Source organism: Cryptomeria japonica, chromosome 4 (assembly GCF_030272615.1).
Source record: "Cryptomeria japonica chromosome 4, Sugi_1.0, whole genome shotgun sequence".
Lineage (NCBI taxonomy): Eukaryota > Viridiplantae > Streptophyta > Pinopsida > Cupressales > Cupressaceae > Cryptomeria > Cryptomeria japonica.
In genome coordinates, this window is record NC_081408.1 from 682213711 (window position 1) to 682277907 (window position 64197).

General features: G+C 36.5%; 1 protein-coding gene across 6 annotated transcripts; it reads right to left on the reverse strand.

The window, feature by feature from the left end:
- Positions 1–22675: 22675 nt before the first annotated feature.
- Positions 22676–56293, reverse strand: LOC131028677 (APO protein 4, mitochondrial). Of its 6 annotated transcripts, XM_059220065.1 has the most exons (5): positions 56150–56291; positions 55489–55573; positions 55304–55399; positions 53737–53982; positions 22676–23512 (listed from the first exon to the last, which is right to left on the reverse strand). In XM_059220065.1, the coding sequence occupies exons 4-5, from the start codon at positions 53913–53915 to the stop codon at positions 22684–22686; spliced, it is 1008 nt and encodes a 335-aa protein (XP_059076048.1). In that variant the 5' UTR covers positions 53916–53982; positions 55304–55399; positions 55489–55573; positions 56150–56291; the 3' UTR covers positions 22676–22683. The 6 variants fall into 6 exon arrangements, with proteins under 6 accessions (XP_059076048.1, XP_059076049.1, XP_059076045.1 ...); XM_059220066.1 differs by lacking the exons at positions 55304–55399; positions 55489–55573 and adding an exon at positions 55875–55939 and having other exon boundaries at positions 53737–53922; XM_059220062.1 differs by lacking the exons at positions 55304–55399; positions 55489–55573 and adding an exon at positions 55875–55939.
- Between the last annotated feature and the right edge of the window lie 7904 nt (positions 56294–64197).

A 64197-nucleotide genomic window follows, 5' to 3' on the forward strand; every position in this document is an offset into this window, starting at 1 on the left:
GCCCAGCACAGTGATGAGGGTCAAGAAAGAGAGGTCTATTACATCAATCGCACTTTGATAGAATATGAGACTAGATATATCCGTTGTGGAAAAGCAATGTCTAGCTCTCGTCTTTGCGATGCAGAAGCTAAGACATTACATCCTCCATGCAAAGACATGCGTTATCGCTAAGAATGACATCCTTAAGCATCTCTTTTCAAAGCCCAGTCTCTCAAGAAGATTGGCTAAGTGGGTGATGTTTCTTTTTGAGTTTGACCTGAGGTTCATAAATCAAAAGTCAATCAAAGGGCAGGTCATCGCTGATCAATTGGCTGATGCCCCATTTGAAAAGTCTTTTCCTACCTTAGATCTTTTTCCTAATGAGGATGTATTAGTTACTGATCACGAACCTATATGGGACATGTATTTTGATGGATCGAGATGTCAGACTGGTTTAGGATTAGGTGTGGTCTTGATTTCACCTGAGGGAAAGCCAGACCCTCCATTTCATTTAAAATTTTATTGCAGTAATAACATTGTTGAGTATGAAGCCTTGATTGTGGGGTTATGTGTTGTGATTGCCATGGGTGTGAAAAACATCCATATCCATGACGATTTCAATCTTATCATAAATCAAGTTGCAGACACATATCATGTTAAGCAACTAAAATTATCTATTTAAGAATTTGGTCACAACCATACTGAAGTATTTCACTAGTTACATGATCAATGATATTTCACGATGGGAAAACCATCATGCAGATGCAATGGCAAGCATTGCTTCCCTTGTAGGCCCAGACTTTGGTCAAGACAAATATCATTTTGTGGTACAAGTCCTTCATTATTAGACTATGAAACCCAATTCGATAATTTCATGTGTGCTCATATTGATTCAGAAGAATGGTTTGCACACATCTATAATTACCTAAAAACTAGAAGTTTTCTCGATGGTGCCAGCAAGAGCTCTCGTGTGTGAATTTGAAAGCTGGTTGCTCACCATATTATTTTTTCTAATCTTCTTTATCGAAGATCCTATAATGGTCTCCTTTTGCATTGTCTAACAAAAACTTAAATACCCCTTAACCTCCAGGAGGCCCATTCGGGCTTCGGAGTTGGGCATTCTAGGGGAAAATCTTTGATCCACAACTTGATTCACATGGGGTATTATATGCAAACAATGGAACAAGATTCTTTTTCCTTTGTCAAGAAATGCCCTCAATATCAACAACATGGTAGCTTGATTCAAGCCCCTGCACAGGAGCCTTGAACTCAAGTTTCTCCATGGCCTTTTTAGACATGGGGTTTGGATATCATTGGCAAGATATCTCCCTCTTCATCTAAGGGTCATATTTTTATCATCACTGCTACAAATTATTTCACCATTTGGTTCAAAGATATACCATTGAGATCCACCACTGCTGATATGATTTGTGGCTTCATCATGGATAATATCATCTCTCGTTTTGGTTTACCTGCTACCTTTGTTTCTGATAATGGTACCCCATTTAAGAACAAAGCGGCTAATCAGTTCCTTGAGAAGTTCCACATCCAACATAATTTTTCTACACCTTATTATCCTCAATCTAATGGTCAAGCGAAAGCATATAATAAGACTATTGAATATATATTACATAAGACTGTTACCAAACATGGCAAATACTAGCATATTCAGCTAGTATATGCATTATGGGCCTATCACACGAGTGTCCGTATGACCAGTGGGACAACACCATACAACCTCATGTATGGCATTGATGCTATCATGCCCCTTGAGTTGGAAATTTTTTCATTGTTTGTCTCCCTGAAAGGGGTTATCAATGATGATTCTTATCGTACTCTTCATCTCAATTGGCTTGAGTTGTTAGATGAGCACTATTTGAAGGCCCTTCAACATCTTCAATTTTATAAAATATCTCTATCTCAACAATATAACCAAAGTGTGCTACCCCGAGCCTTTAAAATAGGTGACCTGGTTCTTTGTGAGAATTAGAGAAATGTCAATGCGCCAATTGATCAAAGAGGGAAATTTATCCTAAATTAATTAGGTCCATACATCGTCACCTATGTTTATAGTTCGGGTGCTTATGGCTTATCCTAAATGGATGGTACACCTCTCAAAGAACCTTTCAACATTGTGCACCTATCTCGATATTATGCATAGATGACAAGTTGTATATATCCTATTCGTGACACATAAGTCTCTATAGTAGTCACATCATGGTATATATCTTCATCAAAATGACATTTATCCATTTATGTGTTATGAGGCGACTGTGCATATCTCTATGTGTGTGTGTGTGTGTGTGTGATGACAAGTTGTATATATCCTATTTGTGACACGTAAGTCTCTATAGTAGTCACGTCATGGTATATATCTTCATCAAAATGACATTTATCCATTTATGTGTTATGAGGTGACTGTGCATATCTCTCTGTGTGTGTGTGTGTGTGTGTGTGTGTGTGTGTGTGTGTGTGTGTGTGTGTGTGTGAGAGAGAGAGAGATATATATATATATATATACACACACATGTCCCATCTATATCTCAAAATGCCTATACAATGACCATCATGGAATTTAATCATGCATATATACAACAATATGTCAAATTAAATCATGATGTACATCTAATCTATTCTATCCATCGCATGAGCATACATAATGAGACTGTAAAATAACAAGTGCATCCACCCATAACAAAACAAGATAAGATTGAAATAATGGATCTCATATATATGATGTCAATGTCAATGTCAATGTACATGTATCATATCACTACAAAAACATAATGCTAGCATATGTCTCTCTGAAATAGATGATTACATTTGTATATATATCAAAAGAATTCTATACATCTGATGAATCAAAAATATGGATGAAACCCTACAAAAATGTCTCATGACCCCTGTAGTGGATGGGTCCCTGAAGTCGCAGGTGTCAAAGGATCCTGGTCTCGGCATGAGGGTTGTCTCACTTAGGTGGAATACGATCTCGCAATAGTGGTGATTCATGACCATAGACCCCTCAACTCCCCTCATAGCTCATCCATGGTCTCTCACTACATCATAAGCTCCTCTTGTACTGTCGCCTCCCTCTAGCGCACCGCCTCCAAGTTTGACATCAGCTGATGCACTCAAGGGTGGTCGAGATGACCCGTCGTTCCCTATTGGGCATCCACCTATCAATAAAGGTCATAGACCTAGCTCTACATAGTTTCACATGCCCTCTCGGCACTCTCAACTCGCATCACCACTTGGTCTCTCTCTCCGAGGATAGAGCGAACCTCTAGCAATGCCTAATCTCTTTGCCTCGTCATGGTGGCCAGTTGTGCTACTCCCTACACCAGCTACACCTGGCCCTACACCTGGCCCTCCTCATATGTTGTCTGCAGTCGTGCTACGGGCTTAAATAGATGAGCATGTCTCCCTACAGTCTGGAGGGGTTGGTAGGCGTCCAACACTAGACCACGAGTCTATATAGCAGGGACAATCTCTACGAGCACCTGATGGACGAAACTTAGCCACTCGGCGACTCCCTCTCCAAACATAAAACATTTCTCTATCAGTATCCATAGCATCAAAATCTCTTCATGTGTGTATATATATTTATGAAAACATGTATGAAAAAGACTGAAGTACACAAACTAAAATCATAGTACATACCAGGATCGCCCCTCTACCAGTCTGGATCCTACAGAGGCACCATGCTAGTGGATGCCCCCGTAGCAGTTGTTGGTGCTAGTGGTCATGTTGGTGGTGCCATGGGTGATGGAGGGAGCCCCTAGATGCTGGCACTCGTCTCTCTAGGCTCGAGCTCCCCATCTATTGTCTCTATGTCAGCCTATCGCCCTCATCACTCAAGGAGGGATGGTCGTCATTTTCCCCTCCTAAAGCTCCAGTGTCTCCTCCTAATGCATCTCATGGGAAGATCAGAGTAGGCCCTACCCTACCCCACCAGCCCACAAAGTTTGGGGTGACTCTGACACCGTCAATGTCTAACTATGGAGCGATGTCATCATCATCAGTGCCCTTGGAACTATCCCAAATGTCTCCAAGGGTAGGGTGAGGCAGTAACTGAGGTCACATGGTGCTCCTGGATGATCATATGTATGTAAGCGCAATGAGTGGAATGTTCTGCACCTGGCCAATTGTCGGATGCACCGTCACCAGTAATACGACATGACAATATGGTCCTAGCGCCCAAGGAGGAATCGATCATGCTACATCTGCGAAAGCTATGTGCGGTCTGTGGTCCAGACCCCCCATGTCTCAGAATGGCTACCAGATGAAATCCTTGATCTTGAGTTGATCTAGGGTGACCCTCTAGTACATCAGGTCATCGGTCTGCCACTCACCATGTCGTAGTGGATAGCCATGTGCTCTTGGCATATCAAGCAGCATAGGCATTGGAAATCCAACTGGTCACATGTATGTGATGTGCTCGAATACCCATACTTGTAATAGCATGCATGTTGTGAGGATTTGGTACTCGTGGTGCACGTACCAAGATAGCTCGTAGTAAAGGTGGGCGAGCATGCTCCGGCCCCACATGTACACCGTGTCATGCTCCTCCATCTCCTTAATCAAAGGAATGAATCTGTTGATCAGCTTTGATCCATAGTCGTCTATCAGTACCCATCAATCCACAGTCGCTATCATGATGTGTCATACCAAGGGAATAAGATCTTGGCCCTGGCCCAGCGCTTGATAATATATGTGACCTATCGCATTGACCCTTCAACTAAGGGCCCACTCTTGTTGCCTGTTGAGCTTCATTATCGACAATATAGCGGGTGATACTCTCTCCCCCCGAATTGGTAGTCGGAGAATGAGATAGACATTCATCAATGTCACAGTCATCTCCCTTTTAGGTAGATGAAATGACATCGTATCCACATCCCACCTCTCCATGAGAGCTCGCAACATTGGGGCGTGGAACTAAAACTCTGGAAAATGAAATATCCACCACAATCTTACTCTTCGGAGCAGTCCTGGTCCCACAGTGTCTACAATAGATGGCCCGATGTATGCTCCTGCATCTCAGGCAATGCTTGCATACAAATAAAATTCTTCATTAGTCCTCATCGATGATACGCCTAGATGCTAGCACGTCCTTAAGATGTTAGCATGCCTTATGGATGCCAACATCCAGGACGCACCGTAGCACGGTCCCTGGATGATAGCATGCGTCTAGGACGATTGCGCGGTGTCGAGATTGTGACGTGTCCCCTAAACACTTGCGCACCACTAAAAACTAAAATGCTAAAAAAAATGCATTAAACGACACATAAAGGCATGATTCAAGGAGTACCTTCTCGAGCTCATCATCCTGCTCTACTGCGGTCCGCAACTCCTTGATCCTACTCGCCCTATGCTCTCATCTGCATGACATTTTTGCTTAGGCTCTATTCAAATCTTAGCCAAAATTCCCATGGCGAATAGTGAAAATGACCCTTCTCAAGGCCCACTCTTGAGCATATAGCCTAATTTTCGCCCAAAATTTTCCTTGCCCATTTTGGGACACTTGTGGCTCATTTTTCCTTCCTGTTTTTCCCACCTTGCTAGGGGAAAAACACGAGGCATATACTCACCATTACCAATTTTTTCTCTTCTATTTGTACTAATGTTCCTTAAGCATTCCTCTCACCAAAGTAAATTTTGTTGGCAATGGGCCAACGTCCCTCGCGAGGATTCGCAACATGGTTTAACAGCCTCTTGTGGATTATATAAATCTAGTGGTTGTATTGGGCATTGACAGGTCGATCTTTTGGTGCAATGGCAACCCTAGCATGTAACAATTTCCTCAATTTTTTGTGCTGGCAAATTTTTAAATTTTGCAGTATGAAATTCATCACGTTGAATGTTGTGGTTTCTTGTGGAGATTTGGGAGCATCGTCTGTGATCGTCGGCTCGACCTCTGTGGCCCCTATAGTATCATTTTTGGGGGCTAAGTATTTATTTCACTTATTGCACTGCATGGGCTTAATGAACTTATCTTTCTAAAACCACTTTAGTGGGCTTGATCCCTTGATTCAATCAGCCCACTAAAGTGGGGACAAAATGTAGTTTTCTAAATTGTGCCTAGGGTATTTATGACACTCATGCATGTCACCCAGTGCATTAATGGTAGTATCATGATCCAAATTTCATCATTTTGACACCATGGGCCCTAAAGACAAAGTGCCTTTGTTTTCCCTGAAACCCCATTTGGGCTTATCTTTGGAAGGACGTAAGCACGATGTGTTGACGTCCGCACATTGCACTACTATCCTAATAAACTTGTGGAATCTTGAATCTTGCAGTGAGTCAGACGCTTTTCGACGCGTCTTTTGGTTCGCCTTCGGTTGTAACGGCTCTTCACACCTCTTCGAGTTTAAAAACTCCTCTTTTCTCATTTGGAAGGGTTCTACACTCTCATTTTTCCTCTCTTGGCTCTCTTGCTTTCTCATTGATCTCTTAATGCTCCCTTGAATTCTTTACTGACACTATCAAGCTACAGCGATCTTGCATATATCTTGCAACTATCTTACCAACAAGCACATATCTCAAGCTTCATCACGCTCGCATCTCAAAAGGGGGGTTTGGTTGCACGCCTTATCTTCTCTTTATCATTTATATCTATTTTATCATTGCATGCAATATATCTTTTGTATCTTTGAATGTATCTATTATCTAGGTGCATTTAACTTACCAATCTATCATTTTATCTATTTGTAATAGGGGTTTACTTCCATTAAACAAAGTATAATTTCTATTTGCATTTTTACCAATTATTATTTATTCCAATCTATCTATTTGGGTGTTCGTGGCGGTGGAAACACTTAAACAAGGGTCTAACTAAGGTAGGCCCCTATACAACCCCAATGTTTTCCCTTGTCTTCGTGTGTACAGGTGATGAACAAGTTGGTGGGGAGAAGTCATTATCGATTCTTAGGATGACTTTGTGTTTTTTGGTCGTACAGATGATAATGCGTCGTGCTTGCATCCACACACCATGTTGGCGTCTGAAAACCCAGACCTTCCAAATCTTGTCGTATAATTTGTTTTGAGTTTCGCATCATTCTGTTAATTCTGATTCTCATATTTCATTATTTTTGTATCTTCAGTTGTTTAATTATTTCCACTCTAGCAAAAGCATTAGTTTTGTTATCCCCTGGCTCACCTTAGCGCCAGTTTGAGTGAGGTAGTAGCAGATCAATTTGTCCTTCGAGATTCATCATCTTGGAGATGACAAATCTCCTCCCCTACACATAAATAAGCATTTGTTTAATTTCATTTAATCCAACAAGTAGAAAAGTGCATATATGTCAATTAAAGTAGTAGATATTTTAGCCTCTTTTAAATGCAAAAATGAAAAGGCATCTAAGAAGAATTGGTCCTCTATTAATATTTGGCTATTGATATTTTTGGAAATATTAATGACACTGGTGTTATCACAAAATATAGATATTGTTTGATCATAATCCACTTTGATATCTTTCAAATTTCGTTGCATCCAAAGAACTTGAGTACAACATGAAGTTGTTGCTATGTACTCTACTTTAGCAGTAGATAGAGAGACTGGAGATTGTTTCTTATTAAACCATGAAACAAGACTGTTACCAAAAAAGAACACATTTCCACTAGTACCCTTTATATCATCCAAAGTACTTGCCCAATCAGTGTTTATACATGCTCTTAAGGTGAATTCTTCACCTCTTGGATACCATAAGTCAAAATCCAAGGTTCCCTTCAAGTATTTCAAAATTTTCTTCAAAAACTGTACATGTGTCTCTTTAGGAGTTTCTTGAAACCTTGCTATCATTCGAGTTGCTTACATAATATATGGTCTTAAGGCTTTCATATAAAGAAAACTTCCTAACATAGATTTGTAGAGATTTTGGTTTTCTTTAAGAGATTCATCATCTTTACTTAACTTACACCCTATGACCATTGTGTACTTACAAGATTGCATTCTTCCATCCTAAACCTTTTTAACATCTCTTTAGCATACTTGGTTTGTGAAATAAAGATTCTATTGCAAAATTGAGAGACTTGTAATCCTAAGAAGAAAGAAAGTTCACCCAACAAGGACATTTCAAACTCTTTTTGCATCTTTTTAGCAAAATCTTGACACATTCTATTTTTGCTACCTCCAAAAATGATATTGTCAATATAAGCCATAACAATCAATTGATGGTCATCTTCAGCTTTGAAGTAGAGATTGTTGTCTACTACACCTCTCTTGAATCCTTGATCTTGCAAGTATTTATCCAATCTATAATACAAAGCTCTAGGAGCTTGCTTTAATCCATAAAGGGCATTCTGAGTTTGCATACATAATTTTTGTTTTCTGACAAGATGAATCCTTTAGCTTGTTTCATGTAGACTTTCTTTTCTAGATGTCCATTAAGGAATGCTGACTTGATGTCAACTTGGTAAACTTTAATTTTTTTGTAACAAGAAATGCTAGGAACATCCTTATGGCCTCTAATCGTGCAATTGGGGCAAAAAAAATTCAAAGTCAACCCCTTCACTTGTGCATAGCCTTTACATACGAATTGTGATGGATGAAAATGGGATCGGGTAAACTAAGTCCTAATCCCACTCTCATTCACACATTGGAATACGAAAGATCCTAATGAAGTGATTAACTTTGAATAACTCTTGTGAAAGAGAGTCAATGAATAATTTTAGGATTTCTATTCATTTTTTGATATGGAAGGGGAATGAGTCAAATGTAGGATGCAAATAAGCTAAGCTACTGAAACTATGAGAATAAATAAGATAACAATAAATAACAGAAAAATGTAAAATTGAAACTGAGATACAAAGTACAAAGATAAAGAGGGAATTCTGATGTGCACCTGATACTAAAATTTGAACCCGGTTGAGTCAGACCAGGGCATTGGGCACTCTGGTCCTAGTGACTATACTGAGTCGAAAACTGGAAATCTACAACTTGAAGTACTCGGGATTAGAATTGCCAAAAACTACAATAAAATGTGGTGGACCAGGGTGTTGGGGGCTTTGGTCCTCGACCCGAGCGTTAGGTGCTCTGTTCCTAGAGGTATGAGACCAAATTTTGCAAATGGGCCTATGCCTGCTTGTTGAGACTTCTAAGAAATTGCCCTCTTCAACAGAAACCCGCAAATGTACCTACAAGCTAGAAAATGGTGTATGGATGCTTATATAGGGTTTTGCCTTAGTCAAAACCCTTGTTTTGGTGATTTCCAACTCCACAAATAGCCAATAAAATATTAAAAGTATTTGTTCCCTAGAATCTCATGTGTTTGTAAGATCTTGATGAGCTAAAATGCAAAACTAGAGTTCTACCCTATGTTTGGAGCAAAAACCCTAAATGAACATAATGTAAATGCTTCAAATCACAAATGCAATTTGGATCTAAATAAATAAAGTAAATTTGAAAATGAATGATATGTATATTTGAAAACTCACATAGAGATATGAAAATAACATAAAACCATACCAAACCCTAAGGGAAAGGTACAAGTCAATCAATAGTTGGTGATCTCCTTATTATTCTTCAACATCTCCTAAGCTTCCATGGTTGATGAAAAAGGTTGATGAAGACTTGATGAATGATGGATTTTCTAATTGTAGACTCCACATAAAACTTGTACTTTCACTTCATAAGAGTCTCCTTCAATTGCTTGATTGTTGGATCCTTCAAATGAGGAAAAGAAAGATTATATATGTGAAACCCTAACTTTAATTTTGATCATAGGCCGGCCTAGAATTGATAAAATTTCACACAAAGAGGGATTTGAACATTATAATACTACCAAATTAAAATCCCAAAATTTGGGGACAAAAAGTCGGGACCGATGTGGTGGCATCACACTGGTTCGACCAACTTTTTTTCAAATTTCTAGGGATGCAAAATATCATGATTACAAAGTCAAATCCAGCTCAATGCGTCAATACAAGGTGTTTAGATATGTGAAATTGAGCCTTGAAGGTAAAAATAGAACTTTATTAGGATTTAATTAAATAATTAATTAATTAAAAGAAGATAAAATAAAATGGGGCACACATAGGGTTAAGGGCCCAATTTTATAATGTGTGGAATGATAAGAGAGGACCTTAGATTTAATTAAATTAATAATTAAATGCTTAAAGGAATTTTTAAAATGCAAAATGTAACACACTATGGTGAGTGCTAACCTAAGCGTGAAATTGGACAACCCTAGTTAAGGTGTACAATTTACAACGCTAAACTAATCTTGCTTTATTTTTCCCCACTTGACTATCTTCATCAATTTATTTTTGAAGACCCATTTGGTACCAATTACATTTTTGTCCTTGGGTCTTGGGAAAAGTTCCCAAATTTCACTTTTTTCTTTTTGGTCTAAATCTTCTTCCATGGCACTTACCCAATGCGTGTCTTTGATAGTTTCCATAAAATCTTTGGGTTCAATCATAGAAAGTAAAGATGTGTCCTGGTGTCGTGGTCAATCTTCTTCTTGTCTGGATTTTTGTATCTATATCACCAATAACTAAGTCTTCTATATGATTTATTTGAACAAACTTTGAAGATGTTTTGGTTGTCTTTGTTGGTGTTGGAGATTTCACATTTTTAGCTTCCTTTTCTTCTTCTTCTTTGTAGCTTTCTTCCTCTTCATGATCAACTTCTTGAGTTGATTCCTTACAATGTATGTTATCATTATATGAATATTTTTGCTTTCAATTATTTTATGTAACCTATTATAGTAGCATATGAAAGCTTTGCTTCTTGAGGAATAGCGAAGAAATATTATTTCATTGGCTCTTGTATCAAACTTCCCTAAGTTTTCTTCATCTCTACTTGTGTAGTATTTTCTACCAAATATTTTGAAATACTTAATTGTGATAGACCTAACTTTCCAAAGTTCATATAAAGTCTTATCATGATTGACACTAATCTGTGCTTTATTTAAAATATAGACTATTCTATGTATTGCTTCTCTCCAAAAATGAATATTATAACTTGGACCCATTGAACATGATCCTTGACATCTCTAATACCATCCTATTTTCTCTTTCCACAACTCCATTTTGTTGTGGTGTTCTTGTAGCTAAAAAGTGTCTCTTAATCCCATGCTTTTCAAAAACTCATCAAATTATTTGAGGTGAACCCACCCCCTCTGTCTAACCTTCTGCATTTAATTTCCAATCTAGTTTCATTTTCTATTAAGACCTTAAATATCTTGAACTTTTATAGTGCTTCATATTTTTCTTTAAAAAATGCTACCTAGGTAAATCTAGAGCAATCATCTATTAGCAATATAAATCTAGAGTAATCATTTATTAGCCAAAGGTTTCCTTGTTGTGTCTTTTGGGTCAACCCCCATTGCTCCTAACAACCCTAGGCTTGGGAAATCCCAGGTGGGCAAGATTCTTCCAAAGGTGGGCTTTGCCCCTATTTTACCTCAACCTGTACACTCTTCTGAGGGGATTTCTCACATTGCTCGGGTCATAAATCTCTCAGTTGATGGAGTGTGTGCCCCTTCTCCTATGCATATAAGTGTTTGTGTTAGTTCTCTTGTCTCTCAAGCTATTGTGGACAGGTCTGGTGTTGTTGTTGATGGTGGTCCGGTCAAGGTTGGGGCTCCCCCTCCCGGGCCATTTTCTACTACTAGTGCTCGAAGCTTTGCTCGTGTTACGAATTATGTTGTTTCTCTTCCTCCCAAGGGGAAATCTCATCCTCTTCCTTGTGCCAAGACCTCCCATATTGTGGTTTGTGGCCAAGATGTGGTAGAAAATGTTAGCTTCTACCAATGTTATGGGTTGGTGTGAAGATTTGTTGGGTTTTGGCCTTCCCTCCCTAATTTACATTATTGGGTGAGTGAATCTTGGAAGCCTTTGGTTGTTGGTATCATTGAGCTTTACCCTTGTGCTAAGGTTTGTTTATTTCTTCCTTTGCTTCCTCTGATGATTGTGACTTGGTGTTGAGAAAGTTGTGGGCTTGGGGATTTAACTCTCTCGGTCAAACCCTAGACAACTTCTCTTAACCCTCTTGTCAAACCACTCAATGTGTGTCCTGTGTGGGTTCATCTTCCCGATCTTGCTCTTCATTTTTGGGACCATTCTTGTTATGAGGCCATTGGCAACTCTATCAGACACTTGTTGAAGTTGGATGATACCACATCCTTCATGGGTCATTATACTTTTTCTCACCTTCTAATTGATATTGACATCTCTATGCCTCCCCCTCGGGATGTGGTTCTTATGGTTGGGGATAGGCCATGGAATCAATCGCTAGATTATGAGGGCCTCCCCTTTCCCTATCGTATATGTTTCTGAACCAGTCACCTAGCTACAGATTATTCTCTATTGCACCATAAAGGTACTGCAACTTAATGGAAATATGTGAATGTTGATAATTTGACTATTGAAGCTTCTAATTCTGACGACTCTTCACATACTAATGATGATGACTCCAAAAATGAGCTTGTGCCTCCTACTACTATTATGGACTCCACTACCCCCTAGAATCTAATCATGTTGTCGTGGCCCCCTCTGGCCTTGAGGTTTATACTCTTGTTTCTCTTTTTTTGTAGCAACTATCTCCTCTAGGTTCTATTATGCAGCAACAATCTGCTCCAGGTGTTGACAGACACTATGAGGGGATTTCCCCCCTTGATCCCACTTGCAATGATGTTCCTAATAGTAGTATTGACTGGACTCTTATTTTTTGTAAGCGAAAAGGTAATTCTCCCACCGCCCCCCCCCCCCCCCCCAAACTCTTCTGAGTCGAGTTGTGGGTGATTCTTCCCACTCTTGAGTTGGGATCCTATCTTTTTTCCTTGGTGTTGTTGATGGATTTTTTGGCCTTTTAATAGTGGTCTTTTGGCCTATTGTTAATGGCATGTTCCACTTGAGTTTGTTTAGGGTCAACACCCTTGTTTTGCTACCTTTTCTTTTATGTCACCTAAGGGTTGTTCGTATACAAGGTCAACACCCTTGTTTTGCTACCTTTTCTTTTATGTCAAAAACATAAAGTATCTTTCACCTAGCATACTTTTCATTCGTGTTGATCCACAAAGGTATCTATCAACAAGATCTAATGGCTTGATCCTTCTATGCCAAAGCCAAATTTCATTTATGATGTAGATATTATTGGGTGTCTTGTATGGTTCTTCTATCATTTTCCCTTCCTTCTTGATTTTGCATGTTTTTGCATGAAATAAGAGAATATAACCTTGATCACATAATTGGATCACACTTAAGAGATTATTATTCAATCCTTTGACATGACAAACATTGTTTATTTCAGTTTTTTTTATTATCAAGACTTATAGTTCCTTTTCCAATTATATTGGTTGTAGAGTTGTCTCTAAAGCTCATCGTTCGTCCATCTATAATTTTTAACTTGAGGAATTTACTTTTGTCATCAGTCATGTGACATGAACAACCACTTTCCTCCACATACCATTGTTCTCCATCATCTTGGGCATGCAAGGTAGTTTGTATCAACATGGATCTTTCTTCTCTGTCTTCTTTTTTCATACCTTCAAATTCTTCTCCTTTTGTACTACAAGAGTGTCTTTCCTTTTATCTTTCCTTTGGGGGTCTACAAAGATGGTTCTACAAAAAGTGTTGTGTCAAACCCATAATTGTTGCATTTATAGCATTCAATATTGTAAAGTATGTGAGAAAAAGAATTATAGTTCCTATTATCAATCTTAGGAATGCTCTTATTCTTGTTCCAATCATAATTCCTTATATGAGTCCTACAAATTATTTATTTATGATTGAATTGATTACATGTGAAGCAATAACCAATGAAGGGATGATGGGACTTGGTCATGTGAACTTGACTTTGTGGTAGGAATGTCTTGAAGGTATTCTTCTTTTTCCTTTGGTGTGTGTTTGGTTTTGGCTTTTCTTCATTATCATCTATTAATGACACCTTGCATTCTTCTTCCTTTGCCTTATATTTTTCTTCATAACCTAGTCCACTTTTGTTTGATGATGGTCTTTGCCTATTAATAAATCTCTTAGAATTTCATAACTCTTTTCAAATTTGAGTTTTATGTTCATCTTGATGGTTGACTTCTCTAATTCCTTCGTTAGAAATGTTGCCTAAATTTTTTATATTGACCCTTAAACTTTGAACTTTTGCATGAAAAATAATGTGTCGTAGTGTTCACACAATCCCAAGAGTACTAGTACATATCATTTTTATAGCTTGTCGAGATTTTGCTCTGGTTCAAGAACTCATGTCAGAGTTAAACAAACCCTTTTGCAATAAATTAAGTGCTCAGATTCCTTTTCTTTGAGTTCTAATGATCTTTTATCTTATTTCGAGAAGTTTGTCGATCCCTAACAACTCATCCAACACTAAGTCAAGAGATCCAATTTCCTTGTCGAACTCTAGAGCATAAACTTGATCTAAATTTTGTTTTCTCTTTGATGTCTTGGTTCAAGTTAGTCAAGTCTTATAGTTCAAAATGCGGGATCAAACTCCAACAATAGTTTTTGAACCTTGTCGAAACCCGATCGTTCAGTTGGCACTAAGGCACATGAAGGAGAAGCAAGGTCCAAAGATTACCAAGCAAAGTTCTAAAACTACAATAAGAGACTTGATGGTCCTTTTAAGGTGATTTATTGCATGTTTCTGGTTTCAGGATGAGTTCAAGAACTAAAGTCAGTCCCTCAACACAATGTTGGGAACTATTATATGGATCGTTGCCCATCTTCAAGATATGAGGATTTGTGTTGGGTGGAATCAAAGGGGAATTCTAGAACGAAGGAAGAATCTAACAAATTCATTTGAATTAGTATGAAAGTGACATGATGCAAATTGTGAAAGGAATCAAGCATTAATTACACAATGTGGCAGTTGGTGAAGTATTGAATGCAACAGGGAAAATTTTCAAATTTTCCTTCTTATTTACTCAAAGTTTCTAACAAAATATTTACTATACCAAAAGAAGAAAGAAGATATGAGTTCAGAGAGAAACTAATCTCACTACCATTGTTGTAGGGGAAGTTAAGTCTCAAGTAGCTAGTTTTTCTTAAGAAAGAGTCTTTATACTTCATATGAAGCAATTAGGGATAAAGGTTATTTTCAATTGAATTCTTGTCACAATTGGCATTAAAAGGGGGAACCATGAAATTCAAGTAATTAGGGTACAAGCACATGAACGAGCTTGAATGTGCATAATTGGAAGTAAGAGATGCCAAATTGGGCCATATAAATTTGAACAAATCTTGGCAGAGAGTGGAAAACCCCAACCAACACCTATGAGAGAAAATATACGAAACCATGTAAAGTCAGGCACATTCACAACAAGGTCATCAAATGAAGCATAAATGAAATAAATAAACAATCAAACCATCCAAGCTCTTTTGACGAAGGCCTCGCTACTCCTTCTTTCTTCTCTAATTATGTTGGTACATTGGCTCAATCCATTGTGCAACTCATATGAAGCAAGGAAAAAAGTGTGATAGGCAAGAATACTTGAAGATTTGAAAGTATATGAACTCAAGAGAATGATAGGGTAAATGTAAACTCATAAGATCTCAAAAATGAGGAGACAAGAGCCCAATTTAAGGACTTTTGAAATCACATTGAACGAACAAGATTAACTCAATCCGACGATTCGTGCAAGGATAGTTAAAAGAGAAATTGCCATTAAAAGTGAAGAGAAAAAGCAGTTATATCAAAAAAGAAAATGGAAGTTTCCATTTGCACTCCAAGTATTCCATTTAAACTCGAATAAGTGTCATAGAAGACTATGACACAAACTATGACAAATGGAGAGAAAATGGGAGAGGGGAAAATGAGGTGGAATTAATAATTTAAAATTATTAATTCCACTCATAACTCAAATTAGCCAGTTAATATATAAAAATATTAATTGTGACATGGACAAAGAGGATGAATAAATAAATATAAATTTATTTATTCAAAAAGGGACATGTTAACAAAAGAGTTGAATAATTATTTAATTAATCAACCTAGGGGAAATAATTTAAGATACCAACCCGGTTGTTGAATTAGGTCCTAATAGTGATGATTGATTGGCTAGTAATTAATAAAAATTAATGACAATTGCCTGAGGTTGACATCAAAATAGGACAAAAGATTGATAATAATTTTGATAAAAGACTGATAAGATTGATAGGATCAATGGACAATGACTTGATAGAGAATTGATAAGATTGATTGATAAAGTGCCATGGAAGGTTGATAGAGTGTCACAGAGGACCAATTAAAATTGATTGATAAAGAGGTTGATAATTAATGATTGATTAATTATCAACAAAGAGGGAATTAAGTCTAATTGTCAAGATAGGACCAATTCGAATGATTTGAAAATGATAAAATGCCAATCATAATGATTTAGAACCAAATGCGAATGAACAAGACCGATTAGGGTTGGATTTGAAATGAACTGAAACCAAAGGAATGACACAATGTCAACATATGATGAAGATCAAATGCAACATAGGAGACATGTTAAAAATCAGGTTAGCGACATAGGAGTAATGACCAATTTTGAGTGTCTACAACACCCAATCACACAGAGGCTAGCAAAAAGTGGGTTACTTGAAGCGACCACCTTCCTAGCCATCATGCAATGTGTAGAATTGGTGTTAAAGTGCATCAACATATACAACTCCAACACTAGGCAGATTAAGACTCAAGACACTAGCTATAATTTCTTCCGATCCCAGAACAAAATGGAATATGCTCGCTAGGATTTTACATTATCCCAATGTGAATTCATCATAAAGAAGGGTGTTTACAGGAATGTAATCGCAAAGGAATAGTTTTCTATGCCCAGGAAGAAGCAAAATAAATTGCCCAAGACCATCCACAAATCATTTCTAAAACGAGAGCAGATATTATTGTCCTATTACATAGGCTCAGAGGGGATGAAGATGCATTCAACCTTAATGAATGGATGTTTTTCTTTGTTCAAGTCATTTGTGTTGGGAATATGTATTAGGATTGGATGGGTTTGATCAATGACCGATTGCATTATATGATAACATTATAATATGGCTTATTAATCCATTATTTACCTTGTAATAACCAACTAAATACCTACACCTAAATACCTATAAGAAAGTTACTTCCCAAAACTAATAATAATGTTCATTTACTATTACCTATAACATTTATTTATATGATTTTATGTAACCTATATGCTATAGATGTATTACGTGTTCTGATATAAATATCCTTAATTTTATAAAAGCATGAAAGAACATGGTAAAGTGTTATTTACGATAAATTGATAGAAACCATACTAGAAAGAAAAAATATATAATGAAGAGAGGAATCTAGCACCAAATGGTATAGCTTGCTATCCAAGATTCCTACACATCATGGAGGCATTTGTGCTTCATCTTGTCATTTGTACAACCTAAAAATACCAAGGTACTTCTGAAAAATATGTTAGTTTGGTTTAATGGCTCACTGAATTTATTCAGTTAGACACAATAACACATGAGCAGTCTAACCAATAATGAATTGATAAAACAAATAGAGGATATAGAAATAACATCACATTAATAAAAAATTGGAATGAACAATTAACATGAGAGAACTTGTGAACCTCCTTGTGGTTGAGTGTTCTCAAGATAGCTACAAACATAAAGAATTTAATAAGTTTTTGGAACATTTTTGAAAAATTTCTTTAAGTCAAGCCCTTGTTTTTAATCTTTTGACCCATGAATAATTAAATAAGAGAAATGATAAAGATTTGCGTGCTAGATTATCCTATGTGCAGCTTGGAATTAAAGGTAATACAAAATAAATTAAACTATGAGTATCAACCCTAGTCTATAGGGGAGACTACCATAGTGTACGAAAACAATCAAATAGGTGGTGATCCACCTCAAAGATATTTTCCCAATAGATAAGGGACATGCAATATCAAAACAAAGCAATATTAGTTGAATGAGTGAGAAAAATATTACCACAAATACAAAGCTCCTTGAAGATTTCAAATATGTGGAAGTCAATCAATCTAGTGAGATTTTAGTCAAACATGTAGAGCAAGAGAATATAGAAAATATGGAGTCTTTTGGCCTTGAATATAAGTTTCAATAGAGTTTCTCCAAGAGATACTAAGAGATGCCAAAAAGATTTAAAAGATCATTCTTCCAAGAGGGAATGAAAGTTTTATTTGGTCGGGTAAGAAAATGCAAAGAGATGTTACCAAGTGGATGTTGCAATAGGTTGCAATAGAAAAATAAGAAAGTATATATAATTTAAAAACACTTGAAACACTAGCATGTTGTGTAGAAATTTATGCATAGTTCTTATATCCTAAGGATACTATTCAAAATTTTGTACATGTTCCTAGAATAGATATGATAATTGCAACAACCAAATCGATGTATCTCAAATGTTATAGTTTTTTTGTTGTAGAATGTTTAAATATAGTTGTTAATTGTTCATTCATCTATATATTCAAGCATCTATCCATATGGGAAAGGCATTTGTCCACACACACGCATCGTAAAAATAAATGGTTTGAGTCTTGTCGTAAAATGCAACCTATAGCCTCAAGGAGCCAAGAAAATCCATCTAAAGATTCATTTTGAGTACATGACGATTTTTTTATCTCAATTACTTTAGTGCTTCACATTTAAATTTATTTTAGTGATTTACTTGTGTTAAGTAATATTTTTTAATTAAACTTTTGTGGAAGCTTGAAATCCAGTTTTTTGAAAAATTCCTAACTCGCTCTTAAAAACTTGTGCATTATGACCCTCCTTCATTCACTAAAATACCTACATACCTACTTCCAATGAGATTGAAGCATATTTTTTATGTAGTTTTAGTTTCTAATATATGTTTTGAATAACTACACAAGTGGATACATAACACTTTCAAGGGTCCACTTTATCAATTGCCACCCACTCAAGTGAAAAGGGACAAAAACTTAAACTAAAAAAATACTTAAAAGCACCTTAGAATAAGGTGTTTGACATTAAGTTTCATATGTGAGATGCTTTCAAGCTTACACAATTTGATTATGAGGATAATCACAAAGTCACTTAGACTTATTTATTCATTTTTCCTTATTCAAAGGCTTATTGGGTTTGCATCTTGGGTGTTTGTACCAAATGCCTAAGAATTTTTGTTAAATAAATCCTTCTTGAAATCAATTTCTCAAACAATAAATTTACTATCAACTAACTAGCATGATAAACTAGATCAATTAACCATGTTAGATACACAAATATGCTCAAGAAAATAACTCTTCTAACTACAAGTATTCAAGTCAGCTCAATATACCTTAATTAACACTATACAACTTACTATCTCTTCAAAGTGATGAACAAGAATTTCATAAGAAAAATAAAATAATTCCATTAAGTATGAAATCTACCTCTAAATCATCATTTTAATCATCCTATTGAGTTTATGATTTCATCACACTTCATATTCAAGTGATGCTAAAATTTCTTGCTCTATTTGTTATTATATCTAGCTTAGATTAAGAGCAAAATTGAAATCAAAATAAGAATAATTAATTAATAGTTGTAGTTATGGAGGGATTCATGTTAAAGGGGTATTGATGGAAAGTATACATTTCAAATAAACTAGCTCACAACACATTACAATCTTTCTAATTACATAGTCTATTACTCTTAAGGTGTCATCATTAACATCTTATCTTTAGAGTCTCAAGTATAGATTGCTCTGATAGTACTATGTAAGCAATTCATTCAATTCATATAATTAGACGACATTTTATTAAACAATTGCCATGATCATTTATCCAAACTAAACTTAACCACTTATTTTCATTACTATAGATATTGGAAACTATACCTCATAGAAAGATAATCTAATTAAGTCAATCTTTTTATTTTTGATCATCCAAGTTGAGGTGATATATCTATTAAAAAAAATTCAATAACTAGTTCAATAGAAGCATAGTAAAAAAATTCTAAGAATAGAATTTATGAACTTTATCTAGCATACAAATCGAAAAGATTGAATGAACTAAAAGAATGAAAAAAATTACATAAACTAAAATGATGAAAAAAATTACATAAACATGTGGATCTAAATTGTTCTCAAGAAGGATATTGTATTGCAATGATAATGCAATCACTTAATTTTAACTCCACATAATATCAATGAAATAGAAAGTTATGTTTTTATAAACACTAAGAATAGGTGAGTTCATACACAAACAAGATAACAAATTTGATGATGTACAAAACAAACCACATGGTTTATCAACACAACTAAGACCTTTATCAACTAATTTGATTGATGATAACTTAATGAAAATGGCATGTGATTGGTGCCTACCAAGAATATATAATTTCTTCAACCATATATTCTAGTCAAATGTGAGCATTCGATAGTTAGAATTCTATTTTTTAATAATAATTACCAAGCTTGCCATATATCTGATTATTCATGTTTCCTCCTCCACCGATTAAAGAATTTTTTTATACAATAGTTGTTGATTTCAATTATTTGGTTGGTTTAGCATAATATAACCTAATTGAGTTTTTTTTAACATGATCAAGTCCCAAGAATGACAAATTTCTCGCCCCTTATGCATCAAGTTCAATCCTACACCCCTAGTATTGTATCCATGACCCATATTCAAACACTCATTAGCCTTATCCGCATCTATGGACACATGGCTAACTTCCACAAGAGTGAAAAAATGTAACAACAATAGGTGTTACTATGGTAAGTTTCTCTCACTGACAAGGGTTTTGCTAGTGGAAGCATGTTGGGAAGAATAGATGTCTTACATGTGAAAGCTAGTTATTCAACTCATGCATCTATCAGAGAATAAAGAAATTTCATCAAACATTATAGTCATAACAACTAAAATATGAAAGCATAGGCATGAACTATTTGATAAAATTCCTCATAGAATTATAGTTTCATGAATGCAATTTGTGAAAGCACTAACAAGGCGTGTGAATTGTTTGATATATTACATCAATGTGATGTCATCTCATGGATTGCAATAATTAAAATATAAGCACAAAATAGATTTAATGAAGAGACTTTAAGAAACTTACATATAAATGGAACAGGCAAGTGTTAAGCCATGATAAGCACTTCGGGGATGGAGGAGACTAGCGCTAAAGACTTAATATATCAGTTATATGTGATAAACAAAATGAGGCATAAATGCACAAAGAAACTAATATTCAAGCAAAATTTGGCACTATCAAAATAAATCCCAACATTTGGCCTTAAGCATGTCAAGGTTGTATCTTCAAAGAAGACATCTAAATCCTTCATAAGAGGACATTTTTTTTTTAATAGGGATGGCTTTAGTTATCTATTGAGTGACACTTGTGACCCTTTTTCACGGATGGCATGGATTTGGTGGTTGGCTTCAAATTATTGTTCCTTTAGAGGATATCTAGATTGGGTGATCAATTTATTGTTTGGGTCATAGTCATGTCTAACATTTTGATTTCTATGGATGACCATTTTCGGATTGTTTTTGGTGTTGATAACTAAAGTGATATATTTATTAAGTGATTAAACAAGTTGCTCCAACCATTGTTCATCATCTTTCATAGGCTCTTTTTCTTTTAGAGAACATTGCTCTATTCCTTATTTGCTAAAGTTACTAGACAACATCTTCGAAGGTCCTCTTTTCCAAAAGCCCAACTTGAAAATCACTCTTTTTGGCCCCTCCATCCCATCTTAAGTTTTAAGAGGGATGTTAAAATGTAAAACTAAGTGTCATATAGCTACCTATATACTTGTGCGTAGAGATTGTGTTGGTAAATATATGTATTAATGGGCCTACATGTGTAAAATATATTATTTTAAGATTAGCACTTCAATAATTCAACATTTCTTCACGTCATATAGTTAAGTGGTATAAACACAAGCAATGTCTCGTCCTTTCAACCAATGCATTTCATTTGCTTTCTTACATTAAAAATTGATTTCACCTGTTTAGAATATCGATATCTCTCCATATAAATTTTCATTTTCTTTGCTTATAGAGTTAATGAAAATATTTGATATGAACTCGTATGTATAATCTTCCATTGCCCATCTTTATAAAAGGCTATATTGTAGTATTTATTGATAATCTGTTTAAACAAAGAATAGTATACTCTTTGATATTTCCATGGTTTCTATCATATACTCTTTGATCTTCCTCTTGTTCGATTTGCCCTATTTTAATTTCTATCTATGTTATATTTCATATAATAATTTCACTTGTCCTAAAGTAGCTAAGAGATTATTTTTGGTGAGCATCCAACCCTAGTACTTATTTTATTAGTGGGCTCGAACAAGTTTAATGATGAAAAGAGGCTAAAATATGCCTAGCTATAAAAACATTAGTTGTACCTTACTTATTCCAAATTTTTTAAGGTGCCAGATTTTAATATAATTATAAATCTTTAGTAGGATGTTCTAAAGGGTTTTCTATTTTCTACAATTATTTCTATAGATAATATATTCTAGAGCATTATCAGACCTAGGAAATTCAATAAACCCTAGTGGATGCTCCACATCTGAGCCACAGAACCTTTATTTTCAACAGATATCCAGTTATTTCTCTTCTTATTTTTAAAATAGCACATATCAGGCATGTACCATCAATCTATCGAATTGCTTATCTTGAAGCAGATTGAATAAAAATTAATAAAAGAATTATGATATAATTCTTATGAATAATATCAAACTATGCACATGAATAATGTAAATCTAAATATGTTAGAAGGAATGAATATGCATTTAAAGATTCAAACAACAGGATAGGCGCACAGAAGAAAAACAAAACAGAGGAAACAGAGATAATTAGAAGGCGGTCTCAAACCATATATCTTCATCATGCAGATATATTTTTTTGGAATTCCTGACCCTGCTTGTACACACAATTCCACAACAGCAGGTGCATGGCCATAATAACCTCTCCCCTTATGCAATAGTGGAGGTGCATCCTGCTGACGTAAATGCCATACATTCCTAGGAGGAATCAAGTCATCCAGATTAGCATGCTTCCATTTATGTTCTTTCAAAACTTTTTTATATAAACTACAACGCTGAACTTTGTGTCCAATAGGACCAACATGAACCTCAGGACAAAATTGACAAACTTTGACAGGATAGACATGCATGAGCCTTTGGGCCCCTAACCTCATTGTTTCCCAGGCATAAAGTGTTCTTCGTGCCAAATCACTTAGCTCTTCTAACAAAGGGGAGGAAAATTGTGATCTCTCCTCATTCACTAAAACCTGTCTTACTTTATCACGTGTATTATCTGAGAAATTATATGTTAGTGCATTTTCAGAAAAAGAATTATCTGTTTTCTTTGCCAGATATTCAGGGATCTCTGCTCCTGCTTGGATACAGAGCTCTATAATAGCAGGAATTCTATCATACTCTAACATCTCATCATGCTCTATTACAGTTTGAAACCTATTACGTAAGTGAAACGATTCCACAGGAATAAGAATATCATTGATGCTGCCTTCCATCCACTCATGCTCCACATTTTTGGCTCCCCTCTCATAGCTTCGACACGTTCGAATACGATGCCCTATGTGACCAACGTGTATTTCTGGACACCACCTGCACATATAAGGAATCAAATTATAAATCAGTGATTCATATACATGACATCTATTGAAACAAATATCTTAATCTAGTTAAGGGACAAAATTGATTATAATGAAACATATAATTACATTATTTTTTTATATTTGCCCTTGGGAAATGTATACAAATATAGGTTGGTCAAGCAACTAGATTACAAAACTACTAAAGCATAACTCCCAGGAAGCACATAATTACATTATTAGAAATGGCGGATATTTTAGATATATGTTTAGCTGTCAAATGTTAATAATCAATTCAATATTTATCAACGTCACTCCTACATCATTTAAACAGACTCCATGCTATAGGCAAGGCATAAACAAACCACCAGTAATAGACATCAAGAACAAAGAACAATTAACAAACATTAGTAACCTCCCTTGTGGTGGTTTGTGGATGGGATGTGGTGGACAACATTGGGTTCTACTAACGCTGTGCTCTTGTGTGCAGATTCTCTAGGCTCTAGCCTTCTCTACCGGGCCTTCATTGCTGGGTAAGTGACTCTTGGCGGCCTTTGGTGGCTCACAATATTGAGTTTTTCCCCTATGCCAAGGGCTTTTTTATTGCTTCCTTCACATCTTTGGCTGATCGAGATTTGGTTTTGGGCATGGTGTGGGCTTGGGGAGTCCACTCCCTCTCTGTTAAGCCTTGGTCTACCTCTTTTAACCCTCTCACAGAACCGCTTAATGTGCGTCTAGTTTGGGTCTGCCTCATCAATCTCCCTCTTCACTTTTGGGAGCACTCTTGTTATGAGGCTATCGACAACTCTATTGGCCGTTTTTTGAAGGTAGATGAAGCTACGTCCTCAATGGACCACACTACCTTTGCCCGCATCCTTGTGGATATTGACATCTCCTCACCCCTCCCTGGAGATGTAGTTCTTATGGTGGGGGATAGGCCTTGGACACAACTACTGGATTTTGAAGGCCTCCCCTTTCGCTGCAGGAGATGCTTCTCTACGGGTCATCTTGCTTCGGACTGCTCCATTTCCCGCCACAAAGGTGTTTCTACTTGGTGGAGGAATGCTACTACTGATCACTTAACAGTCGATGCTCCGGACTCTGCTCCTGCTGACTCCTCCCGATATCCCCTCTCAGGATGAGGTCGTGCCCCTCACAACTACTGTTGCCCCTGTGGCTCCTTCTATGGCCTCATTTCCTAAGGTCCCCACTACAGCTTCTCTTGTTCTGCAGACATCTTCTGCTACCGAACCTGCTTCCAGTGCTGTTTCGTCACAGCCTGCTGTTGCTCTTCAGCAACCTCCTGTTGCAGCACCTTGTTGACTCTTCTGATTGTAAGCCTGTGGGGTCCCTTCCGATGGATCTCTCTTTTGATGGTCCCAATGACAGCATCGCCTGGACTGTGGTTGCTTGCAGGCAGAAGGGGAAGTCTTCTCCGCTGCCCCAAACCCCCCCTTCATTGGGGGTCTTCGTTGTTTTCCGGTTGGATAGGTTTTCCTTTCCCTGTCTGACAGGGTTTGGTTCTTGCTGCCTCTGGGTTGTTGTTTTGTTGCCAGCATCATTTCTTGGTGTTGATGTTTTCAGTTGATAGTTTTTGACTATGTTAAGGGTCGGCGACCTAGTTAACGCTGCCTTACTAATAGAAAGCAGAGGCCTCCAATTAACAAATATTAACAATTAACAATTATTATTTCCACTGTGGTACAGAAAATTTTGCTCTGAAGGGCTCCAAAATGTAAAATAAAGAAATGTAGAAATTAAAGAAATTTTGAGCTTCAATTTTTTTCAGAATACCACCTGGATGACCCAAATTGCTGCTAGGATCAACTCCTCGCATACATATCAATGGTTTTTTTGCTCACATCACAAAGATATTATTGCAAATGCATATCTTATTGCCTTCTGTACATAGAAAAACTGATTCAGCTCTTAGGAATCTTAAACTTTGATTTTGTTGTTCTTGTTCAGCAACATTCCATGCACATATATCATAGGAACAAATGAAAGATGAACAGATATTGCTGCTCATAATCATGATAAATCAGATTCTAAATACGAAGAGCATTTAGATTATCTTGTCATTCTTGTACTTGGCCTAGATCATTGAAAACATTGTTTTACGATTGCATTATAAAGTTAATCTGATGTTTTGTTATATTTGAGACTCTTAATGTTCTATATTTTACTATTTAAGGTCAAGAAAGCTTTTAACTCATCAAACATCATTTCAGTAACATCTTCTATTTTAGAAATGAATTGTTTATTCAATAACATCTTCTATTTTAAAGGCTTCTTAGATGTCTGCAGGTTTAGTGGTTTGATTGCATATATTTTTGCTTTAAAAAATGTCTAAAAAGAGCAAGTATATTTTTCATTCGTTTGTCATTATGACAAGTAGTTCATAGGTGGTGTGTTGTTTGAACAAACCAAGAAATTAATCTAATCACACATTTGTTTGATTTTCTATTTCTTTGTTGCTCTTAGAAAGTAGACATTGAAAGATCAGTTGTATGCTGTTTTTTTTGCTTTAATTTGTAAAAGAGGCTTTTCAGGTGTATGCAGTTTTAGTGGTTTGATTGCATGAATTTTTGCATTAAAAAATATCTAAGAAGAGCAAGTATATTTCTCATTCGTTTGTCATTTAAACAAGTAGTTCATAGGTGGTCTGTCATTATGACAAGTAGTTCATGGGTGGTCTCAGGTCTGTTGTTTGAACAAAACATGAAATTAATCTAATCACACGTTTGATTTTCTCTTTCTTGGTTGCTTTTCGAAATTAGACATTGAAAGATCAGTTGTATAACTTGTATGCTGTTTACTTTGCTTTAATGGGTAAAATACACTTTTCAGGTGTCTGCAGGTTTAGTCATTAGCGGTTTGATTGCATGGATTTTTGCATTAAAAAATGTCAAAAAATAGCAAGTATATTTCTCATTCACTTGTCATTTCAACTAGTAGTTGATAGGTGGTCTGTCGTTTGAACAAACCACTTAGTCTACTCACACATTTGTTTGATTTTCTCTTTTCTTGGTTGCTTTTAGAAAGTAGACATTCAAAGATCAGTTGTATGATGTTTGCTTGCTTAAGTTTGTTGTGCTTTCTGGTTGTTTGGTGTAACTTTTTATTTCTTGCAAAAAAGAATAACGAGAGCCATTGAGCTACTCTTAAATCTTTTTAATCCATCCTTTAGTAGGTTCCATCACTTTTAACCTCCCTAAACCTGGTCTTTGATAGGACTGTCTAGAATGATCTTCCTGGCAACTTATCTTGCCCTATCCCCCACAATTTTTCTTCTTCCTTGAATTTACCACCTGCTCTTCCAAAGGTTGTATGCAAAATCAACTTGTTAATTAGGGTCCATGTTCATCCAACAAAAATTTGAGCACTTTAAGAATGGCCAAAGCTTAGGGCTCTGACAAACCCACCCAGCATTTTGGGCCTAGCCAGCTTATGTCATATGTTCTTGCCGTGATAATTGGACTCAGACTTAACAAGTACTTGACAAGCCAATTCTTATCTAAGACTTAATGAAAAAAGAGAGAAAAATTTACAAACAAATGTTTTAATATCCCAATCCATATCATGTTAAATAAAATGTTACAGGAGAGGACCCAATTGCTGTGTAGGCACTTGGCACCCCTCAATATCTTAAACAATAAGTCAAGATTTCCACAAAAATTCCATTGCGCCTCCATTGGCAAGTTAAGTGCTTAAAGATATTGTTTGGGGTTGGGGTAATCAATAATGTAGCCACATCAGCTACATCTTCCCTGAGTTGTCCAGAAATACCAAAAAAATCGTTAGCCTAAAACATGTGCATCAAGTCATGTATTACTCTGCACCCTATGTGTCACTGCATGATTGGTTGTTTATTTGATGTGACCTGTGAAAAGGGCTACTTTTTGTGAATTTACTATAGATAAATTCCTAATAACAACTACTAGTCCTTGACTTAACAACTAATGGGTAAATGTTTAAGAACAGAGGACCCTTGCTGCACAAGAACAAGGTTATTTGACCTCACACAACAATAGGGTTCTCCCCCTAGTTCCTTCACACAATAGTAAGAAAAAAAAAGGTTTTGAGTGAAAAAAAATGGGTGATGAAATGAGTGAAGAAAAGGTCACTTAAGTCTAATAATTATCTAATTTTCTTTTTTATATTTAAAATCCATTTTAGTCCATCAGTTATCAAATCTAATGCACAAGATTCATGAGTTTGGTTCGAAATGAAAATTCTGTTGGCAACTCGGCTAGTCAAGACTGCAGACTCACAGCTGCTGCCTTGCCTCATGACTAGGAAAGTGTCAACTCTATGGTCCATACTTAGTTTTCCTTACATTATACTGCATTTGAACCAGGCAACGGAAGGTGGCTTAAAGGCAACCTTTGAACACATTCCAAGAGCTAATGGGCTCAAATCTGTGCAAGGCCACTACTTGCTCTACCAGATTTGCAGCAAACCTCTGAGATAGAGAATAATGTTTCAGATGATGCACTACAAGCAAATGTCAACCAACATACTCACACATATCATACTAAAACATTCACTAAATGTAGTCCAAAGATAACCTAAATAAGCCAAGTAGCAATATAGCAGTTCAGTTATTAAGCATTAGATTCTCGTAAATGATAACACCATCCACAAATATCATAAACCTCAACAAAATCTTCACAGACAACAAATTGCAGATTGAATGCAATCATATATTATAATCATACCCACTGCATTTCCACTTAAGTGTCATCCACAAACAATGAAATGCCAGACCAGCTTTCAATCATCTTTAAGCCATCTCTCAATGACAGCACCAGTCATTTGACGGGCACACAATATACTATGCAAATTTCAACTTGATTAAACATTGTCATCGGTAACCTTTTCAAGTATGCATCCAAATTATCATAGTAGCATTTACTAATCTTTCCTTAATGATAAAGTAATTTATCAAACCATAAACAGTAACACACATCAACACATGAGAACATCATATTTAGGTGAAAACCTGGAAGGGGAAAAACTACTGTGAGAATTGTGGTGTCCCCAATTTTTAAGGGGACAACTAATTAAATTGATTTTTATAAGTTGTCAAAAAAAAAAATATATTCAAATGATGACTTAATATTAATTAATTTAATTACATAATAATAAATTAAGTCTCTTATTAAATAAAGTCTCCACTCCACTTAAACTTCTAGATGTTCCCTACAGGTCTTTAGAAGGCAGTTCCTAGGGTTGTAGGAGGCATGTTTTTGGATTTCATAAACAATTTACGATTTCTGGAGACGGATACCTTCAGGAGTTTGACAGGAGGGCTGGACGAAAACCGAGTTCTTCCAAAGGGATGGATTTGTGACAGTCTCTAGATTTGTGCCAAATTTGTGAAGTCTTTGTAAGAGACAAATCTGCAGTAATATGGAGTTTTGCTGAGGTTTGGTGTTAATTCTGAAATAAAATAATGGACATATTATTATGAGCATGAACAGCTTAATTCATATTTCTCAGAAATATTATTGCTCTCACATTGACGGCTCCTTCAATATTAGTGATTAATATTATTATATCATGGCTTTAAATTAGTGTTGTGGAAAAGGATTTAAAAGCCAATACAATAAGGCTATTATTCGCCGTTATTGTGAAGGAGTATTTTAGGAATCAAATTTATGGATAGATATATAGTGGAATGACATTGTAGCAAAATAAAGTCTAAACATTCAGAAGATTGTATTTTGGCGATTGCAGGTTTTATTCGGCATTGGGTATTATTGTGGCAGCACGTGTTCTTGACAAGAACCTTTGAATAGTGATACAGCCCCTCATCTCTGGCGTGGGAGTCTTTTTGCTCCGCACTGCTGCTCCCACAAATCAGGTTGTGTGAAGAATTAATCAGCCAGCAGTTGTATTGTTTCTAGACAACATTACTGGGAGAACCCATGAGTACATAATCCTTGGTGATTCAGTTTGTGGAGGCACATCCTTCACAGTGGTATGATTGTGATGATTGTCTATGGCATCGATGTTCTGAACCAATGGTGCAGATGCTTTCAAACACAGACTATAACCTCTAATTGACTGCTCTAGTATTGCTAACGACCTTGGTCCTGTTTAAGCTGAAACTCTTTGAGCCGTAAGGATACATTCTAAGCAAATCTGTCCAGGTGCATATTTCTGTAATCACCTGAGAAGTTATCTTTTTTTATTGAGACCATAATTATAAATGTTAGTGTATTTCAACGCAAAACATTAATATAATTTCATATCGAATGTATCTGTCTATATATATATATATATATATTTCCTCTGCTGGCTTATTACTGTTAATGAAGACTATTCCAGATTCTATCCAGTTGCTAGTATATTTCCGTTTACCCTATACTTCATGTTGCATTACAATGTCCATTTTTAAACACAGTAGCAGATTGATATTTGCAGCAACTCTGAACTGTATGTGATTAGGTGTGAAATTTGAGAAAGCATTGTATTTTCCTATTATCCCTACTTGAGAATCTTTCAAGATTTGTTGCTTGGATGTACTATCCAAATCCAGCCTCACAAAGCGGGAATATAATAAGGAATTTACAATATGAAGTAGGCACCAACCTATCGGAGACATCAATCCCCAATTATATTTGCAGGCACCACCTACAGGAGACACCAATTCCCTACTCCAAGATCTGAGCACCAACTCAGCATGTGAGACACCAATCCCACCAAGAATGCAAAAGATATGACTTGCAGACCTTCAAAACTGAATACACAGCTTGCTTTTGATCTGATCAACCTCAGCACTTACTCACACAGTGCACATGATCTTCTGATGAAACTGCACAATGATTGGGATGCAACTTACATAGCATTACCCACATACTGCACATCAATCATTCAATTTTGGATATTACTAACGGGCACTAGAAATGAACCTAGATCTACTATATAGTGTGAGTTACAATGATTATTACATTCACACATCAGCCTAAGAAAAGATTATTGCATCTGCAAGTCAACCACAAGCATAAACCTACACCAAACATGTAATAGGCCATGTCCAAAAGCCCACGCGTTACTCCAGAAGAAAGAACATGCTATGTATTACCCAATGTAGACTAATCTTGTCCCAATAGTCATCCACACGCTATCTCTGGAGAGCACAATTAACAAACCTTTGGCGCATCAACCCAATCAGCCAACTAGCACAGTGACCACTCTGTCACTTCTAACTTTTTGTCCGCTGAAGCTCAACTCCTGAAACTCTGAAATCTGACATAACAAGTGTAAAAATACTCTCCTTTCAAACCGCAAGTCATCACTCTCAAGAGCATTAAATAGATCCAATACATGAAACCATAATAGATAAACCACAAAACATAGGCCAATAACATGACCCAAAAATAGAGCGAGAATTCCAACACCACCCTCCATGATGAGTCAACATGCTAAAGATAGTAGATTCTTTTCATTGTCACAATCTTCGATAAATAAACCATAACCCACTCACAAAAAGATGCTGTCCAGGATCAGGCACCCAGTGTGTGGCTGCAAGGATGCTTTCACATTGTCACAACCCTCCATAACTAGGCCATAAACCACTCACCAAATGATGCAATCTAGGATCAAGCACCCAGTAAAAGGCAGCTAATCCTAGCAGACACATATACACACTCATGGTCACTGGTCTAATGAGACATGGCAAACACATGTTATGTCAGTAATGACAATAAATGATTTCCTTATTATTCATAATTGAGACCAACTACTTGCCTCACAGGCATACATTCCAGCAATAGGGACTTACAATCTTCTTAACCACACACCTCTCACCCTTACACACACAACAGCAAGATTTACATCAGCCTTTCAAAGTAGATACCTCTGCATCCTTCTTCTACAACCTACCCCTTGTATTCTCTCATCTTCAGTTTTCAGTTGAGGAAAATATTTCATCAGTGCTCTGCTACACTGCTCACTACTTCCTTCACACATAGGCATTGTTTTTTCAAAGATAACACCTGCCTATAACAAACTGACTGCTGCCTAGGACCCAAAAAACTGTTGCCATCGTTAAGGCCCAACCTGTGATCAAGGGACAGGTGAAATGTAGGAGACATCGATAACTGAAATGAATAAAATATTAACCACCTGTCAGGTTGCAACTCAATAACTGCCATAACTTCTTTTAAAATCATTCAATCATAAGGTAAAATGCTGATCAACACTTAACACCACAACAAAAAGGAAAAAGTCTATCATTTGTTGACTGTTGTGTGGTCACCTCGCTGAATTCACAAGTTCAAGAATAACAAATGAATGTCACAAATTATGAGTATGATAAAGGCCATGATTCAGACTTCACAAGGAATCACATGCCAAAAAAAGAGTTAAGGTCATGGGCCCTGCTAAACATGATGCAAAGTCAGTTTGGTATTTATCTCTACATCCAGCTCCCTCCACATCTAGTTCACTCATGCCCAGCAGAGATTTTGAAACGCACAAAGAAGATATTGGTGGATCCCAGCAGGAAGGAGTGCCCAGCATAAGTTCGAACATAAAAGATGAGATAGCATGCACACACATTTAGAAAGAACTATGTAATCGCTGCCAGTAAGGAGTATCAACACTTGCTACCTAGTGTGATTACTGTGGGTCCCAGCAAAGGGTGACATCTGACCAAAAGAGGAAAGGTGGTCAATTAAGTAACTGCTGGCCTAGCAAGGAACTTGACAGAACAACTAGATCCCAGACAATTGTCATACAACCACATCAAAATGGGTACACAGTGAAAAAGTTGTGCAAACTCAACAAATAAACCATCTTTAGAGATAATATGCCTCATGGATATGAGGGTTCCAATCCAAAGTGCGAACAAAACACATAGGTCTCACCAAAGAACTATCAAAACCAAGAAAGTCAAAAATCAAAGATAAATGACTAACAACGAAGTGGACTAAAGAAATGATAGATAATGCCCACTGTCAAAAGAGTGGTATAAACAATTAAATTGTGCAAGCAAATAATAATCATACATTCTGCCAGACACTGTCAAAATTGAGGGATGACCAAAAGCCATAACCTCGAAGGACATGCCAACAAGTAATAACCTAAAAACACATGCACCAAAATTAGAGGGAAAACCAAACTTAGACTGTCATTATTTTAGGGTGTGATGCAAGATCCCTTGTGAACCCAATTGCTCCAGATTCACCCAATTGGATGCCAAAGGCAATACCAACATTGTTCATATCCCAGATCTCTGCAAGCATGTAGGACACTACTAAACTGAAAACTTAGTTCCCACAAAAATAAGATCACTCACTAATCTATTATCTGCCATACTAAAATGCTACAACCCAAAGTTCACATACTAACTTTGGCTAAACCAAAGCTTTCTATTCACTCTCTTCTAATCTTCATTCTTAACATATATCTTGCCAATGCCAAAGTCCCTCATATCAAACTATGTTAAAAGCTGAGACTTCAAATCCCTAATCACATCCTTACTATTACCAAAAAAAGAATCCATGTACGAAGTGATAATAATAAAATGATCATCATCTTAATTGCAATAAACACAATAATCTAATTTGGATCTCAAAATTTCCAATCCCAACAGAAAAGAATCAGATGTATCTACAACAATCTAGGAGACAATTTGAGACTATTCAAAGACTTTCTCAATCTTCAAATCAATGACTACTTACCTTTTTCAATGTAGAACTATGTCATATAAATTTCCTCCATGTCACCATGTAAGAATTTGTTTTCACATCCACATGTTCTATCTCTAAATCAGAAGTTGTTACAATAGATAATAGAAGCCTGATAGATGTCAACTTAGCAACTAGAGAAGAGACCACACCAAAGTCTATCCCATTGACCACCAAAAAGAATCGAATGTATGGTAAAACTATCTAGGGGACTATTTGCGACTATAAAAGAGACTTTCAATCTTCAAATCAATGACTACTTACCTTTTTCGATGTAGAGCTTTAGCTATGTCATATAAATAACCTCCATGTCACCATGTAAGACTGTTGTTTTTGCATTCACGTGTTCTATCTCTAAATCAAAAGTTGTTACAATAGATAATAGAATCCCATCAACCTAGAGATATCATTTTACAACCAACTTTGTCTTGTACTTTTCAACGCAATCATTTAAACCAATCCTTTTCTTGTACACCATTTGCAACCAATAGGTTTTTTTCCATTGAGCAACCATACAAAGTCCCATGAATCATTCCTTTTCAATACAATCATCTCCTATATGCATCTATAATCAGGCAAGCTATACTCGTCTAGTTGCCTTCTTTGTTGAGTGGACCACCACCTTAATATTTGAGGTGGAGATTCTACTTCCTCTTACAAACTCTAAGATCTCCTTCTCATCTAGTCCTCTATGAACTTCTAGTTCGTCTTTCTCAATCTTTCGCTGTGACCAAGCAACTAACTTCTCATCCTCCTCTAGCTACACCACATTAGGAGAAGATTTGATTTCTCTAAATATCACACTACAATTTTACAAGACTCTCAACCATAAGATCCCAAAGCTTGCACCCTTTCACAAAACCACCTGAAATTGAGCATAAGAATATATTGCAAAATGCGGAGAACGCAATAAAGTGTTTGCCCAGCTCGACTAACACTTTATTGGATGGCCATAGTTCATAAAGATACATTTCATTGCCTTGTTACCCAACTTCAACTGATTCTCTCTTAGCACATGAGCATATACCTCACAACCAAGTACACAAATGAAATGTATCTTCATCAACTACAGCCATCCAATAAGGCACTAGTCAAGCTGGGCGAACACTTTATCCAGTTCGTCACATTTTGCAGTATATTCTTTTGCTCAATCTTTGGGTGTTGTTGTGACAGGGTGCAAGCTTTGAGATCTTGTGGTTGAGAGAGTTTTGTACAACTGCAATGTGATATTCAAAGAAATCAAATCTTCTCCTAAAGTCATGTAGTCAGAGAAGGATGAGAAGTTAGTTGTTTGGTTACAGCCAAAGATTGAGGGCTTTTTCCCCAACCAAACCTCCATAGGATTTTTATCCACAAGCACTTATATAGTTGACCTATTGATCAATAATGTGTTTTTTCTCAGAACTTCTATCCAAGCACCCCACTAGGTATACTCCTAGCCCTCTCCATCAACATCTTGCTAATGTACTCTACAACTCCATTCTACTAAGGGGTGTATGGGGTTGTCTTATGTTCTTCGATGTCTTTCTTCATACAAAACTTGTTAAAAACTGCCAAACAAAACTCACCACCATTAATCCTCAACAGCTTAAACTTTTTACCAATCTAGTTTTCCAAGATAGAGTTAAAACTCCCTAAACCAATTAAAGAAATTGGATTTACTTATAACAAAAAAATACAATATGTAATGTCCCCTATTTAGACACTGTCAATTCCCAAGAGCAACATCTATGTTACTACCTTCTATTATTAATTGACCATAACTAACTAATTCTTTGTAATATAATTTATTAAAAAACATGCCTAAACTTAAACCAATCTGACCCTATTCCCAGAAGAGGGCTTGGCTGCCTAGGGCGCTTGACACCACCTCATTAATGTAACCCAGATTACCGGGACTCAGTACATTCACCCTTGGGGCCTGCAGCCCAGATTTCAAGAGGAGTCCTTTCACCCTTGGGGCTTCCTATTGAAGTGATTTTATTCTGCCCCTTCCTAGCAGCACCCATCTCCCTTGGGGAACAAGAAATACAGAACTGATTATGGTTTAGGGCAGCTTAAGACATTCTGTTTATCAATTGTTTATTTATCTTGATATCTATTTATTTATGAGCCTCTGATTTGTATAATTGATTAACTCTTAGTTGATGTATTAAATTAATTGGTAGTCATGTTCTGTGACGAATTCATTTATTTATTTTTTTGATGTATTTGATGTTTTTAGTTTTGTAGTGACTGCAGCTACACCATCACTACTGGAGAAAATTCAGAAGTAGTTAAAAGGGAGGGGGTAGGGTGCGGACACCTCCCCATGTGACACAAATTCAAAGCCCTAACTGAACTTTACATTGTGATTGTTTAAAATTTTACAACGAATAACAGTTAAAACATGAAGCTTGGCTGCCTGAGTTGAAGCTTAGCGATGAGGAAAGTTCAAAGAATATATAACAATGACCTCAAAAAATTAATAACTGATTAAAAACAAGTAAGAAACCTACAACTAAAAGATTCAAAGAAGCTTAGAAGAAATCAACTGGTTCAGTGCAACCATTGCATCAAGGCATGTCATTTTGCCTTCTTTTTTAGTTCTTTTAGCTTGTTAAAGAGGGTTTGTAATTAATTTTAATTTTAAAATATAAATGTTTTGGTTTCAGTTTGTTATCACAAAGAAACACCACAAAATAAGCACTAGCAGCAATAATGACAATGTAAATGAAGGAAATGAAGAAAATGAAGTAAAAAGAAAAGACCTCCTCATTCTGATAATCCAAACATAAGTTCTATTAGAACTCCACAAGACCATTATGTTATTATGAGGATCCAGTAACTACTGAGAGGGGGGGTGAATCAGTAGTTAAACAAATCTGCAACTCTTTAAAAACACTTGAAAAGCCAGTACCGGTAACTACTCAAACATACCGGTTAGCAGATTTACCAAACCATTCACTTAAGTGTTCATCAACATGCAAATAAAGTAATGATATCAAATCCACACATCAACAATGCATCACCACATGAACACAAAGATTTTTCCCATGGAAACCCAAATGGGAAAAAACCACAGTGGGAATTAGCACCCACAAAATATTTGCACTCTTTCGGAATGCACCCGGTTAAAGACCTAGCCCGGTTAGGAGCTTTACAACATGCCCGATTAAGCGCAGACCCTGTTAGGAGTCACCCGGTTAAGGGATTTCACCTTAGCCCTATTAGGAGCTCTACCATGTTAGGAGTAACCTTGTTAGAGGATTTTTAACTCAAGCTAATGAGCCACCCGGTCAAGGGGTTTACAAATAAGACATGTTAGGATCTACCCGGTTAAGGGATTTCAAATTGCAGTAACTGTTAGGGAACAACAGGGCAAATGATCTGATCACAGCACTTCCTTGCTTGCTAGTACAGATCCTTTACAGCTCAACTCTGCTACACACATGCAAACTCTTCAATCTAGTTCGGCACACTCTTCTTCTCAAATCACCGACACAAAAGCTCTTCTCAAACTCAACCTAAATACACTTTTCAACTAGGTCGGTTACAAAACCCTAACAACATTCAAAATACATTGAATTTACATTTTAGATCATCACAGATCATTACAACAAATTTCAAGACAATTTCTACCGTTGAATGATCACCGCACATCGATTTGATAAGCCATCAAACCCTTGTCACATTCTACCAAAGAAACGAGACTCGGACTCGGCGCAAACTCGGCAAGGCTGACCCAACTTGGCAAAAAAACCAATTTCTAGTGATTTTTGCCTAGAGCGAGCCCTGGAGAGTCACGAGTCCCTAAGACTCGGCTAGGGTCACTCGAGTTGGGACTCGGTGAGTCCTAGAACTATGCATTCTACTAAGCACTTCGTTGTTTCCCAAGAAATCTGATCCTTGTATGCGCTCAAACACCATCTTATCATTACACACGGTTTTTGACACGTCATCACTAAGTTATGAACATTATAAGATCCACCACCAAACCATAAATCATTACCGGTCAAAGAACTGTTACCGATATACATTCTTCTTCACAGAGTTTATGACAGTAAATCATAACTCACTCAATATACTGAATTTGTTGATGCGGTTGCAATCACAAACTCATGCCAATGTCTTAAACATATATTCCACACCGCAACATCTAACTCTTCACCAATCATCCATACCGGTGTCTTGATCATCACAGTGTTCCTGCTTAACAATTATACTGCAACTTAGCAGTTTTGCTGTCCAACACATTCCTCTACCGGTCAGGCTTTACCGGTAGGCCTAGATGACTTAGATGACTCAACAAACATGGTTGTCATCAATGACAACACAAATAAAGTCATCAAACAACTTACAACTATATCATCATCATCTAGCCAACAATCTCCATCAAATAACTTTACCGGTTGTGCCAACAATAACTTTACCAGTTATCTTCTCATCTCATCATCATCTCCATATGCCAATAATCTCCCCCTTTGGCATTGATGGCAACACCAAAATAGCAATACCAAAAGCTCATCAAAAGCTCATCATGCAAAACTGAACGCTCATCATACATAACTGTAAGAGTTCCAGTTATAGCTGTTGTACTGGATCTTCTCTACTCTTCTTCTTTGCTTTACTTCTCCCTCTATCATTGTTCTTCTCCCTTTACTGTTCTTCTCCCCCTTTGACAACAATGTCAAAGGTGCAAAGTGTCAAATTCATCTTCTGCTGCTATGTTTTCTTCATCTCAACTGCTCCCCCTGAGGAGTAGCCCACTTCTCATCAATCCACGGTGAAAGATCTTCAATTAGTCCACTGGATTGATGCCTCAACAGTATCTTAGTTGACCTTCGGTAGGGGTATAACCCCTAACTTGCCTTTGAGATATTCAAAGGTAACCTTAGGCAATGGCTTAGTGAATATGTCTGCTAACTACTCCTTACTTGACACATGTTCCATCCTGACTGTCTTTTCTTGCACTCTCTCTGTCAGAAAATGATACTTCAATTCAATATGCTTTGTTCTAGCATGCAATACCCGATTCTTTGAAATACTTATTGCACTTGTATTATCACAATATATGATCATCGATTCTATCAGAGTCTCCTTGAATCCTTCCAATACATGTCTCTTCCATATTGCTTGACTACAGTTCATGGATGCAGCCACATACTCTGCTTCTGCTGTAGACTAAGAAATACAACTTTGTTCCTTACTGGTCCAGGATACCAGTCTTCCTCCTAGAAAGAATGCGCCACCGATTGTGCTCTTCTGGTCATCTACATTACCTGCCCAATCAGCATCTGTGAATACCTTCAAAGAGAAGTTGCCTTTGTATGGATACCATAATCCATAATCAATAGTTCCTTTAAGATATCTGAAAATTCTCTTCACTGCAACCATATGAGTATCTTTAGAATTATTCTGAAATCTTGCCACTATACCAACTACATGAGCAATATCCAGTTTGCTATGAACAACATAGTGTAGTTTCCCAATCATTGATATATACTTAGTTTTATTCATTGGGTCTGAATCATCTTCCTTTGATAATCTGCAACCTGTAATCATAGGGGTTCCAACTGGTTTACAATCTTCCATTCCAAAAGTTGTCAATACTTCCTTCACATAGTTGGACTGACTGATAAAGGTACCACCTTTCATCTGTTGTACCTGCAAACCAATGAAAAATTTAATCTCACCAATCAGAGACATCTCAAACTCCTTTTTCATTTCTTCTGCAAAAGATAAACTCATGTCATCATCTCCTCCAAATATGATATCATCAACAAATACTTTTGCAATTAATAACTTGTCTCCTTCTGTCTTCAAGTAGATATTGTTGTCCTCACTGGTTCTCTGAAATCCAATCTTTATCAGATGTGAATGGAGTCTTTCATACCATGCCCTCAGAGCTTGCTTTAATCCATATAAAGCTTTATGCAGTTTGCATACCATATCCTTGTCTTCAGTCAATGCAAACCCATCCGGTTGTTCAATATAAACTTTTTCTTCTAGAATTCCATTCAAAAATGCAGACTTAACATCCATTTGGTAAAACTTGAATCCTTTGAATGCAGCAAATGCAAGTAACATTCTAACTCCTTCAAATCTAGCAACCGGTGCAAAGGTTTCTCCATAATCCTCACCTTCTTCTTGTGCATATCCTTTGCAAACTAGTCTAGCCTTGTTCCTAACCACTTCACCATCTTCATTTAATTTGTTTCTAAACACCCACTTAGTACCAATCACATCTTTATCAGTCGGTCTAGGGACAAGTGACCAAGTGTTGTTCTTCTCTATTTGATTAAGCTCTTCATTCATAGCCTTTATCCAATCATCATCCTTGAGAGATTCTCTCATTGTCTTCGGTTCAACTGTGGAAATCAAACAAGCACTTTATCTGATCTTTCTTCTTGTTTGTACTCGAGCATTCCTGTCTCCAATTATCTGATCTGCTAAGTGATTCAACTTTACATATCTAGGTATAACTGGTTCCGGTATAGAAGTTTCTTCTTCTTCATCATCTTCATCTTCTTCATCTACCGGTTGAGCAATATGCTCCACACTGTTCTGCTCATCATCATTTTGAACTTCCGGTTCAATAATCACTAGCTTTTGTTCCTCAACTACATCAGACTTGTCGGTATCATCAGATTTATCAGAATACTCATCAACTTTCACATTAACACTTTCCACAATCTTCTTGGTTCTTTTGTTAAAGCACTTGAATACTTTGCTCTTAGTTGAATAACCAAGGAAAGTTCCTTCATCACTCTTAGGATCAAACTTTCCGGTATACTCATCTCTCTTTATGTAACACCTGCTGCCAAAGACTTTGAAATAACTAACATTAGGAGTATGACCATGCCATAATTCATAGGGTGTTTTATCATTACCTTTCTTGACCAATACCTGGTTCATTGTGTATATTGCAGTGCTGACTGCTTCTCTCCAAAACATTTTAGGTACATCTCCTTGTATCATCATAGTTCTAGCTGCTTCAACTATGGTCCGGTTCCTCCTTTCTACAATTCCATTTTGTTGTGGTGTCCTTGGTGCAGATAGTTGTCTCTTGATTCCATTCTCATCACAGTATTTCATAAATTCATCTGATGTGAATTCTCCACCCCGGTCAGATCTCAGGCACTTTAGATTCTTACCGGTTTCTTTCTCCACTAAGGCTTTGAATGCCTTAAACTTGCTGAAGGCATATCAAACTTTTCCTTCAAAAATGTAACCCACATCATTCTTGAATGATCTTCAGTAAATATCATGAAATATTTATCACCATAAAAACTCCTAGTCCTCATAGGACCACATAAATCAGTTTGCACCAAATCTAAAATATTTTCAGAAGAAAATGATTTGCTCTTGAAAGAGGAAGTAGTCATCTTACCCAACTGAAACTCTTTACAAATCACATTGTCTGGTTTGACTAGTTGTGGCATACCTCTAACCATACTTGACTTGCTGACCTTTAACAAAATTCACATGACAAAATCTTTTGTGCCATAACCAATTGTCCTCAACTTTTGCAACCAAACAATTGCTAACATTAGTGTTCAGATAAAATAAGTTATCTTTTGTCTGTTTACCAGTAGCAATCAGTTCTCCTTTGTTTCCTAAAATCCTGCACACTCCACTCTTGAACTCAAGATGATAACCTTTATCATTTAGCTGACCAACACCCAACAAGTTATGCTTCAATCCTTCAACCCAATATACATCATCAGCATTACTTTTTCCATTTAAAGAAATAGAACCTTTACCTTTTACCATACATGGTGAATTGTTGCTAAATCTCACTACTCCACCATCAAATTCTTCAAGTGATATGAACTTGTTCTTGTCACCGGTCATGTGATGTGAGCAACCACTATCAATGACCCACTCATCACTGCTGTCAATATGAGACACTAAAGCTTTCTTGTCAGAGAGATCTTCCTTAACTGCTACAAAAACAATTTCCTCATTATCTTCATCCTTAGATTCCTCATTGGTAACACCTTCATCTACTGCAACATAACATTGTTTCTTACCTTTTCCCTTAAACCTTCTGAACTTTTCCTTTTGATCATTGTTAGGACAATTAGCAGCAATATGTCCTATCTTGTTACATGAGAAACATTTAAGACGAAGCTTGCCTTTGTACTTACCGATGCCTCTAGGAAGTTTCTTTGCCAATAAAGCCTCAATTTCCATCAAGTTATCTTCGCCATTCACTTCTTCATTACCACCGCCATGATGACTTGACCTATAGACATCCTTTCCTTTTCTTACCGGTGCATTAGATACTAATGCTTTGAAAGCAGATTCTACTTTAGGTACACTATTGTCAAAGCTATTCAACTCAAAAGCAGTAAGCTTGCCTATCAAAGAATCAGCTATAACTTTATCTTTGCTGACTGACCTCAATTCTTGGATAGCAGATACTCTAATAGCATAAGTCGGCAATAAGGTTCTTAGCATTTTACTCACCACTGTGTCTTCTATTATGGATCCACTAGCACTTTTGATTCCTCCAACTACTTCTTTTATTCTTTGTCCATACTGGGTGATGTTCTCACCTTCCATCATCTTCATGTCATCAAACTTGCCTCTTAGGCTTTCTTCTTTAGCTTTTTACACATGCTCATCTCCACCATAAATCAACTTCAACTTTTCCCAAACTTCATAAGCGGTTTCTAAACCATGGATATCAATATACTCAGAATCAAAAAGTGTACTTACAATGGCTTCCAATGTTTGAATATTCTCCTGTTGTTCTTTTAGCTGATCTGCAGTCAGAGTACCAATAGGAGGTGAATACTGATTTTCAACATGCAACCAGAACTGTGCCCCCATTCCTTTGATGTAGATCTTCATTTTGTCACTCCATATTTTATAGTTATCCTTTGTGAACTTAGGACCCTCCTTCATCATCTCGAATCTTTACCTCAAGCAGTTAAGTTTTGCACAAAGAGGACCTAGTGCTCTGATACCAATTGTTATTATGAGGATCCGGTAACTTCTGAGAGAGGGGGTGAATCAGTAGTTAAACAAATCTGCAACTCTTTAAAAACACTTGAAAAACCAGTACTGGTAACTACTCAAACATATCGGTTAGCAAATTTACCAAACCATTCACTTAAGTGTTCATCAACATACAAATAAAGTAATGATATCAATCCACATATCAACAATGCATCACCACATGAACACAGAGATTTTTCACGTGGAAACCCAAATGGGAAAAACCACGTGGGAATTACCACCCACAAAATATTTGCACTCTTTCAGAACGCCCCTGGTTAAAGGCCTAGCCCGGTTAGGAGCTTTACAATATGCCCGGTTAAGAGCAGACCCTATTTCCTAGAAGTCACCCGATTAAGGGATTTCACCTTAGCCCTATTAGGAGCTCTACCATGTTAGGAGTAACCTTGTTAGAGGATTTTTAACTCAAGCTAATGAGCCACCCAGTCAAGGGATTTACAAATAAGACTTGTTAGGATCTACCCAGTTAAGGGATTTCAAACTGTTATAACTGTTAGGGAACAACAGGGCAAATGATCTGATCACAGCACTTCCTTGCTTGCTAGTACAGATCCTTTTCAGCTCAACTCTGCTACACACATGCAAACTCTTCAATTTGGTTCGGCACACTCTTCTTCTCAAATCACCAACACAAAATCTTTTCTCAAACTCGACCTAAATACACTTTTCAACTAGGTCGGTTACAAAACCCTAACAATATTCAAAATACATTGAATTTACATTTTAGATCATCACAGATCATTACAACAAATTTCAAGACAATTTCTACCGTTGAATGATCACCACACATCGATTTGATAAGCCATCAAACCATTGTCACATTTTGCTAAGCACTTCGCTATTTCCCAAGAAATCTAATCCTTGTACACGCTCAAACACCATCTTATCATTCCACACGGTTTCTGACACGTATCACTAAGTTATGAACATGATAAGATCCACCGCCAAACCATAAATCATTTACCGGTCAAAGATCTATTACCGGTATACATTCTTCTTCACAGAGTTTATGACAGTAAATCATAACTCACTCAATAAACTAAATTTGTTGATGCGGTTGCAATCACGGACTCATGCCAATGTCTTAAACACATATTCCACACCGCAACATCTAACTCTTCACCAATCGTCCATACCGGTGTCTTGATCATCACATTGTTCCTGCTTACCGGTTATACTGCAACTTAGCAGTTTTGTTGTCCAACACATTCCTCTACCAGTTAGGCTTTACCGGTAGTCCTAGATGACTTAGATGACTCAACAAACATGGTTGCCATCAATGACAACACAAATAAAGTCATCAAACAACTTACAACTATATCATCATCATCTAGCCAACAATCTCCATCAAATAACTTTACCGGTTATGCCAACAATAACTTTACCGGTTATCTTCTCATCTCATCATCATCTCCATATGCCAATAATCTCTCCATTATTGTCTTCATCAGTTATGCCAACAATATGCCAATACATTAAACATAAGTTCTATTAGAACTCCACAAGACCATTTTGTATGCCCTTCACCCTCTCTTCAAAAATTTGCAAAAGGCTCTTTCAACCCCAAAAAACCCTTGCCTCAATTCGCCACTAATTTAATCATCAATAAGGGTAAAAATACAAGGGGCATCAAGCATCAATTGTCATATTTGCAATACTAATTACCATAGGTGCTATAGTAGGGTTACACAACATCTATTGGGTGAGTGCACATGGGGTTAGAGTTTGTGCAGATATACCATTGCAACAACAAGTTGAAATGGCAAGGTTGGTTAAAGGGAGTGAGGAAAAAATTACTAGTACAAAGTAAGAAACAATCATCCAAAACATTGCAATATATCGATCAGTGTGACTATTCCAATATATCAGTTGGAGAGAGTTGTGATAGAGGGAAGAGAAAGACCACTTCTATTGCAAGAAAAGAAAAAAAAAGTGGTAGGGCTAATGAATTTGCAACAAAAACGAGAGCAAGACAATGATTCAATGGCCAAATTTATTTTATACCAATGCTATCCCATTTCATTTGGCAAGGTCTCCTTATTTCAAAGATATATTGGAAGTTGCAATGGCAGTTGGACCCTCTTATGCTCCCCCTAGAGAACATAGATTGCATACCTCCCTCCTTGACAAACAACATTCAAAGGTGAACATGTTGATGGAGGAGATGAGTCGAACATGTATTAGGATTGATTGTTCCATTGCCATAGATGGGTGGACTAACATTCAACATCAGCCAATAGATATTTATGTAAAATACCCTACTAGTTCATACTTTCTTAGAGTTATTGATTGTTCTAGGAAAAGTAAGGATTCTGATTACCAATTTGCCATTTTGAACGAGGCCATAACGGTGGTTGAGTCCTCTAATGTTCTACAAGTTTTGATAAATTTAACTCATGTTTGTAAGTTAGATGGTTTGATGGTTGAAAATGCTTACGAACATATTTTTTGGATTCCATGCTTTGAAAAACATTGGCAAAATAGATTGAGTGAAGATTTAAGGGACTAAATCTAACGACATATAAATGTTTGTATGTAACCATCACACTTCACTTGCACTATTCAAATCTTATTCAAAGAAAGAAAATATTAAACCAATCAAGAATAGATATTCTACTCTTGGTGATCCAAGACAATTATATCCAAGACAATATTCTACTCTTGGGCTCAATCAAAGACAAAATAAGGGAAGGTAGTGAGAGAAAGGGTGCTCAATGACACTTGGTGATCCAATATCAAGTAAGAAAATTATATTTAATAATTTAAATTTATATGTTTGAGTTTCTACTTTGTTTTACTTTTTATTTTCAAATTTTAATTTATATTATTAATGTATATGTCATAATTTTCAAATGTTGCTTGCAAATATATTTGCTCTATCATATCACTTGTTGTGGGGGTAATTAGGCATGCAAAGATAGACTCTCCTGGCCTTAGAGAGATTTATGAGATTGTTGATAACATACTTGATCAAATGAAACAAGCAATTCATCACAAGGATCTTGGATTGCAATTCTATGAGGAGAATATCAAACCTATTGTCACAAAGAGGTGGAAAACAATGAACGCGCCTTTTCATATGGCTGCGTATGCTCTTAATCCCTAGAGGTATGCACCTAGAGTTGACCGAATTCTTCCTTCTGAAGATGTATAGCAGTGAGGAGGTAACCATACTTCAAGAGTAATGGCTTCAATTTTCCAATCTTCAGGGTCCTCCATTCAACAATCCAGAGGCTAGGATGGATAGAGCCACCATTGCACAAAACAACTCCATCGGTTAGTCGAAATTTCATGGGAAGACCACAAACAACTTGCTATTCATCTACTCTCACAAATTGCTAGTTCCTCTGCTGCAAGGAGGAATTGATCCACCCATGGTTTCATCTTCCCAATCAAGAAGAACAAGTTTACATCTAAACAAACAAAAGGCTAGATGCAGTTCATAGCGCCTTGAGACTTCAAGATCAACAAATTCCAGTAGCACATTGGGATGTTGATCCTGAATATTTTAGGTAGATTGACAAGGAGGAGGTGCAGCCATGATTGGCCAGGATTACATTGGCCGAACCAGAACTGCAGCAAAAGAGTGACAAGGTCTTCGTCCTTTGATATTGATAGCCTAAATGAGGCATAGTTGTATTTTGAAGTTTAACTGTTTGAGACTTGAATTTAAACTTTATATTTTACTCTGCTGTTATGCTATTGTCATCATTGAACTGCTGTTATACTGCTATCATGATTAAATTTTAATATATTGCCGTAATACTGCTGTTATACTGCTATCATGATTAAATTTTAATGTATTGCCGTAATACTGCTGGTATACTGTTGTTATGCTATTGTCATCATTTAGTTGCTATATACTGCTGGTATACTGCTATCATGGTTAAATTTTATTGCTTTTATACTGTCACAAGGTTTGAGTTTGTGCTCGTGTTTGGCAACAATAAAATTTTGATTAAGTTCAGCAAGGCAAAAAAAATTGAAAAAAAAAAATTGAGATTAAATTCTCCTTACATTAAATTTAATTTTTTTTAAAATATAAGTAATATATCAACATAATTATCAAAATACTTTAACATTGTTAAATAGCTAAGTTCAAGGAAATCGATATGACATTTTTTATTTTCTCCAGTAGAGTTACGAGTTTGTATATGTATATTAAAAAATATAAATATTTATATGATTTATTTTATACAATATAAATATGTAATTTTATTATATTTATATTTATTATTTTATATTTTTGTTAATAAAATAGATAATATATATAGAAATAAAAATAATATGTATACTAAATCAGTATGACATTTTTTTAATTTTCTCCAGTACAGTTATGAGTTTGTATATATAAATATAGGTAAACTGCCTATGTCTCTATTATATACGTAATAGGTCTTGATCATCGACTGGTTCAAAAACAAGCTAACTTGCTGGATGTGTAACTGGCTCTATAAGATAGAGGTATGCTGCTTATGGATAACCTGTTACCGTCTATGCTACTACCAAAGCTTCTCCCGCTGCTGGTAGATATGCTACTTACTGCTGAAGGTGGTACTAGCTATGCTGCTGGGTAAACTGATGGTGGGACTCAATCTAGAGCCTGGAATGTTAAAAAACCCTCCACAACTAAACAAATAAAGATAATATATTATATAAAATTATATTAAAAAAAATAAACACATAATATAAAGAAATAATATTTTAAATATAAATTATAATTTAATATATCATATAATAAATATTAAATATATTAAAAATATATAAATATAATATACTTTCTACAATATAAAATGTGATTTTATTTATATATAATTTATTTTATAGTGAGTCGGGTAAATAATAAATTTATACAGTATAAAATGTAATTTTATAATATTGTATTTATATTTATTATTTTTAATTTTTTATTAATACAATAAATAATATATATAGAAATAAAAACAATATATTACATATAAAAAAATATTAAAAATATATAAACAAATAATATTAAAATATATAAAAACATAGTAAAATAAATAATAGTAAGAGCATATTAAAAATAATAAATTTGAGATAAAAAAGCAATGGCAAATATTATAAATTGAAAACTATTGTCGAGGAAGAGAGGGAGGGGGATAAACGGCACTCGGGCAGATCATTCAATCTCCTTCCTCTTTTTGTTTGCAGGCACTCCTCCCCCATCTGGATGGATCATTCAATCTTAGCTGTGGTTAGCGTGAAAACAAACCCATAGTGATACAGAGTAAACATGGAAAAAAGCCTTAAAAAATGTTTTTTAAAATACATATTTTATTAAAAAGACAATGCCCCTTACACGTACAAATATTGGGTGAATTTCAGCGAACTTTTGGTAATGCTTTGAAGTCCTCCGATTTCGACTTCATGGCTGAAACTCTGCAAACTCTAATATCTATGACTTGGGTTATACTGCAATCATGATTATATTTCATTTTTATATTTTTGTCATGATTAAATTTATTGTTGTTATAGTGGTCATGCTTAAATATCTCCCCTCTATCTTAACTATTATACTACTATTATTGCTAGATATTAATATATTTTGTTAAATATGAGTATCACCCCAAAAACTTGCCCTTGGACAATCATCCTCAAAATATGTCCCCTACTGTCCCCCCATTCTTGTCATCAAAACACCATGCAGCATAGTCCATTTCTAATCTTGAACACTTGTCACCTTCCCTACAACAGGACCTTCTACACATGCACCCACACAAACCAAGATTAATCTAAAAAACCTTGTCCCTAACACCTAGGACTTGAGTTGATTAGGCTCCTATACCAAATTAAAGAAAGGACAGATGCCAAAACGCTTCCTACACAAATCTATGCAGAGATAAATGTGCAAAATAAATTTTATCTTAATAGTTAAAATATTAAAACAAACGCATTCCCCAGAACACAATGATATATGTGGGGAAAACCCTTTTAAGAGAAAAACCCACACTACAAAGCACAAACCAATTGTATCATTCAACAACAATAGTTTCAATAACATATCCAAGCACATGCCCTTACAAAAGTAATCACCAACTTCATATTTGGAATTATTTTGGAAGCATAATGGTATCGACAAAACTCACGATGAAACCTCCATCTCTAACATCCAGTAAATCAGAGATCCAATACATGAAACTATAAGTGGTAAACCACAAACCATTGGCCAATACCATGACCCAAAAATGGTGCCCAAATCTAGGGCCCAAATTCCAACACCCCCATCCATGACAATCAACATGCTAAACATAGTAGATGTCCTTACATAGTCTAACCCTCAATAAGTAAGTCATAATCCACTTACCAAATTGCACACTCCAACTTGGCTCCACAATCTCCCTCAAAACATGTTTTATGACATGTCATAACAAGCACCATAAAGTTAGTCAAGATTCCTAGTCAACAATGTAACACCCCCTACAATCATGCTCTAATGTGTTATAATCTATGTTACCCTGAGTTTCCAAGATGCGGACAGCAGGAGGTACGGGGACACATTTTCGAGTCCCCAATTTTTCAGGCCATTTTCAGGGACAACAAAGAGGACAACTATAAAAAAACAGGGACGATTTAAAATATATAGGGAAATTTTTAATATTCATATGATAAAAATTGATAAAGCATTCGTATATACATCATAGAACCTTAAGACACATCATTTGTGTCAAACAGAGAATTCACATGAGAGTCACAGTCAAACAAATTAACAAATGTGTCAAAACTTAATTCAAATTGCTTTCATAGTTCATTGTCAATATGCATATGATATTAAAAAAATAGCATACAAGTTACAAACCATCATACTTGCTACAGGATTGTTAATGGAACATAACAGATCACTCTGAGTTTTATTATGCACCTAGAATTGTTACTTAACAAATGAAGCAAAATGCTCTTACTTTAGTTGAAACTTGTTGCTTGTTATTTCCCAAAACTTTGACATAAGATGAACTACCATGATAGAGTACATTAAATAACCTTTTCAATAATACATAAAGCACCCAAGCTTAGTGGCAAATACCTTCCAATCCAATAAGCAAGGATATTATCACACAACCAAAATTCAAACTGCCAAATAGATTAGATTTTTTTAAAACACAAAATAGAACCAACAAATGAGAATTCTACCCAAAATTTACATTGCAAGACCTTCCCAATAATATAAGATATGGCTAAAATTAGAAAAATAAGCGGATAAAGCACACTATACACAAAAAGGTGAGTAGAAATACTAGCATGGACATGTCCAAGAGGGTCAGTGAAAATTCACTAAATGAAATAAAGACCATTTTCATTACTTTTCAACAATAGCTCCCTTGATATGTTTTACCACATTCCTAGAAAATGGGGAACTGCACTTCATGGTTTCTCAGAATCAAAAAATTAGCCATAATTTTGCCCTCTCTATGCATATCACCATCTACAAGGTATAATGAGTATGGCAGCATCAAAACAAAATTCATTTCCACATCCTTTAATGTCACCTTTTGAAGGGGAGAGCTCGCTGCCGCTGGGACCTTGGGGAACATCACAGATGCCCAGCCATCCCCTTAGTCTCCTGTCGCATTCCGCTCATTTCGGGGACTTTTCCAGTGATTTCCCAAATTTTGGGGACGGCTAGGAGCCTAAGTGTCCCCTCATCCAAAAACGGGGACGCACCTAAAAAGGTTGGGAATCCATCCCCAAATTTCCTTGGTTATAATCACTTAGACCACCATCTTCATCAAATAAACATCCTTCATGACAAGATTCTTTAACACACATCATAATAAGGCATACACACGGCATAATGGCCAAGTCATAAGTGAGGCACCCTTTTCCAAGAAGCCTCACAAATAATAAATCGAATGTTAGGATTGCAAGGTGTATGACACACCAATCCTAACAACTAGTACACCTATTCAAAGTATAAAATTCTAGAATCTAAAAACCAGCCAAAATGGATCCAAGTTGGCGTCTCATAAAATAGTTAGAATCGAGGTTTACTTGACTCTAAAACATAGCCCTTTTGAAGTGTCCATTAGGTGAATCCCTTGCACTTGTTGGCATTGCTTAATCTACACAATCTCCAACAAATTCTCCATCAACACAAAGGAATTAGAAAAAGCAACCAACAAGTCCACAAAATCTTGCAATAGACCAATACCAAGTACAAGTAGCACCATGACCAATAATGGGTGCTATACCAATATAAGGTTTATCAAAATGTTTAAATATGAGTAAGGAGAGAAACACAAGTCCTCACGACAAGAGATCTCTTTACTATAGACCCTACATCGGCCCAAAAAAACTAGTAGAAAACTCCTAGCTCAAACTTCCATCCCACCATTGTTTTCACCCTCTTTTCAATGTAGAGTTTTTGGCCCATACTTTTCACAATTGCGGAGACTAAAAAATAAACAAACTTATAAATATATAAGTGTGTTTATGTGCTTAGCCATTGTGGAGACGTCAAAGATTGGAAATGTTGCCCAATGCATGACAAAGAACTGTCAGAAGTCAAGGATTGAGCATGCCATGTGACTCATGCCGGAAAGCAAGTGTAAAAGATTGAAAATACCTCTCAATCCATGCCAAAGAGCCATTAGAGATCAAGGGTCATGGTTGCGGACTGATGAATGCCAAGTCGAAAGGGAAGGAAAAGTCTAAAACTCTGATGGGAAAAGCCTATAAGGCTGACCTGTAATGCAACGTCCAAGATTGAAATTTAGGCATTGGCACCATTTTGGGTCTGGGCTGACCAATCTTGTCTTTCGTCTAAGAAGCATATAAAAATAGGAAAGTATTTCAATTTTGGGTATCCATGTTATGTTATTCTACCTATCGGACATTTTGTGTTCAAGTCTTTCAATGGATGATAACCCATAAGAGACTATGATCAATGGACAAAAACCCATTGATTACTTTTCACCATTGTGGAGATGTCAAAGATCGGAAATGTTGTCCAATGGATGCAAAAGAGTTGTTAGAGGTCAAGGATTGAGCATGACACATGACTCATGCCGGAAAGTGGGCGTCAAAGATCAAAGATACCTCTCAATCCATGCCAAAGAGCCATTGTAGGCCAAGGGTCAGGATTGTGGCCCGATGAATGCCAAATCAAAAGGGAAGAAAAAGTCTAAAACTCCAATGGGAAAGGCCTGTAATGCGACATGTAGGATTCGAATTTAAGCCTTGGCACCATTTTGGGTAGGCTGAATAATCCAGTCTTTTGTGTGGAGCATATAAAACTAGGCAAGTATTTAAATTGTGGGTATCCATGTTATGTTATTCTACTTGAACATTTTGTGTTCAAGTCTTTCAATGGACAACAACCCATAGGAGACTACGATCAGTGGACAAAAACCCATAGATAGCTAGGATTAGAGGATGAAAAGTTGAAAACCCTTTGGTTCTTGGAGGGTATTCTCACGTAGGGGGTGCACTAGAGACTCAAGGATTTGCAGGAGAGTTCAATGAATCACTGTGAACATTGTTTGTTATTGTTGTGTGTTGTTGTGATGACTGTCATAACAATAACATGTTCTAGAGACCAGATTATAATCAATATAGTTACTGCTAGAATTTTGAATCATTTATGCAAGTTTATGTGTGTTGTTGAATGTAATTGATTCTGCTGTTGTATATAGTTAGCAAAGAGTGGTTCATGTTATTCAATGAATGTTGTTGTTTGTGTTACAATTCTGCTATTTGTTAAAAATTCTGCAAAGAGACATTACACTTGATTGGTACACTAAGCAAATAACTGCCCAAACAGCTGACATTTGACCATCGACAAGTATTTTAATTGGGATTCGATGAAATTTTATTGATTTATCTTTGTCTATTTTGCAAAATGCTCATTTTAACTACTTAAATGGACCTGCCTTGGATACTGCATTAGTTTCACTGAATTAGGCTGTAATTATGCATAAGGTTTTTTGCCAAATCCAGCAACCTACTTGACAAATGAGATTCACTTTGCCACCGACATGGGGATGCAAGGATCAGCACTCAATTCTTATAAATTTCAATGATTTATAGACACTCAGTCTCATAGACATTTAGTGAACAGGATAAGGTCCTTCTTTGCCCTGATAGAACTCATTTCTAAGAAATTTTTCCTATAGATACATTTTAAGATGACAAGAAGTAACTTGTTGAATGAAAGAATCACCTAGTCAACTAAGCATTTGAAGCTCAAAAAACAATTATAGGCCTGTCCTAAACTATTGCAATTACATGTGAGCTGATGGATTGTTCTTCAACTAGGGTAAGAATGTAACAGAAGTCATTCAACATAAAATTAGTAGGTTATATGATTACACTTATGAGACATATGTACTGATAATAGGAGAAATTCCTAACTCTCAAGCACTAACACTATTATATTAACAACTTATATAATTTAAGGAAGAGACTGAGCATTAATAGAGAATAGGCCATGTCCCTCTCAAAATTGCCATTTGCTTAATGTTACATGGGCAAATATATGTTTTTACGGGGCAGGCTTTGCATTGTCCTATTACAATTGAAATAACTAAGTTAAAATTTTGGAAAGCAATATACAATGCGTCCAACAAGAATGATTGAATAGGCCGCGCTATAAAATTACTCAAAGTAGGTACATCCAAAAACTTATATGCAGTAAATGTCATTCAGAAACTAAGGATCAAAATATCATATAATTTTGTACAAAGATAAAACGTCAACTCCATATAATCTGACAAAGGCTAGATATGTTAACTTAACTAAGGGTCAAAAGATCATATATTTTTCTACAAGGATAAAATGTCAGATGCATATAACCCATGCATCTCTGAAAGACTTGATATTTCAGAAGATATTTGGAATTTTGGATATAATCCTTTCCTCAAAAGTTGCCTTTTGAGAGAGCAAATGATTTTTTTAAATATGAACTGATAACAGTTTTCATGTTTCATGGCCAACACACGAAGATAATATCAAGCAGATACCGAATACAGAAAACATGCTAAATGTCCTGGTAAAAGACCAATCAAGTTTCCATAGAGCACGATAACAAAATTGACTACAGCAACCCAAACAACCATAACATATTCAGCCTTTTCTTAGTAATATTATGCATAACATAATTTTGATCATGAATCACATGAATATTGTCATACTATTGACACTATTAAAAACAACATTGAATTTACCCACAGAATCTTAAACAAGAAGTAAAATAGACATTTAATTACACAGTTTCGGGAAACAGAATGCAATTGTGTAGAATGAATAATTCTCAATAATTTCTAAATTGATGGGTCCCAAAAATATATTCACAGCGGACATTGAATATGAGAAATAATGCAAGAAAAGTCAGCTGAGCAACCAGGAAAATAGTATAGGACAATCGCAAAGATCACATAAACCACGACAACACATATACAATATATTTAAATTTGTCTTAAGGTGAACGTTTGAGGAAACCTTGCTACTTAGTTCTTCACTTTTCACCATTATGTTTTAGTCAAACAAAAATGAATAAAGACCATAAACTCACCTGCATGCCTTAAGTGGTACAACTTTCAAAAGTTTGGAAACTCCTTCTATGAGAACAGCTCTAGCATTTAGCACCTCATCTGCCACAGGAATCAAATTCTTAACAGGATAATCTTTGGGTTGTTGTTTTATCCGGTCAAGTATCAGAGACTGGAGCTTTCTCCAATCCACTTTTGACATGTATGACCTACTAAGTCGTGAACATTGAATGCATCAGTTAACATTTCTGTCAAGGATCCATTTGCACCTTCACACAAAAGAACAGAAATGACAAAAAACTATCATGACATGACTAAAATAAGGCATACATTAAGTTCTCAGATAATCCATTGAAAAGAAGTTATAGAAATTTAGAGAGTTACATAACAAGAAATAAAAGCAATATGCTTTTGACAATCATTATGTTGCAGATATATCTTTATTCTCCATAACTGTGTTTAAGGGTGGAATTCTCCATAACTGTGTTTTAAGAGTGGGGCAAAGGCACCTCTCTTCCTCTGTAAGTCCCATCTATCACTATAAAAAGTTCTAAAACAGAGTTACACTTTAAGTTCTATTTCTTCCTTTGTAAGTATCACATGTATCGTTTTTCCTATATAAAACAAATGCTCAAAAAGATGCATCTTAATTCAACTCAAAGCAATTGCCACTGCAAAGCTATTAGGTAATGTAGCTGTTTGACGGTGGGGCAAAGGCCCCTCTTCCTCTGAGAGTCCTAAATATTGCTATGACAAACTCTTAAGAAAATGGTTAGAATTTTGCTAGTGTTTCTTCCTCTATAAGTATCAAATATGTCTTGTTTCCTATAGAAAACACATGCTCAAAAAGATATATCTTTATTCAACTCAATGCAAATGGCAAGCTGCAAATTTCATTACACCACTACAAAGCTATTAGGTAGCATAGCTGTTAGCTGTAACTGTTTGTCGTTCCAGTTTGCTTAAAAATAGTAACTTTTTACGCCTAAATAAGTCATTGATTAGTATTTAGTTATATAGTTTTTCCTTTTTATTGTCAAGTGCTAGCTTGTATATAGCAATTTTTTCCCATGTAAAATATGGCATGTACTTTCAAATTAATATGATGTGAAAGCTATTCTGCTGTCTTTCCAGTGAGCTAGTTTTATGTTAGCTGAGAAAATTGCCTCCATATTCGACATTAAATATGTATGCTAGTCAGAACAGTGAGGAGAGGCAAGGCATTGGAAAACATAAGTAGAGGTGCACATTCTGAGGGCTTTTACCATGTATCTCATAACCAGAGCTATACACTAAGAACTACAGATAACAGGACTACAATTTCTGGTACCCATTTGTGTGCCGGTGTCTAGACTTTGGCAGGACACTTAGGGTTACCAAGGACATGGCAGTCAAAGATTTATCAAACTAGCAACATGGAGGATGTTGCAGAGTGCATGCCATGCTGGGTGACATGAGGTATCCGCAGATTATTGATGAGGTACAGATTCTTTTTATTGCCAGCCTATGCAATATTTATAAGGAAAATCAGAAACCTGAATACCCAGTGATTGAAGACAAAAATTGGGTGTAAGCAAACTGGATCTTGACCTGGATAATTTACCAGATGCGCTGGTGCAGTGTGAGGAGACCACTTTAGAGAACAGAAAACACACATAACAGCAGGGCCACAGCAGCAACAGTCATCTGCAGTTGATAAGTGAGTGTCGGATTGGTATGAAAATGAATTATTATTAACTGAAAACACACAGAAAACCTAGCCCACAATTTCCTACCATAGAAAATTCTTCCCGCAACGGATAAGTATATTTAGCTGTTTGTTTTTCAGCAACAGGGATATACTAAACGCTGGTTTCCAACCTACAAGAAATGACAATTTGAAGTTCAGAGTTTTGAAACTTGTAGACTTCCTGACTGTTCACCTCAAACAATGAGTTCCCCGGGGCATCAATCAACAAAACAACACAATCATGTTGTGCTTTCCATTAAAACAATCAGATTTTTTATATCATTACACCAAATCATAGATTGCATCTAACATCAAATTACAAGTACATGGCTTTGATTAAGTTCTCTGTCTTGTTTGTCCATATAGGACATTTCTAAAAAATATATAGCAAAGCAGATATACACATTTTAAGATCTGAAAGCCTGTGATTACCTTATCTGTGCAGAGACTGCCTAGGTTTTTTAGTTTTGACACTACCAGGGCAAAGGGTTGGCGCCCTGCATTTTCAATAATTTACGATTTTCTTCTTACATAAATTTTCTACTGCATTGAGAAGGAATATACATATATAAAAACAAATTTAAAAAAAAAAAATACTAAATAAGATTCAGTGGATATAGCCGTTAAATAGCTAAATGTCTTGAAATTTTGTATGAGAAGATGCCACTGAAAGAGAGAATAGAGGAAGGATACATGAACATACGTACCTTGTACCATTATTAGGATCTGCAGATCTGTGAAGAAGATTGGAGTAAAAAATCCTGCATCTTTTCCCTAATCCTAGGGCGAACAGTTTTTGGGATGCATTTGCGGGGGCGTAGAATTTATATCTATAAAATGGAGTGGCTTAATGGTGGAATGCGCGAGATTTATTAAATTTTCTATAGTGGTTTTTTTTCTTTTAATATGAAAAAATATTGAAAGAGATATTATTTCAATAATGTTCTATATTATCTTTCCTATGGTAAAATAAAAATTAAATAAATTATTTGTTTAATAAATTAATTTAAATAATTTTTAAAGAAAATACTTATTGATGAGAAAAGAAACATAACAAAAACTTATAAATAAAATATATTATTTTGTTTTTAAACTATTTTAATTATTTTGTTTTATCTACATTGTTTGTTTGTTTTTGTTTTTTTTGTTTTTTTGTTTTTTTGGCTCGGTAAAAGGCCTAAGTCATATTTTATTAATAAATAAAATTACAATCTCTGTTCAGTGCAGATGCTGGTAGGAAAGAGCGGAGAGGAGAAAACCTTTGGCCTTGCCTAGGACCATAGGTCTAGTCAGTATCTAATATTATTTATTGGGTTACATATATTCATTTACAATTTCTTCATTCTGGTCGTTCAAAAAGCCCTTCATAGGTAGTATCTATAATTTTCCATGAGTTAACTTGCTTTTACTAGACTTCGTTGTGTATTGTTGCCGCTTTTGCCATATTTTCTGCCTTATGTTTTTCCTGCAAAACAGATTCTCAAGACAATCTTGTTGCAAACCACTTCATGAAGTGTTAGTGCAAAAAAAGAAGAACTAGTATTATCTCTGCATAGTTTCCACTGTTGTTATTATAGCCTAAGCTTCTTTCATATTAAGTCAGCATCAGGAATTATTGGCTATACTATGAAAGATTACCCGGGCTACAATAATAATAGAGGTATAAACACTGGTCAACAAGAGACTGATAATAACACAACCCATCTATCTTGTAGTTCATGATATTACCTTGATATTTTGGTCTTATAGATGTCTAAATGCAAATGTTGAATTAAACCAATATGCAAGAGTTACGAGAGTACTTCCTGTTACTGCATTTTGCAGATGAATGACTGCAGGTGTCCTCAGGTTGAGCCAACATAAAAGTATATGCCTGACTCAAAGAAAAATCTGGATTCTAAACTTCACTTATTTTAGTATATTTATATGTTTTGCAAATGTCATCAAGCAAGTATCTTACCCTTCGCTATCTATGCTATAATAGAGTCATACATTTCTAAGCCATCCTAATATCAAAGTGCTTTCATAAACAGTTCGATATGTGCCTTGTACTAACTGTAGATCCTACATCCCTGTGTATTAGAGTAGCTATAATAGTATACTGCAAACAAAACTATGTTATGAAAACTTATTATTCATCCTTATCATCTACGACTTCCATGCAAGATGCATGTGTTTCCTTAGCCTCCATATTACTGGGATTATCAGCTTGGAACAGGGTCCAGCCCTCCTCTACCATATAACTTAGCCACCATTCACCTTTTGGCTCTTCTACCACACCAAGCCATTGTTTGAGGAATGCAATGCTCCTTGTTATCTCTGCTTGTCTTTGGCGACATAGTTTATGATCTTTGTTGTTGAGAATAGGCCTCTTAAACTCTATATTGAGTGCTTCTTCCTTGTTTATGGCTTCCGCAGCTTTGGTGTAATCTTCCAGATAAGGTATATATACCTTATCATCCATGCATTTAATAGCCATTTCCAGGTTAACCAGATATTATTTTTTGAATATTAACCTACATAGTGAGACTGTGACTGCCTTATATTCTCCCATTGTGAGTATGATAGGGGTTCACCTAGTTTGCTCAACACTTCACCTAGTTGGTGTTGCTCAATTCCACCAACTCTCCAGGCCTAATTGCATTATAGACCTCCAATTCCTTCTCAATCTCTTCTAGGGCTTTCTTCTTAACCATTCCAAGGTGTTTGATTCAAGTGTTTTAGCTAGGAACCTTACCAAGTTACAATGCTTCCCATGTGCTCAATTGTGGCTTTCTTGGCTTCAACTTGTCAAATTGACCTCCTACTGTTGTGAGTTGATGCAGAGGTGTGGAGGTGGCTACTAACATGTTTTGAATGCCTGTTGGGTCCATTTGAGGTTTGCAATCTTTTCCCTCCTTACCGATTTCACCATGTTGCCTAGAAAAGGGCTACGAGGAATTAGCCCTATTAGGCCTCCAAAATCCGATTTTCTAGGGCTTGGAGGAAAACGGTCCAAAAGACCCTCTAGTAAGTTTGGATTTTCTTCAAAGATACACCTAACCTCAAGTGATTTTTGTGGTTTTGGCTCCTTACTACACCGTATAATATGCTAACCCCAAAATGAGGGTTTTGAAGGGATTCTAGGCCTTCTAGCTGGCAGTGACTGGTCAAGTTGGTGTTTGGGAATCAAATGATTTTTTCAAGGCTCCTCCTTGCATTGGAAACTCTTTCCCAACTTCATGGACCCCTCCAAAAGCTTAGATGGTGGTTTGGCATTCACCCCTGCACTTTGCACATCAATTTCACCTTGTTTCCTCTAGCCAGGTTGCTCCTGGACTCACCTAGAACAAGGTGATAGTCATATTGAAAATCATCTCTAGCACTTGTCCCTGCATATGTACATTTTACAAGTGGTTTCCCTTCATATCCCAACAAGCCATGATGGTAGCACGTGTGGAATTCATGGGGCAGCAATTTTACATAAAACTGTTATATACAAGCCAAAACTGGTTGTGTGCAAACCAAAACAAGAAAACACTAATGTAAACTATCTACAAAGCTTGAAATGGAACTAACAACTCTATAATACACCAAATAAACTCAATCCATTTGCATTTACAAAAATGAACAAAACAAGCCAAAATGTTGCCAACTAGTCTGAAAAATGAGTAGTTTCAGATTGTTGAACTTACAAAACCAAGTCTCCAACCTTGGTAACCATGCAAGAGAGGGTTATTATAGAATTTCCCAGGTGTGGAGTCTTTCTAGGGCATTGGACAATCCCTAACTCCATCGCTAATCAAATTAGGACAAAAGTTGTCATGACAACTTTTTGCAACTTTGCACTTTTTCACTTTTTGGCCTTCTCAACCTATGAGGCCTATTCTAAGTCATCACACATGACTTTTAAAACATGTCTAAGACTAATTTAACCCTCCCTAATGCCTATACCAAGTTTTGACACTTTTGACCATCAAGAAGGTCAACTACCTACTCAAACCACTATTTAGCACAAAATGCAAACCTAAGAAGAATGAACTCAACCTAGGCCTACATTGACTCTAAACACTGACTCTTGGACCCTCTTGGAGTCCTTATTCACTAACTGACTTGGCTAGGGTCATTACAAGCCAAAATTAAGAAATCACTACTAGGCTAAGTCCTAGGTGCTCCTGCACCATTCTCCCAAACAAAAGAAAATCATGTCACCTCCTTGGGAATCAAATTTTGATCAATTCCTAGCTTCTTAAACTCTGTCTCAAGCACCCATGTAGCTTCAGCATCATCCATGCCCTATCATTTGATTAGGTGCTCCCAATAGGCTTGATGCCTTGTCTTCTTGGCGATCCTTGAACTCAACACCTTCTCAGCCTTTGGATTTGGTTTGGCTGGTAACTGAAGGTTGTTCACATCATCTGATACCTCTGAGTGATTGCAGTTTGAACCTTGAATTTGTCCCTTGTAGGCAACTAAGTCTGCTATGTTGAAAATCGGTGACAATCCTATGTCACTAGGTAGATTCACCTTGTATGCATTTTCTCCATACTTGGCTAGAATGGCACATGGACCTATCCTTCTCATTTGAAACTTGTTAGGCACTCCTTGTTGTAGCCTTGCTTTGTTTAGGTGCATCATGACAAGATCTCCCACTTGAAATTGTAGGTTATTCCTTCTTTCATCAACTTTTTGTTTGATTTTGCTTGTGTTTTCTATCAATGCTTGCTTGACTGATTCATGGACCTCCTTCATTGATTGAGAAAAGTCTTCTGCATATACACTTCTTGTTGTTGCACTACCTAAGTCTCTCAACTCCAAAATACCTCTTGGGTGCACACCATAGACCACTTCAAAAGGTCTCTTGTCGGTAGTCATATTCATGGTGTCATTATATGCATATTCAGCTTGTGAGAGTACTTGATCCCATGTCTGACCATATTCCTTAGTAAGACACCTTAATAAGTTTCCCAAGCTTCTATTCACCACTTCGGTCTATCTATCTATTTGAGGATGGTAGGTTGATCCAAAAGAGAGGTTGGTGCCAAGCTTTTGCCAAAGTGTCTTCCAAAAATGACTCATGAACTTTGAGTCCCTGTCTGAAACAATGCTCATGGGTAAACCATGTATCCTCACTACCTCTTCGAAGAAAAAATGAGCTATTTGGCATACATCATGAGTAGTCTTGCAAGTCACAAAGTGAGCCATTTTGCTAAATCTATCCACAATGACATAAATGTTGTCATAACCCTGCTTTGTCCTTGGTAAACCTACTACAAAGTCCATACTAATGCATTCCCAAGGTCTATTTGGTATGGGAAGGGGTTGGTATAAACATTCATTTGTAGAAGTACCTTTGGCCTTTTGGCAAACTATGCAAGTCTCCACATACTTATTCACATCTTGATTCATCCTTGGCCAATAGTAATATCTTTTAACCAACTCTTGAGTCTTATTGACCCCAAAATGTCCACTAAGGCTGACATTATGCTTCTCTTGTATGAGATTTTCTCTCATTGAGCCTCTAGGCACACAAAGTTGCCCACCTCTAAACAATAGTCCATTTTGCAAAGTAAAATCAGAATACTCACTATGGAAGTGATTTTGATACTCCTTACACACCTTGTAGGCATTTGAAAATTCTTCATCCTCCAGGTATAAGTCTCTAAAATTGTCAACACCTATGCTCCTCAATTGGATTTCTTGGACTGTCAAAAGTCTCCTGCTTAATGCATCAGCTACCCGGATTAACTGCCCTTTCTTGTGCTTGATTGTGAATGTGTAGGCATGCATGTACTCCACCCATTTCATGTGTTTATGACTGAGTTTGTCTTGTGATTTTAGGAAACTCAATGATTGGTTGTCCATATAGACTACAAATTCTTTAGGGAGGAGATAGTGTCTCCACTTCCTCAAAGCCTGCACTAAAGCATATAACTCAAGATCATAAGAGGAGTATTTCCTCTTGGCATCACTTAGCTTCTCACTATGGAAAGATACTAGTCTTTCTTCTTGTCTTAGGACAACACCTACTGCAACATTGCTTGCATCACATTCCACTATGAAAAGTTTCTCAAAATTAGGCAGCACTAGCACCGATTGAGTAGCTATCTTCTCCTTCAAGGTTTCAAAACCTTTGTTTTCTTGTTCACCCCACTATAACTTTGCCTTCATTCCACCTCTAATGGTGTCTAACATTGGTGCACATATTTCACTGAATTGCCTAATGAACTTCCTGTAGTACTGAGCTAGTCCATGGAAGCTTCTCACCTCTGTTGCTGACTTAGGAGTAGGCCAATTTACAATGGCTTCAACCTTGTTGGGATCCATCTTGAGGTTTCCTTGAGACAACACAAATCTGAGGTAAACCAACTCCCGCTTAACAAATTCACACTTGTCCAAGTTCATGGTTAGCTTTTCATCATACAATCTTTGTAATACATCTTTCAAATGACTAATATGATCAGCCCTATCCTTACTGAAAATGAGAATATCATCTAGGTATACCACCACAAATTTACCTATGAAGTCCTTCATCACCTCATTCATGAGTCTCATGAAGGTGCTTGGAGCATTGGATAAGCCAAATGGCATTACAAGCCACTCATAGAGACCCTTTGTTGTCTTAAAGGCAGATTTCCATTCATCACCCTCCTTAATCCTAATTTGGTGATATCCACTTTTAAGGTCAATCTTGGTAAAGTACTTGGCTTCTCCTAAACAATCGATTAGGTCTTCTATTATAGGAATTGGGAACCTATATCTGATGGTGATCCTATTTATAGCTCTAGAATCAGTACACAATCTCCAAGTACCACCTTTCTTTGGGGCTAACACGGTAGGGACAGCACAAGGGCTAATGCTTTTCCTAATTAGGCATTGGTCTAAGAGCTCTCACTCTCTTGCTGCTCAGTAAATTTAGACTCTCCTTGTGTTCTTTGTTCATAACTTCTTCCTCTGAAGCCTCCCCTATGGCCTCTATTGTCTTTTCCCCTACCTCTGCCCCTATTGCTGCTTGAGTCATGTCATCTTTTTAGTTTTTCTTCCACCTTAAGGGCAAGTTGATAGGTTTGATGGACTATTTTTGGACTCATTAGACTAATTTCTTCTTGGATTTTCCACCGTAGACCATTTAGGTACCTAGCAACCTTGAGACTCTCTTCTTCCACCGCATGAGATCTAAAGCTAAGTTTATGAAACTCCTCTGTATAGCTACTGACATCAAGGTCTTTTTGTCTTAAGTTTTGCCTCTTCCTATGAATTTGTACTTCATAGTCATCAAGGAGATAGACTTCTTTGATTTTGACTGACAACCCTTTCCAATAAGAGATGGGTGCTTTACCCATTTTCTTCCTCTCATCTTGCACATATTTCCACCATGTGAGAGCATCTCCTCTCATCCTTGACTTGGCTACCTTGACTCTCTGAGCTTCAGTTATTCCTTCACATTCAAAATGGTTCTTCATGCCTTATATCCATTCTAGGACTACTTTTGCCTCCATCTTACCAGTGAACAATGGCAATCCTTCTAGTGATTTACCACTTAAGGCCTTCAATGCCTTCAGGAAAGGTTCTTGTTCTAGGACAGGGTCAGGTTCAAGTACTTTGTCAATCTCTGACACTTCTTTACCCTTCCCTTATGCTCCTTGTACCTTTACCAACACCCCATCTGCCTTGGTTTCTACCTCACCAAGCTTACTCTCCAATTCTAGCAACTTCTCCTTCGGGAGCCTATTTTCCTCCTCTCGATCTTCCACTTTCTTTGCCAACTCTGCATTGGTCACCATGTTGTTATCTCCTTAGATTCCACTGTGGACATCTACTCACCTAGCCCAAATCTTATAGGCTCTGATACCAATTTGATAGGGGTTCACCTAGTTTGCTCAACACTTCACCTAGTTAGTGTTGCTCGATTCCACCAACCTCCAAGCCTAACTACATTCTAGACCTCCAAGTCCTTCTCAATCTCTTCTAGGGCTTGTTTCTTAACCATTCCAAGGTGTTTGCTTCAAGCGTTTTAGCTAGGAACCCTACCAAGTTACAATGCTTCCCATGTGCTCAATTATGGCTTTCTTGGCTTCAACTTGTCAAATTGACCTCCTACTATTGTGAGTTGATGTAGAGGTGGCTACTAACATGTTTTTAATGCCTATTGGGTCCATTTTAGGTTTTCAATCGTTTCCCTCCCTACCGATTTCACCATTTTGCCTAGAAAAGGGCTACAAGGAATTAGCCCTATTAGGGCTCCAAAATTCGGTTTTCTAGGGCTTGGAGGAAAATGGTCCAAAAGACCCTCTAGAAAGTTTGGATTTTCTTCAAATATACACCTAACCTCAAGTGATTTTTGTGGTTTTGGCTCCTTACTCTACCGTACAATATGCTAACCCCAAAATGAGGGTTTTGAAGGGTTTCTAGGCCTTCTAGCTGGCAATGATTGGTCAAGTTGGTGTTTGGGCATCAAATGATTTTGTCAAGGCTCCTCCTTGCATTGGAAACTATATCCCAACTTCATGGACCCCTCCAAAATCTTATATGGTGGTTTGGCATTCACCCCTGCACTTTGCACATCGATTTCACCCTGTTTCCTCTAGCCGGGTTGCTCCTGGACTCGCCTAGAACAAGGTGACAATCATATTGAAAATCATCTCCAACACTTGTCCCTGCATATGTACATTGTACAAGTGGTTTCCCTTCATGTCCCAATAGGTCGTGATGATAGCACGTGTGGAATTCATGGGGCAACTATTTTACATAAAACTGCTATATACAAGCCAAAATT

What these genes read in the sequence shown, in the direction of transcription:
- LOC131028677 (XM_059220061.1), bottom strand. Translation starts at nt 53,915, where the DNA reads ATGTCAAAAGTGGATTGGAGAAAGCTCCAGTCTCTGATACTTGACCGG. An exon ending in GTACCACTTAAGGCATGCAG is followed by an intron (nt 23,513 to 53,736) that starts GTGAGTTTATGG and finishes TTATATGTGCAG; the next exon opens with GTGGTGTCCAGAAATACACG.